The sequence below is a fragment of the Benincasa hispida genome, chromosome 10 (assembly GCF_027475165.1).
Source record: "Benincasa hispida cultivar pf3 chromosome 10, pf3_genome.v1.1, whole genome shotgun sequence".
Taxonomy (NCBI): Eukaryota; Viridiplantae; Streptophyta; class Magnoliopsida; order Cucurbitales; family Cucurbitaceae; genus Benincasa; species Benincasa hispida.
In genome coordinates, this window is record NC_143487.1 from 20218936 (window position 1) to 20290348 (window position 71413).

General features: G+C 34.5%; 5 protein-coding genes and 1 long non-coding RNA gene across 13 annotated transcripts; 3 read left to right on the forward strand and 3 right to left on the reverse strand.

Moving 5' to 3' along the window:
• The first annotated feature begins 2914 nt into the window (after positions 1-2914).
• ATZW10 (centromere/kinetochore protein, putative (ZW10)) lies at positions 2915-26619 on the forward strand. 5 transcript variants are annotated; one of them, XR_016523929.1, is made up of 15 exons: positions 2924-3620; positions 4019-4156; positions 4485-4655; positions 5550-5711; positions 6143-6376; positions 6455-6604; positions 7780-7872; positions 8017-8112; positions 8370-8498; positions 8604-8681; positions 24905-24963; positions 25122-25280; positions 25362-25509; positions 25608-25690; positions 26181-26619. XR_016523929.1 is itself a non-coding variant. In XM_039047003.2 (14 exons), the coding sequence occupies exons 1-14, from the start codon at positions 3063-3065 to the stop codon at positions 26262-26264; spliced, it is 2283 nt and encodes a 760-aa protein (XP_038902931.1). In that variant the 5' UTR covers positions 2915-3062; the 3' UTR covers positions 26265-26619. The 5 variants fall into 5 exon arrangements, 2 of the variants coding, with proteins under 2 accessions (XP_038902931.1, XP_038902933.1); XR_016523930.1 differs by having other exon boundaries at positions 24835-24963; positions 26181-26595; XM_039047003.2 differs by lacking the exon at positions 24905-24963 and having other exon boundaries at positions 2915-3620.
• Positions 26620-27129: 510 nt separating this feature from the next.
• On the reverse strand, positions 27130-31569 carry LOC120089501 (protein disulfide isomerase-like 2-3). Its single transcript, XM_039046989.2, has 9 exons — positions 31299-31569; positions 30638-30796; positions 29799-29912; positions 29440-29600; positions 29247-29346; positions 28395-28571; positions 28162-28307; positions 27579-27725; positions 27130-27492 (listed from the first exon to the last, which is right to left on the reverse strand). Exons 1-9 carry the CDS (start codon positions 31428-31430, stop codon positions 27312-27314), a joined length of 1317 nt encoding a protein of 438 aa, XP_038902917.1. The 5' UTR covers positions 31431-31569; the 3' UTR covers positions 27130-27311.
• A 3112-nt stretch (positions 31570-34681) lies between these two features.
• Positions 34682-37880, reverse strand: LOC120088429 (triacylglycerol lipase 2-like). The gene is made up of 9 exons (XM_039045717.2): positions 37381-37880; positions 37124-37228; positions 36869-37009; positions 36687-36797; positions 35971-36114; positions 35848-35888; positions 35622-35701; positions 35427-35522; positions 34682-35245 (listed from the first exon to the last, which is right to left on the reverse strand). Exons 1-9 carry the CDS (start codon positions 37537-37539, stop codon positions 34926-34928), a joined length of 1197 nt encoding a protein of 398 aa, XP_038901645.1. The 5' UTR covers positions 37540-37880; the 3' UTR covers positions 34682-34925.
• Positions 37881-43261: 5381 nt separating this feature from the next.
• On the forward strand, positions 43262-44367 carry LOC150033175 (uncharacterized). Its single transcript, XM_090306303.1, has 2 exons — positions 43262-43516; positions 43945-44367. The coding sequence occupies exons 1-2, from the start codon at positions 43262-43264 to the stop codon at positions 44365-44367; spliced, it is 678 nt and encodes a 225-aa protein (XP_090162429.1).
• A 523-nt stretch (positions 44368-44890) lies between these two features.
• LOC120088430 (triacylglycerol lipase-like protein) lies at positions 44891-48839 on the reverse strand. 3 transcript variants are annotated; one of them, XR_005484921.2, is made up of 9 exons: positions 48584-48839; positions 48333-48405; positions 47837-47901; positions 47374-47483; positions 46599-46927; positions 46365-46482; positions 45969-46038; positions 45223-45520; positions 44891-45135 (listed from the first exon to the last, which is right to left on the reverse strand). XR_005484921.2 is itself a non-coding variant. In XM_039045719.2 (5 exons), the coding sequence occupies exons 1-5, from the start codon at positions 48698-48700 to the stop codon at positions 46672-46674; spliced, it is 621 nt and encodes a 206-aa protein (XP_038901647.1). In that variant the 5' UTR covers positions 48701-48839; the 3' UTR covers positions 45847-46671. The 3 variants fall into 3 exon arrangements, 1 of the variants encoding a protein (XP_038901647.1); XR_005484920.2 differs by lacking the exons at positions 44891-45135; positions 45223-45520 and having other exon boundaries at positions 45847-46482; XM_039045719.2 differs by lacking the exons at positions 44891-45135; positions 45223-45520 and having other exon boundaries at positions 45847-46927.
• A 618-nt stretch (positions 48840-49457) lies between these two features.
• LOC120088676 (uncharacterized) lies at positions 49458-52487 on the forward strand. Of its 2 annotated transcripts, none has more exons than XR_016523631.1 (4): positions 49458-49803; positions 51867-51981; positions 52074-52160; positions 52275-52487. It is a non-coding gene; the product is annotated as an uncharacterized LOC120088676 (long non-coding RNA). The 2 variants fall into 2 exon arrangements; XR_005485005.2 differs by having other exon boundaries at positions 49669-49803; positions 51859-51981.
• The last annotated feature ends 18926 nt before the right edge of the window (positions 52488-71413 follow it).

The window sequence follows — 71413 nt, forward strand, 5'->3', positions numbered from 1 at the left end:
ACTCCTGCCTATGAAGACGGTCCTTTGATTTGTATGTGTGAGAGTGTCCATTTTCACCGACTCAATATGCTTACCATTTTGGAGATTCGTTTGATTAGAGAGTTGGGAATACAACTACACAATAAGAAATTCACTCATTCTTTATAGTTAGAGATTGTAGATAAATGGCTCCTTTAAGAGCTGATTCTGAGGCTTGAACAATGTAGTGTCGCATCCTCTCTTGGCGCGAGAGGGGAATGGTCATATTGGACTATGACTTATTGTTCACTAGAGGGATCAGTGATACTTAATGAGTTAGATGTAATTACAAGGGGAAAATGGTAATTTTGGTCGAATTGTACTTACGAGCAATTGTGAATGGTCAACGTACCATTGATTGGTTATATCCAATGGACACAAAAATATATATGTAGTACGAAGAGTGTAACTATCAGTCTTTAGTGAAGTGACTAACAGTTATGGAAGTTGATTAATTTAATCATAGAGTTTGATTAATTAATCGAGCACCACTTGAGCTTCAAACTATAGGTCCATAAGGTCCCCTCGTTAACTCAATTGGGATAAAATGAGAATCGAATTAATTCAGATTAATTTGATATGTTTAAATTAATAAAGAAAATTATTTATATAAATTATATGAGATATAATTTGAAAGAAAATATCAAATTTAATATGAATTTGATTCATATTGAATAATTGAGAGAATTTATTTTTGTAATATTAAATTAAATAAAATTACTTTTATTTAATTACATGTATGTTTTTTTAATTACATAAAATAGGTTGTTAATTAAAGTACATATTAAATAAATAAAAATTAGTTTTATTTAATTATATGCATTTTTAATTACATAAACATTTCATTTTCTTCAAATAACTTATAAACCTTTCATTTTCTTCAATAAATTCTCTCATTATTATTCAGAAGATGAAAAGGAAGATTCTTTCATCTTCCACTTGCACTATTATAAATACTCCAAAATGTGTTGGAGTTGTAAGGTGTTGAAAATATTGAAGTTGTTGAAGGTTTTGGAAAAATGTTTTTTTTCTCTCCAAAAAAATTATTCCCTCTCCAAAATTTTCAAAGAAGTCCATAGACTCTCTACGATTCTCTACCTCGAGAATACCGAGGTCTCCACATGGTGGTGTTTGTTGGTTTTGAACACTTTTTGTTATATTTTTTATTGTTCACGTTTGAAGTTTTTGGAGAGGAAATTGTGAAGAGACTAGTCTTCAAAGGTACGTTTTTCGAATCTTTTCTTCTTCTTATTTTCTATATATATGTGTGTTATGTTTATTGATCATGTGTATTATGTTTCCATCACATATATTATTTGCATATTATGTAAAATTAAAATTAAGATGCGATCTTTTCCGCAATGGGTACTCGCATATCCTTTCAATCAACTTGATTTTCTTATTGTTCTACTTTTTACTTATATTGAGGAACTTTATCTTTTCCTATATCTCTAGTTTTCACATTTATATAGTAACTTCATTTTTCTATCTTAATATACTTGTTACAATTGTCGTGGAACTCTATCTTACAATTATACATAATAAACACACTAACTTCAATACATTAACTTTAGATTGATTGACCATTCTTAGTGGGCGAAACACCTATGTCTAATAATTAATTTACATGAATTGAAAGAATTATAATGAATTAAGGTCCACTATTTTTCATCACTATTAAAATTAAATTTAAAGTTTCACTACATAATTAATTAATTGACAGTTTGAGAGTGGACATTTAATAAAAAAGTGAGACTAAAATTATAAAACATGAAAACCGAGTAAATTAAAACAATAATCAAATGAAAATATTTTGAAACCTAAAATTATATTAAAATTTGAAACTCAACGCAAATCGTCAAAATATATCTTTGGGAAATTGTCATAAATAGCATGTTTAGGTTTTTACCTTATAAAACTAGCATGCTTTTTGAAAACTCGTAACAATAGTTTTTCTCGGTCCATCTCGGGCGAGATCGGCCACCAAGATTTAGTTTAAAAATCAACATTTTCTACTTTATCAATTGTTTTGGGTCTTCTCAATACATCTTGCTTGATTATGAGATTTGCTATTTTTTTAATGTAATTTTTCCAAATCTCATATCAAATCTTATATCTTTTCAAAAGTTATCTTATGTTTACTAAATATTATGTCAAATTATTACGTAATTGTTCAAATCTTTAGGTGTTTTCACAATTATATGAATTTTCAAAATCTCGATGTTAATCCTGCCCGATATTCCACCGAGAAAGCTTAAATATATGAATTTCGGTGTTAATTATGACCGAATTTTCACCGAGACAACCCAAAATATTTAGAACGTCGATGTTTTTTTACCTGGGATGAACACCGAGATCTATTTCAAATTATATGTGATCTCTTCAAATCTTATACCAACTCTTACATCTTCTCGAATTTTCTCTTGCAATATTTCCCAAATCTTATATAAAATCTTACAAATCTTACCTTCAATTTATATTTACACGAATTTTTATATTGATTTACTGATTATCTAGATAATTTACCAATTATCTTTTCAAATTTCTTCAAATTGTGTAATATTTGGTAGTGTGATTTTTTAATTTTAGAATGATTTAGGAAGATTTTGTAACATTTGGATTTTTTTTTACCTAAATGTTGGTGTCTAATATGGCTGAGATATATCGAGGTCCAAAACAATCAATAAGTTAGAATTTTTTTAAAACTAAATCTTGGTAGCAGATTTCGCTCGAGATGAATGAGAAAAACTTCAAAAAAAAAAAAAAACATGCTAGTTTTGTAAATTTATCCGTGTTATTTTTATCATTTTCCCAAAAGGAAAAAAAAAAAAAAAAAAAAGAAAGTATCAACGGATTGTTACGTACGACACGTCGTTCAAACTGAACCGACAAGTCTTTTGTCCCTCAGCTTAGTATCTGACTTCCCACAATCCGCATCTCAATTTCCCAAATGCCATTCAAGCTCCGTCGCTGTATCCAGTTCCGGCAGCACGGTTCTTCAAATTTCAGGCGACTGCTTTTTTCAACGTCCACCGGATTCAGACATGGAGGCCTTATTCGGTTCGATTGATATACGTGAACTCCTCTCGGCTCAGGACCTCTCCGATCCGACGGCGCCTCTCTCCGCCCCCGATCTCCGCCTTCTTGTCAACCGCCTGGAGTCCCACTCTCTTCAGATCAAAACTAAGATACGCGATTACTTACTTTCTCACCATCAAGAATTCTTGGACCTCTTTTCCCTCTGCAATGACGCAGTTTGCCAGTATCAACAAATCTCCAAGGACGTGTCGAATGTGCTGGAGTTGACTACTGACCGCCCGATTGAGGCCAAGACGCGTGAGATTATCGATGATATGAAGGAGAAGACGAAGGGCGCGAGGGAGAAGAGGGAACTGTTGGAGTTGGTGAAGGTAATTGTGAAAATGGATGACAGGTTGAAGGGTGTTAGAGAAGCAACAAGGAAAGGATTGCTCAAATTTGCAGCCGAGGAAGTAAGAGAGCTAAAGAATGCTCTACGGATTTACAATGACGACGACTGTAAAGATGGAGAGCCCTTGGTTTACGGGCTACTGAAAAGGGAGTGGCACCAGTGCTTTGAGGAGGTATGGGAACTTCTTTGGTATTTGGAAGATGTTTATGTATGAGACATTGATACTTGCACTTTATATTTTCTTCAGCAAGTGTACAAACTGGAAATGACCTGAAGTTGTGATATTATGTTGAGACTTTTGATGATTTAAAATGCCAGTTTAACAGCTCACAAAATGAATGGACCTCGAGATGATTATGAATCTTCGTATAGTTTTCATAGTGTAGATTTCAATAATTGGATAGATTTCAATTCTTTAACTTAATTTGTCAAGGTGTAGATATATTTTAATTTGAATTAGATGATCTTGGGTCAGTTGTGTTTGGTCAATTCTAAATGATACTTCGGTGGTTTTGTTTTTCACATTAATTTTTCTTTTATCTTTTCGAGATTTTGCATTTGGATTTATAGATTCAAGACTTGCTTGTGAAAATCCTGGAACATGCAGTAAGGTTTGATCAGCAATCCATTACTCTTGAAGTGAAATACTGGTCAAGTATTGACGAAATTGATGGGATTGAGCTATGCACGGTTTTGGAAGCAATGGATGTAAGCATAGTCTCCCTTTTACTCCCTTACTTTTGCTAGAGACTTACTAGATATAAATTTCCTTGGACTTGGCCAGCCTTCATTAATTATTTAATTGTAGCTTTCACATTTTAAGTTCTTCGAAATTTCAGCATTTTCCATTACATGGATAGTAAGTTTTTTATAGAAATATATTGCGATTTGTAATTGAGTCAACAATTGGAGCCTCCTATTCTAATTTTTTCGCCTCTAGCCTTTTGGAGCATTTTATTTTTGTTTGTCCCGAATTCTGAACTTTCATTTACTTAAGTAATAAAAGTTTTTAATTCAGTTGAACCCTTCATAACAGGTTGTTGGTATATTGGATTATGGCCTCGCCAAAGTGGCTGATTTGATTATCAAGTTTGTTGTTTCTCCGGCCTTAACTTGTGGCTCACCAATATCTTATGTGGAAGAAATAAATCATGATGGTGAAGGAAAGCGTATAGCAGTCCTGAAGATAGTGCCATCCCTAGAAAAGGTTAATAATCTTCCACTGTTGGATAGCTGTGTTGCTTGGTGTTTATTCCTTTAATTATTCATACAGAAGTAATTCTAGATAGCGGATGGAATTCGAGAGAGCTAATTATTTTCTTAAGTGTATAATATCAGTTTGAAAATATATAATCAATCAACTTATACCTAAGATTACAGCAAGCTTCATGTTCTTAATATGAATGAAGAGCATGAGAGAGCATCAACAGAGGAAACTGTGGGATATAAATAAGATTTTCGTATTGTGCTTAATTGTTTTGTAATTAGAATTAGAATTGAAGATGTCCCTTGACATTGTTTACTAATGTTTGGAAAGAGAACTCAATTTCAGTTCATTAGAACCCAAAAAAGGAAAAGAAAGGTAGAGGAAGGGACAACATGAGAGAATAAGGGTATGTTTGGGAGTAATTCTAAAATGGCTAAAATCACTTTTATCATTTTCAAAATCACTATGAAATATGTTTTTAATCTTTCAAAGTTAATTATGATGATATGAAAAATTACATTTAAAAACATAAAATATATTATTAAATTAATTTTGAGTGATTAAAAATGTGTTGAAGAGTGATTTTAAAAATGATAAAAGTGATTGTGAAGATTTTACAATCACTCCCAAACATGCACTAAAATGACATTCTTTACAACAATGCAAATGGTTCTCAATTTTGGTGCTTCTACCACAAATTTGAAATCATGTCATTAATCGACTACTATAATTATTAATGGAAATGAGGGTGATAATTCTCATTCTTCTATTCTCCCATTTCTTGCTTGGCCAAAAAAATTAACTTCTGCTTAATTATACTAAATGATGTCTTGAAGCTTGTTTTTGATATTTTGTTTATTCAGAAAGTTAACTTCGATCTCTTATTATCTTCAGATTGAGAACGTTGATGGTGAAACCATATACTCAGAGGTAACTCGGATTGTTAAGTTCATCTACAGACACATATGTTATCAAAATAGTTCTTGGATTCAACGTTTTGGAAGATTAACATGGCCTCGGATGTCAGAATTGATTATATCTGGTTTTCTTTCGAAGGTTTGTTCTTGTAATTCCTTAACATAAGCAAGACGAATTAACATGTTTCTGTTTTAAATATCTAGGTGATGCATATTTGTTGGTTGTCGTGGGACTTGTAATATAGATATTTTTCACGTGAAACCTTGCAATATCATGTGGATAGTAAATTTGGATGTGGTTGGTTGGACACGATTTACCATTTTGTATTTAAAAATCTATTTATTTACGGGAGCTGATTAGAATATATTTAGGTCAGAGACTGATGGGCTACAAGTTCTTGTGGTCGCATTTAGTGACCTTCTTCCTCCTTTTTCTAGCTTTTAATATGGGCATGAATTGAAATCTCAGAACCTAATGACAATGATGAATATTATAGCATCATAAAGAGAGGGAAAGGAAGAGATACTTAAGGTAGAATCTATAACTTTTTTAAAAAAAAACTTTTTCAGGTAGTTCCAAAAGATGCTTCAAAGCTTGCTGGATTTCAGAAGATTGTTGAAAGTACATCCAAATTTGAGGGTACATTAAAGGAAATGATGTTTATTTCTCCATCTGATGCAAATGATGAAAGGCTGAGTAATTTTGCTGAAAATGTGGAGGTTCATTTTGCTTCTGGGAAGAGGAAAGAAATTTTAGCAAAGGCCAGAAATTTGCTTCTAAAATGCGATTTCTCTGTCCCTAAAGTAAGTTCTTAGGACATGATAATATTCCCTCATAATTATTATAGTATGGTCTGTTTTATGTAATGAAAATGAATACAGGAGCTCACAATCAAAGGTGATAAGCAAAAGGGGACTGAAATGACTAAAAGCTCTTCAAATCAGGTTGTTGACTTACTTTTCCTATCTGAGAGATGTGTTGTGTCTGAAGCTGCCGCCAAACTGATGGAGCTAATTCATCAAACACTACAGGTTGCCTTATACCTGTTTTTTTTTTTTTTTTTTTTTTTAAATTAATTAATAAATAAATATATATATATATAAGAAACACTCATATATAGAACAACCTAAGGGCAAGGGGTTGAGAAGACCCCTCCCCACGGAAATAATGAAAGAGAGCCTTCCTATTGTTAGATATCATCAAAAGACTAATTACAAAAAATATTGGTATAGTTAATAGTAGTACACCACTCATATATATTTTATCAAAAGGCGGAAGAACAACCTAAGGGCAAGGGGTTGAGAAGACCCCTTCCCAAGGAACTAATGAAGGAGAGCCTTCCTATTGTTAGATATCATCAAAAGACTATAATTACAAAAAAGATTGGTATAGTTAGTACACCACCTAAAGGCCACACGTTGAACAAGAGTCCAAAAAGAATCAAAAGAAGCATACTTCAAAAATGCAACTATTTCTTTCATTCCATAAACACCCCAAGAGAGACCATGTTGCACATCTCCAAAGAACTTTCCCTTTTCCACCATAGGCGTGGCTATCCAAGCCTTCAAGCAACCAATTCTTATACCGTTAAAAAATGACTTATTTCAATAAAGACTTAGAAATGAATTTCATTTATGTTTATGGACACTTGGTATTTATTTGTTCTTTTGCGTGTATTTAGGACATTTTAATATGGTCAGTTAACTTCTAAGCATTCCATATGTTGTAGCATGGGAATGGCAGAAGTGAGAACATCTGCTGAAGAGAGGTATTTCAATTTATAACTGGAAGGGCTTAGGACTGTATTAAACACTAAACAGACGTCCATATAATCTAGTTAGGAATTCAACGCTGCTTCCAGTGGGACAGAGAAGTGAAAACACATTTAACTATTAGTGAAGGAAAAGCCCTCTTGGAAAGAATGATAAGAAATTAAGCTTGGAGATATTACTTTCGTGCAAAGGATTATTGAAATTAAGCATGCAATAAGATAAGACATTATTTAGAACAACAAAAGAAAATCAATCATCTTAAATTATTTTCATTTAGATACTTGGTAAAGTTTACCTTGACAGGTCTTTCTGGATATAGGTTACCTCTGATTGTTGACAAATATTTCCAAATGTCTTTTACAGTAATTGGGATGTAATTTTGACTATGCAGATTCTGATCATATAGTAATGAAAATATGTAATTCTGATTGTAGGATGTTTGTTTGTCATCCACCAGAGTCGCTTTGGAATTTTATCATGCCGCTAGGGATGCCATACTCCTTTATGAAGTTGTTGTTCCAGTCAAGGTGAGCATTTGAAGCAGTATCCTTAAAACAGTTCACTGTGGGCAATTGGTTCCATCTTACTTTGATTGTATTTGAACTGGAAATTTTCTTTGCATGTTTGTTGTCATATCCATCACTATATAATGACCTTTGCTATTTGTGAAGCTAGAAAGACAGCTTGATGCTGTCAATCATGTTGCAGTTCTCATGCACAATGACTGCCTTTATTTGTCTCAGGAGATACTTGGACTTGCATTTGAGGTACAATATGTAATTTTGGCATTTTTATGTGTTAAAATGTTTTCTTAAAAATCATCAAGTCCTCTCCCACTCCCTCCTACACAACTTAGGGTCAAATCCAGTCTTTGGGTGATCTGAAGTTCTCTTTTTCTTGATTTCTGATGGTTCTTATTTTGGTTTAAATTCTTCGCAAGGAGGAAAGGACCTTTAGATCTGAAATAGGCTTAGAAGTTCTCTGTGTGCTGAATGTAACAGATCTGATTTACCTCATGTTTCAGTATCGATCAGAGTTCCCAGATTTCCTAATAGAACATGCTGTCTTTGTTGACATGGCTCCAAGGTTTCATGAGATGGCCGAAGAAACAATGCAAAAACAGCTTCAGCTTATAACTTGTAACTTGAACGAGGTTTGAAGCTAATGGAAACTCATTGTTTGATAATTGGGATTAGATCTCCTAATTAAAGATCAATATATTTCTTTTCTGATTTTGACTGTGTTTGCCTTGGAGTAGGCTATAGATGGTGCAGATGGATTTCACAATACACATAGAAGGCAACAATTTGAATCTGCGAAGTTCAGCATAGATCAGGTAGCAAAAACTTTGCCGCTCTCTCTTTCTTTTTTTTTTTTTTTTTTTTTTTTTTTTTTTTTTTTTTTGGGGTAAAAGAAACTATTTATTGATAAGCATATGGGGAACACCCCAATGAAAGAAATTACAATAGGGATTGCCAATTTCTAACTAAGAAAGATAAGCTGAAATGAGTGAAAGGGTGCTTTAATTTACACCATGAAAAAGCATAAAACAAAACTAACTCAAAAAACTGAGCAGTAGAAAAACAAGTATTATGAAAAAGTCGTCTGTTCTTTTCACCCATAAGCACCAAAAGAAAGCGCAGATAAAGGCCAATCAAATGACCTTTTTAGTTCCACCAAAAGGATGACCCACTAACACTGAGGCCAAAGCATCGAAAATGTCATTAGGACAAGTGAAAGACCAACCAAAAAGAGGTAAGAGAAGATCCAAATGCCAGTAGCAAAAGAACAGTGGAAAAATAGATGAACCGACGATTCAGCATGCTTGCGACACATATGACACCAAGAGGGAGAAAGAGACATATAAGGCATACGGCGCTACAAATGACCAGCAATATTGATAGCACCCCAGCCGAGTTCCCAAAGAAAGATTTTAATTTTCTTAGGATATCTATCCTTCCAAATCACCAAGTAAAGATTAGTCAAACCTAAATCCAGATCACTCACTAGATCAGACATAAGAGACTTAACAGTAAAGCCCAAAGAAAGATCAAGCAGCCACAACCAAGTGTCGGGGGAGGAATGCAATTGGACGAATGTCAGATGAAGGGATAATGAAGCCCATTCAACAATCTTCAACTCAGTAAGATTACGACGTAAGTTCAAATTCCAGGCAGACATAGAAGAGATCCAAGCATTAGCAACAGTAACCTCAGGTTGCTGTACAAGATAAAAAAGCCGTGGATAAGTGGTGGCAAGGACACCACAACTAAGCTAAGAGTTGGTCCAGAAAGACGTAGAAGAACCATCACCAATACGGTGGCTAACTCGATTAGTAATCAACTCAGTAAATTGACAAATGTACCTCCAAGGTGATCTAGAAGAAACACTAGAGATAGGGGAGGGCCAAACACAATCAGAGGAATAATACTTAGCAACAAGGAGCTTCCTCCCTAAAGTGTCATGCTTAGTTAAAAAACGGCAAGCCAATTTCGCAAGAAGAGCAGAATTTTGATGTTTAAAATTGCCAATGCCAAGGCTGCCCAAGAATTGAGGAGTGAGGACGATGAGAAACCACCCAATTCACATTATGCACACCCCCATCACCACGAGAGCCCCCAAACAAAATCATAGACCAACTTATCAAGGCAATTAATAACAGAGGAAAAAGCCTAAAACAAAGGCAAAAAATAAGTTGAGAGGATAGAAAAAGTAGCTTGAGTGAGTGTGTGACGGTCCCCTTTCGAAACATATGAATACTTCCAATTATGTAGTTTATGTTGAAATCTTTCAATCACGGGCTGCCACAACAAAACAAATTTAGAGTTACCATCCAAAGGAAGCCCTAAATAAGAAGTTGGCCAGAAACCTCGTTTGCGACCAAAAGAACGCAACAACCAATCAAAATCAGAGTCAAAGATATGTATCCCAAGAAGCTCACTCTTAGCAAGATTGATTTTAAGGCCTGAAGTACATTAAAAAATATGGACAATGTCAAACAAGTTGTGTATGGCAAATCTCTCAGTAGTAGAGAACAACATAGTGTCATCAGCAAACTGTAAATAAGTTAGTGTAAAATATGAATGACCAAGAGGATGAGCATTAATAAGACCCAATGTGGAGCTATGGTCAATAAGACGACTCAAACAATCAACAACTAAAATAAATAAGAAGGGAGAGAGAGGGTCCCCCTGTCTTATGCCATGTGAGGGAATAATCTTGCCATGGGGGCGGTCATTAATAATGATGAAATAATTCGTACTAGTGTTGCATCCTCTGATCCATTGCGCCAACGACAACCAAAACCTTTTATTCTCCGAGTCAAGAAAATCCCAATCAATCGTGTCAAAGGCTTTTTCAAGGTTCAGTTTTAAGACAACCCTTGGTTTATTCCTAAAAGTTCAATCATCAATGAGCTCATTCGCCATCAAGGAGGCATACAAAATATGTCTGTGAGCCACAAACGCAAGCTTATTGGGCAAGATGGTTAAAAGAAGAACCTTCTTCAAACGATTTGATAAAACATGGGCAATAATCTTGTAAGCACAAAGAATGAGACTAATAGGCCTACAATCAGAAACAGATCTCGAGTCAACTTTCCCAGAAATCAGGTAGTTACAAGTCTCATTTAGTTTCACATTTATAACCCTAGAATTGTAGAAATCATTAATGATTAACATCATATCAGTTTTAAGAGTAGTCCATAACAACTTGAAAAATTCAGCTGTAGAACCATCTGGACCAGGAGATTTACTAACACCAAGATAGGAGACAGCAACAAATACCTCATCATCAGTAAAGGGACGCTTGAGGTCTATGGCTTGTGAGGAAGAAATAGTTATTCACTAAAGATTAGTTGGAAGAAAACGCTGACCCATGTCTTTTTTGAAAAGAGACGAGTAAAAAGACAAGAATTCAGCCTCAATATCATGAGAAGTCAAAAGACTAGTGCCTTCCCTGGAGAAAATTTGTAATAGAGGACTTATGACGTCGGGCAGCAACAATTCTCTGGAAAAACCGTGTGTTTTCATCACCCTCAAGAAGCCATTTCAGCTTGTAACAATGTGTAAGATTCACTCACAATCTTTCGTCCTCCTCCCCTGCAAACTGTAATACAGAGCACAGAAAAATAGAGCACCAGAAGAAAGAAAAAAAAAATAGAAAAGAAGAAGAAGAAGATAGATTCAGCTCTTTCCTTTCTATTATTTATATAACAGTTCTTCCTTACAACATTCCCTCTTCAACTCAGATCCTTCCCCAAAAATAGAGCAACCTCACCCTCGAAATCACTCTCCCCTCTCTTGCCAAAAGAAGAAAAACTATAACAAAGAAATGACCCTACCCAGCACCTTCGAGAGAGCTGGTTTTCTCTCCTTCTAAAAATTCACTAACTTTTAGATAATTCTTTTCCGACCCTGCCATCTGATCGTACTCCCCTTTTGTAACCAATTCGTGGTCCTCCCTTTCCTCTCTCTCCTCCCAGCTCGTGGTCCCCTCCACCTTTTCTCCCACTTTCTTTCCATGCTCTCCATTGGCTGCTTTAATATTTCCTTTTTTACCCCTTCTTTTGTAGGTGTAAATTATCTGAGGTCTTACAATACTCTCCTTCTCGAAATGAACCTTGTCCTCAAGGTTGAAGTGAGGAAATTGTTGGTTGAGTATACTCACGTCTTCTCAGGTTGCTTCATTTTCCGACATCCCCTTCCATTTTACTAATCATTCGTGTGTTGCCATACTCCCATTCCACCTGACCCCTAGGACAGTCTCGGGTTTAGTCTGTAATTCGAACTCTCTAGTTAGCCTTGGAGGATGTTGTTGAACCTGCTGATCTTGTCCCAGCTTCTTTTTGAGTTGAGAGACATGAAAAACATTATGTATTTCAGCCTCCGGTGGTAAACTTAATTTGTAAGCAACTTCTCCTATTTGATCAATTATCTCATATGGCCCATAGAACCTTGGAGCTAGCTTTTCACTTCTTTTCTTTGCCAATGTCTTCTGTCGGTAAGGTCTTAGCTTCAAGTGCACCTCTTCCCCTACCTCAAATTTTAGTTCTCTCCTATGTTTATCTGCTTGTTTTTTCATTCTATTTTGGGCTATGGCCAAATTCTCCTTCAAAGCATTGAGTGCTAGATCCCTCTCTTGTAGTTGTTGTTCCACGGTATTGTTGAATGTTTTCCGATCTACATAGCTGACTAAAGGTGGTGGTGGTCTCCCATAGACTGCCTGGAAGGGGGTGGATTTAATAGAGATGTGGAAGGTGGTATTGTACCACAATTTTGCTCAAGCTATCCATTTATTCCACTTCCTTGGTTGCTCATTGCAGAAACAACGCAAATAGGTCTCCAAACATTGGTTCACCCTCTCCGTTTGTGCATCAGTTTGTGGATGGAATGTTGTACTTCTTTTAAGTTTCATCCCCATTGTTGAAAACATCTCTTTCCAAAAGTTGCTCACAAAGATTTTGTCTCAATCGGTTAGAATGGATAGGGGGTATTCCATGGTGTTTTACAACTTCCTTAATGAATATATCGGCAACTTGCTTTGCTGAAAAAAGGTGTTTGAGAGGAGTGAAGTGAGCATATTTACTCAATCGGTCTACCACCACCATTATTGCATCATATCCTTCAGCCTTTGGTAACCCTTCCACGAAGTCCATGCTCCAATCATCCAATATCATGTTAGGAATTGGTAGAGGTTGAAGTAAGCCAGCTAGTGTAAGCGTCTCAAACTTGTTTCTTTGACAAATTTCGCAGCCTTCCACATATTTTTTTACATCTGTCTTCATTCCCGGGCCAGTATAGTTCACCACTCATCCTTTTGTAGGTCCTCAAGAACCCCGAATGTCCTCCTAACACCGAATCATGAAAAGTATGCAGCAAGGCAGGGATTAGACTAGACATTTTTGATAGAACTAATCTGTCCTTGTAGGTTAGGCGATCGTGCTGCCACTTATATTTTGGTATTTTCTCCGGGTCTTCCTTCAATGTGGTGATGTATCCCTACAAAAAAAGAATATTGCACGTGAAAATGAAAAGACTACTCCACCTAATCATTCGAATCTTTGTTTCGTAGTCTCTAAATTATACGCCCTTTGGTTCTGCTCTGGTTGAATTAATTCCTCATCTTCCTCTACTTCTTTTAAAACCACTTCAACATCGATAATAGTAGGTGCTGATAGAGTGCACAATTCCCCTTGTTCTCTCACTCTTGATAGGGCATCTGCAGCTTTATTTTGCAATCCGGGTTGGTAAAGAATCTTAAAATTGTAACCAAGTAGTTTGGTTAACCACCTTTGGAATTGAGGCTGTACTTCACGTTGTTCTATAAAAAATTTCAAGGCTTTCTAATCTGAAATAACAGTAAACTTACTTCCCAGTAGGTAGTGCCTCCATTTTTCCACTGCTAACACCACTGCCACCAACTCTTTTTCATAAATGGACTTTCCTTGGGCCCTTGTTGACAGTTTCTGGCTGAAGTAGGCTATAGGCTTCGAATCTTGGGAGAGAACCGCCCCTAAGCCAGTCCCTGATGCATCCGTTTCAATCACAAAACTCTTAGAAAAATTAGGAAGAGCTAGTACAGGTGCTGTGACCATTGCTTGCTTCAGATTCTCAAAGGCTAGATTTGCTTCCTCATTCCATTCAAAGGCATTTTTCTTGAGGAGTTTGGTGAGAGGGGCTGCTATGTTCCCATATCCTTGCACAAAATGTCTGTAATATCCTGTAAGCCCCAAAAAACCTCTCATTTCAGACACATTTTGAGGTGGTGGCCATTACCTCATAACCTTAACTTTCCCATTATCAACTAATACTCCATTCGATGATATCCAATGGCCCAAGTATTGGATTCTTTCCTGGCAGAAAGTATATTTTTTTTGGTTTGCAAACAACTTGTGATCCCTAAGCACATTGAAGACCACTCCCAAGTGTGTTTCGTGTGTAGATAAATCAGGACTATAGACCAATATGTCATCGAAGAAAACAAGCACAAATTTACGTAGGAAAGGACGAAAAACCTGGTTCATCAATGATTGAAATGTAGCTGGTGCGTTGGTGAGTCCAAATGGCATGACAAGAAATTCATAGTGACCCTCATGTGTTCGGAAGGCTGTCTTCTCAATGTCTTTTTCATTCATCCAGATTTGATGGTACCATGACCTTAAATCTAGCTTAGAATAGATTGTTGATCCATGTAGCTCATCCAACAACTCTTCAATGACTGGTATAGGGAACTTGTCAGCCACTGTTGCTTGATTTAGTTTCCTATAGTCGACATAAAATCTCCACCCTCCATCTTTCTTCTTAACTAATAGGACCGGGCTGGAATAGGGGCTGTGGCTTGGCCGAATGATCCCTGCTCTCAACATTTCCTCCACCAATTTCTCAATTTCTTCCTTCTGGAAGTGGTGGTCTAACATTGATTGGTTTCTGATCTCTACTTGTCAAGATACGATGGTCAATGGCCCTTTTTGGAGGAAGAGCCTTTATTTCTTCAAATATGTCTTCATTGTCATACTCATAGTTTTGAAATTCTACCAAGAAGCCTTGGTCGTCTTCTTCCCATGATGTTGTGAGAGTTTTAATGGATATCTCAGCCTTAGTTAGGGATGGATCACCTTTCAAAATGACCTGTGAATCCCCAGCCCTAAAGGACATAGTTAAGGTTGGCCAATGTACTCCCATGAATCCGGTTGTACACAGCCAGGGCATCCCTAATACCACATCCATCTGACCTAAATCAATTGCCAAAAAGTCAGTTTTCACATTGAGGTTGGGTAGTTCTAGGCTAATGGCCTTGCATATTCCTCCTCCTTTTATCGTGTCTCCATTACCAATGACTACAGAGAAATTCTTCTTGTTCATAGGTATTTTTAGTTCATTCACTAACCTTTTATGCAGGAAGTTGTGCGTGGCACCGCTATCAATCAGAACTAGGACTTCTTTCCCCTTCATCTTCTCTCTCAGTTTCATTGCTGACAGCCCATAGATTGATCTCAAGGTAATTTCGACCGTTTCCTCTTTTTCTTCTTCCTTCGGTGGATCTCCCTTTCCCTCCTTTTCCAGATCAATTTCTTCATTCTCATTAGTGATGAATAACATTAATTCCCGGTTCTCCTTCAGCTTGCATCGGTGGCCTGGACTATACTTCTCATTACAACGAAAACACAATCCCTTATCTAACCGTTCGCGAAACTCACTATCCGACAACCATGGTTGGTTCCTTCTTCACAAAGTTGTTCTTCACTGGTAGGGTAACTCTTTTGATCCCTTGTGTCTCCATACTCTTCCCACTCTTCACATTCAGATTTTCCCTACCTAAGCCTTCCTTCTTTCATGGCCCAACGACTCCTAAGTCTGCTAGTGCCATTTTCAGTGCTACATTGCGGTCACTTACAAGTTGGGCTTCATACATACATTCTTCAAGTGTGGTTGGCTTTCTACTAATCACTTCGGCCCTCAAGGTTGGTTCCAGCACAAAAGCATCTCGAAGGACTTCTTCAGCTAGGTCGGGCAAGGGTGCTGAATATGTGACAAATTTCTTCAAATATTCTGCATAGGTCCCTTTGTGCTTTATTCTCAACAATCTCGCGCCTAAGCTTCCTTCTTCAGTAGGTCTATAGTGCTCGAACATCCTCTTTTTTAGTCCTTCCCAAGTTTGAATAGGTCTCCGGTTGTGGCTCCATCTAAACCAATCTACCTCCTCCGGCCCAAAACTGATGACAGCAACCTTAACTTTCTTTTGATCCGACAATTCATGTATCTCAAAGTAATGTTCTGCCCTATACACCTATGATTTAGGGTTTTCACCAGCGAAAACGGGTATTTCCAGCCTCTTATACTTGCTTTTATCTGCTCCTCCGCCTCCCTGGTTGGTATTTGACTCGGATTCATCAACTATCCCTTTCATTTTCATCCTTCTCCCATCAGAAGCGCCCGATTCCTCAACCTTTCGAGCTGCATTGCTCTCCCTCATTTCTTCTGTCAGTTTCTCTATGTTTTTGCATAAACCCAGCAGCATCTCCTTCATTTCCAAAACCTCTTTTTCATTTTTTTTCCAGCCTTTCTTCCACTTGTTTCTGAGCCATAGCTCGTGTACGCCCCAGGATGAAGCAGGCTCTGATACTGATACCACTTGTAAGATTCACTCACAATCTTTCGTCCTCCTCCCTTGTAAACTGTAATACAAAGCACAAAAAAAAAAAAAAAAAAAGAGCACCAGAAGAAAGAAAAAAAAAAACAGAAAAGAAGAAGAAGAAGATAGATTCAACTCTTTTCTTGCTATTATTTATATAACAGTTCTTCCTTCCTTACAACATTCCCTCTTCAACTCAGATCCTTCCCCAAAAATAGAGCAACCTCACCCTTGAAATCACTCTCCCCTGTCTTGCCAAAAGAAGAAAAACTATAACAAGGAAATGACCCTACCCAGCACCTTCGAGAGAGCTGGTTTTCTCTCCTAAAAGTTCACTAACTTTTAGATAATTCTTTTCCTACCCTGCCATTTGATCATACTCCCCTTTTGTAACCAATTCGTGGTCCCTTCCACCTTTTCTCCCACTTTCTTTCCATGCTCTCCATTGGCTGCTTTAATATTTCCCTTTTTACTCCTTATTTTGTAGGTGTAAATTATCTGAGGTCTTACATAATGCTACCAATGAATGTGATCTTGAATAGTCAGGGTTGCAATCTATTCACGAAGAATACAACGTCTATTAAGCTGTTCCTCGTTAAGGGCCTCTTTGTCTTCCAGGGCATCTAAATTGGTTAACTGCGAGACAAGAGAATGGAGATTAGTAACCTCACTGTGTCGATTGTTATTCCAATCACGAATAATAGTTTTTAAACCCTGAAGCTTCAACATAAGACCATGCGCAAGCCAATCAGTAATTGGGTGGCAATTCCACCAATTCTCCACAAAGGGACGGAAATAAGGCACTTGAAGGTAGGGGTTTTCAAATCTGAAAGGGCAAGGACCCCAATCAATACTTCTAGAAGATAAGACCAATGGAAAATGGTCATATGTGATACGATTCAAACGTTTGAGTGTAACCGTGCCAAATTTACGGAGACAATTCTCTATAAGCAGAAAACAATCAACTAGAGATAGATATTGTGTAGGATCGGAGCTCGACCACGTAAAGAAACCATTCGACAGAGGAATATCTCGTAATTGATAATCAATCATCCATTGATTAAAGGCGCGCATGCTAGAGGAAATTGTTCTCTCATGTGACTTTTCCCAAGACCATCTAATGACCTTAAAGTCACCACCAATGACCCAATTTTCACCCCCTAAACCAGCTAAATCATCAAGCTCTTGCCATAAATCAAATCTAAAAGCATTATCAGAAGGGCCATGAACTGCCGAAAGTCGGAAAGGAAAACCATCAGAAAAAGATACATGAATTGAAGCAGAAAAGCGGCCCTGAATAACCTTGAGGATAGTATAGTCAGGCTCACTCCAAAGAATAAGAATACCCCTCGACGAATCAATAGCGTTCAGAGCAGTCCAACCAATGGATGAGGAACTCCATAAGGATTTAATCAATGAGGAATCAACAGATGACAACTTTGTTTCTTATAGAAGAACAATACTAGGGTTATGTTGTTGAATTAGCTTCTTAACCAAAGCACGTTTCTTCCACGAATTAAGACCGCAGACATTCCATGTGAGGAATTTCATGGATTCTCGGAAGAGCACTCCCTAAATGCCATAGTGGCAGATTTATCATAGTGAACGAATAAAAAGTCCTTGCAATTCCCTTTGAAGCTTTGGTTTTTTTATTAATGGTATCAGTGATTTTCTTGGTTTTGGAGGTAGAGGAGGGATAAGAGGAATAGTCATTACACATAAACCATGGAGGGACAATAGGGAAGCCAAATCATGGAGATTGATGGGTGAGGAGGGAGGAGAAGATGGTGGCTGGTGGTTGAATGGTTGATGGTGAAGGGCAAGTAAAGAGGAATTGGACTCGTGGTTAACAGGAGAAGAAAGTGGGGGGTTTTGATTGTGACTTAGGTCTGATGGAAGAGGCTGAAGAGTATGTATTGGCAGGTGGTTAGTGTCAATCGGTCGATCACCAAAGATGGCCATATCGAGGGGTTGAGCAGGGAATTCAATTTCTTTGGAGGTGCTGGAAAAGTAACCTTCAGTATGAAAACCAGTAAAAGGAAGATTTTGTTTGTTGGTTGAGGTGGAATGCAAAGTACCATCTTGTAAAGTGGTGGACCTGCGCTAAAAGTAACTGCGGAAGAAGAGGGTTGTGTGAAGGAGGGAGAAGACGAATTGGAAGGGTTGTTAGGTTGGTTTTGGAAACTAAATGATGGAGTTGACTCGGTAAAAGTATTGTGGCTAGGGTTTTCGGTTGAATTGGAAAGAGGTAAAGGGTCAGATGGTGGGCCCATAGTTTGGTCATTTAAGGAGAGGGAAGGAGGGGGATTTATCTTCTTCAAAATTGTAGGAGATTTGGTCAAAGGTGGCAGATATGGGGAGAGAGAGGGAGGGGCTAATTGACTTGGTTCAAAAACTATGAACTTGGCTTTTTCATTTAATCGAGAATCAATGAGATCCATGTTTTCAGCAACCCCCTTAATGCTATTTCCTTGTGGAGAAAAAGAGGTCTACCGCTGTCCCTGAGCTCCAACACCGGTTGATTGAGTTCGAACCAATAATTTTTTGCCAGTCGGAGAGGAGCGAAGCAGCTCGACCGAGATCAAATTCCTTTGGTAGACGAACTTCGAATGGAATGAAGCCTCACATATTTTCCTTGATCTTCAAGCGAGCAAAAGAAAGAACTAATCCACATTCTGTTTGATTTGAGATTTGAACAAAACCACCACGTCACCAATGTGCCTAAAAGATCGCTTCAGTGCAATGAGTAATCAGGAGATGAAACACATCACTCTAGCCTCCATGTGATGCTGCCATTTGCTTTTGGAAAGAAGTTGTGGATGGTGAGAGAAACTTAAGTTTGAGAGGGCCAATGGTTGTCCAATCTGAATTAGCACATAGTTTTTGAGAGATTGCCGAACTATAGACATGTAGCAAGGCTTTGTCATCAGAGATGGGGTTGATAGTACATCGAGATGATAGAGAAGTTTGGAGGGAAGCTCGGATACTCGGCCAAGAATCATTATAAGCAAACCTCCAAACAACCACCATATCTTGCTAGTTTAAATGTGGTAGCAAGGGGGTTGGGGAGGAACTGGAACTGCCAAGAGTTTATGGGGGAATGTCATTGTTGGAAATTGCAATGCTTCTTGATTGAACGGTTGCCTTATAAGTATGTGTAGTAGTGCTAAATGTTGCATTGTTCAGTGAGTTGGACTTCCTAGGATAGTCTTAAACCAAAGAAAATAATGAAAACCAGCCTCTTTTGTCGTTCATAGTAGGGACAAGGATAATGGAACGGCGTCCAGATTGCTCTAAAAGGGTAAGCTCGGCAAAATACCCATATCTGTTGCTGTGTTTTTCAAGCCAAAGAGTATCACCATCATCAATCAACTTTCTGAAAAATCTGTGGTTGCAGGAGTCCTTAAACAGAGCTTGGAAGGAGGAGGCTAGCCATTCAAGAGATTTCCAAGAGATAAAAAAAAGGGTGAATGAATGTTGGATTGGGTTTGTTCCGAGAGTTTGAAGTGCTTTCGGTTAGATGGAGAGATCAATGTGAGGGAGAAAATTTTCCGGTCGATATGTATAGACCGAGTGATGGAAGAAGAAGGGGTGATCGGTGGTGGTTGGGCCATGGTGAACGGAGCTAGAGAAGGATAGTTCTAATTATAAATGTACTAATCTCAAAAGCCTGACCATCTAATTAGGTCAACCTAATTTTATAGTTCATTATCCTCTCAGATGGAAATGGAATGGGTTCTTGTTTGATTAAGAAGTCTTAATGCAGGGACTATTAATATTAAAAACAGAGAAGGAATGATATGGAATATAGTAGAGATTTGATCTTAGGATCTACTATGATATCATGTTAAATTTCCATTAATCTCAAAAGTTATAGTTGCTATAACTATGACTATAAGTTACACCTATGATTACTTATCAAGCCCCTTGCCTCTTAATTCCGCACCACCAACCTCTGCCCCATCTTTGCCACTACTGATACTGGCCAAGCTCTAAGCTCTGATGGAAGGAGATTTTGACACCTCCACAGTAAGGAAGTTGACCAACAACTGGAGACCGACCTTGAAGACTGCCCAAAAGACCTTAGTCAATATTTGAAATTTCTTCTCCCATGGCTTTTTATGAAAAAGTTTTGTATCATGGCGATGCCTGCTGATAAGAAAAATCACAAAACAGTCAAAAAACAGAAGCTTCTCATCAGGGAATTATTGGGGCACCATTCTTCCATCAACTATGACAAGCTTTCCTCTTCCTCTCTTATCGGTGGGTCTCCCTCTATATGATGATTGTTATTTCTTGGATTGTTAGAGGCCTTCGAGAATGGGAAAAGTGAGCTCTCATCAAAAGAGAGATTGTGAAACATAATCTGACCATTGTCATTCTACAAGAAGCCAAGACTATTTTGTTTGACAGTTTTCTTATCCAATCTTAATGGAGCTCTTGCAATATTGGATGGACCTCGTTAAAAGCCAACAAAACTTCCGGTGGCATTCTCATCATGTGGAACAATCCCGCTTTCATTATTTCGGATATCACCAAAGGTCAATATACTTTTACACTCCTCATTACTATTGCTGACGAATTTAGCTTAGAGTTGTCTGAGATCTATGGCCCTTGCCACTACAGGGACAAACCTTCTTTTTGGCAGGAATTGGAGGATCTTACCGCATTGTGTATTGATAATTGGATCGTACGCGATGACTTCAATGTTTCCCGATGGAGGCATGAAAAATCTAGGGATGGGCCGATTATAAAAGCATGAGACAATCGAACTCTTTTATTGTCAATAACGACCTTACTGATCTTCCCCCAGCCAATGGACTCTACACTTGGTCTAATGGGCAAGGAAACCTCACGATGACTCTTATCAACAGATTTCGTATCACAAATCCCATCATGACTAAGTTCAAGGAGGCCTCGGTGAAGCGGCTCGACAAACCTACCTCTGACCATTTCCTAATTTTACTATGGTTGGGATATAATTAGATGGGGCCCCTTCTGTTTTGCTTTGAAAATATGTGGATGGAGCATTGTACTTTCCACCCATTGATCAATACATGGTGGAAAGAAAACCCCCCGATTGATTGGCTGGCACATGGTATTATGCAAAACCTAAAGGCCTTCAAGGAGATTGTCAAGGATTGGAACAAGACCACCTTTCAAAGCCTATTGACTTTGAAGAACCCGCTATTGTTCGACTTGGCTGGATTGGACAGTTTAGAGGAGTTGGGCCCTCTCTCTCCCTCAGACACAGGAAAGAAACGACAGCTCAAGGTTGATATCCTCTTCATAAACACAAAAGAGGAAATTTCTTGGAGACAAAAATGTAAGAATAGATGGCTTAAAGATGGTGACATAAATTCTTCATACTTCCATCGTCTTATGAATGCCTGAAAGAGAAAGAACACAATGATTACTATCTAGAGATGGGGTTAATCTCCTTATAGAGGACGAGATTGTGACCGAATTTGTTTCCTTCTATGAGACTCTCTATACGAAAGACAATGGACATAGGCATCTTCCACTGATTGATAGTTGGGATCCAATGTCTCTTAACAGGTGAGAGAGCTTGAGTTACCGTTCACTGAGTGTGAGGTATTGGCGGTTATCAGAGACCTTAGAACACACGAACCACCTGGACCAAATGGGTTTATTGTTGAATTCTATAAAAAAAAATTGGAACATCCTCAAGAAAGACACTATGAGTGTGTTCCACAATTTTTTTAAGAAAGGTATTATTAACGCAATCCTGAATGAAACATGCATTTGTTTCATCCCCAAAAAGGTTGATGCTCGCTTTGTGGGTGACTGTAGACCCATTAGCCTTATCTCTTGCCAATACAAAATCATAGCCAGAGTCTTATATGAGAGACTCAAGAAAGTGCTCCCACATACTATTACTCACTTTCGATCTGCTTACGTTGAGGGTTGCCAAATTCTTGACGCTTCCTTGATTGCTAACGAGATCATTGAAGATTATGCCAGAAGAAAGAAACAAGGGATTATAGTAAAAATTGACATAGAGAAGGCTTTTGATAAAGTTGACTAGGATTTCCTCGACCTTGTTCTTAAGGCAAAGGGTTTTGGCCCTACATGGTGTAAATGGATTAGGGGTTGTATTTCATCCTCTAACTTCTCTATCTTGATTAATGGCTGCCCCAGAGGAAAGATTCGAGCTTCCCGGGCCTTAGACAAGGTGACCCCTTGTCTCCTTTCCTATTTATTATCATTGGATTGCCTTAGCATAATGCTTATTGAAGCTAGTTCTCAAGGCCGGATTAAAGGTTTTTGTCTTGGGAATAGCTCTTTACAGGTCCATCATCTTCTATTTGCTGACTATACCATCCTTTTTCTAACATCAACATGGATGCCATCGATAACCTTTTTGACACCATCGATTCCTTCGAGATGGCTTCTGGTCTTAACATTAACCTTAGCAAGACTGAATTGCTGGGTATTTGCACACCCTATGAGGAGCTGGGATTGATTGCTACTAAATACAACTGTAAATTAAGTCGCTGGCCTTGTTCCTATCTTGGGCTCCCTTTATTTGGAAAACCCAAATATGTGTCCTTTTGGGATCCTATTGTTGAAAAGGTCGAAAAGAGGCTCCATACATGGAACCAACAAATCTCCAAGGGTGGTCATCTTACACTCCTCTAAGCTACATTATCCAATCTTCACACATTTTCTATGTCTTTATACAAGCTGCCCTCCACGGTGGCCAATACAATGGAGAAACTGTTTAGGAACTTCTTATGGGAAGGGGGATCATTACACCAGGGGTCACACCTTGTTAGATGGTCTAAGGTTATTGATCACATGCACAAGGGCACGTTGGCCTTCAAAGTCTGACCAATAAAAATCGTGCTTCTTGCTAAATGGGTCTGGAGATATTACCACGAGGATGGGGCATTTTGGAAATGGATTATTGAAGCTAAATATGGGGAGACTCCTCTAAAGTCTTGGCCGAACAACACTTTTCCAAACTATATTAGGGGACCATGGAGAGAATGGAGCATATGAATCTTCTTAAAGGAAAAGTCAGAATTGGAAAAGTCAGAATTAAAGTGGGTAATGGGAAAAATACCTCTTTGGAATGATAGATGGATCAAGACCTCCCCCCTCAAAGAAGCTTTGGAGAAGCTTTCCCCAGCTTATTTCGCCAATCCACACAAAAAGGGTCTTCCATTTTTTATCCGTGGGACCCAAGACAGGGTTGGTCTCTTTATTATAGGAGAAATATGAAGGATGAAGAGATTGATGAATGATTTGATCTTATGACCTTCCTTCACAGTGTCCATCTATCCACTAACAGGGATAAATAGATTTGGGTCCTGATGCCAAAGGTTCTTTCTCCACAAAATCTCTATCCATTGTTCTGGGGGCTGATTTGGATTCATCGGACCCATGATGCTATATGGAAGGACTCATACCCAAAAAAGATCAAATTCTTTCTTTGGGAAATTAGCCACAATGCCATTAACGCTAGTGCCAGAATGCAGAATCGCTTCCCCTACACGACCATCTCTCCCTAATGTTGCCACATTTGTAAGTCTGGTCCTGATTCGACTAGCCACCTCTTCATATGCTGTCAATTTGATTTTGGAAGGAAATCTTCCTTTCTTTTGGTTGGATCACTGCCCTCTCCAATGACACTATCGTTACCTTACACTTTCATTGGTCATCATTTCACAAAACAAAAGAAAGTTATGTGGATGCATCTGATTCGTGCTTTCTTATGGACTACTTGGAAAGAGAGAAACAAGTGCCTCTTCACTGGTAAGGGAAGCTCTTTTGATAGCTTTTTTTATTTTATTATCTTTCATGCTATGAGTTGGTGTAAAAGCACTTTATTTAATACATACACCATTTCCTCCCTTTTGACTAATTGGAGAAATCTTATGTAACTCCATTGGCTTGGGCTTCGGCCCTTTTTTGTAAATTTCATACATCAATGAAATTTGTTTCCTATCCAAAAAAAAAAAAAAACTGTAACTATAAATTCCCCGATGAAGCCTTCCAAATTTTTTAGCAGTGCTATAGTTCTTTCAGAAGTTTGATCTGCATCGACATCAAAATAATAATATTAATAACAAATAATGTTTATCTAAAAAAATGAAAAAAGTTACAAAGATCCTTTTCAATGGGCAAATTAGAAAAGATCATAGGGTACTGAAATTCTATGGAGAGACTCCAGAAACACTGAGCTGCCAAACTGTATCCAAGAACATAAAGTTTATTTTCTTTCTGAAGTTTGATCTGCATGGACATCAAAATAATAATATTAATAACAAATAAAGTTTATCTAAAAAAATGAAAAAAGTTACGAAGATCCTTTTCAATGGGCAAATTAGAAAAGATCAGAGGGTACTGACATTCTATGGAGAGAGCTCCAGAAACACTGAGCTGCCAAACTGTATCCAGGAACATCTCAATCTCTTGGAAAACTCCATTCCCTTGGAGACAAAGCTTCTACTTAAAAGGTAAAGGTTGAATTTAGAGTTTATTGATCGGAACATTGAACAGACATACTGACCTACTATGCTTTGTTGGATCCTTTTCTTAACGTACATTCCTTTTGCTGTTGTCTTTATCCTTTTTTTTTTTCTCTTTTTAACGGGTTTAAAAATTTGTGGATTAGGTTTTGTTCATTCTTGAGAAAGTACATATTATCTGGGAGCCACTCTTGTTACCTTCCAAGTACAGAAGATGCCTGTCTGCAGTCTTAGAGTCGGTTTTATCAAGAATCACGAAAGACATACTTCTTTTAGATGACATAGCTGTAGAAGAAACATTAGAGGTACAGATATGCATTAGCGTTTTTAGCGTTTGACCTTTGTACTTGAATGAAGCTGCCTGACGGATAATTTTGTGTTTGTAGCTTCAAAGACTCATTCAGTTGATGTTAGACAGCATATCACCTTTATTGGAGACCCTGACTACAAAACATCAAGTGAAATTGGAGGAGAGTTCCTTGTACAGTCATGATGTTCTTATACCATCTCTCAGAAAACTCCGTAAACTCGCAGGCATGCCCCATGCTTTCACCGTCTGCTCTCATCAATTTGTATGAAAAATGTGATGTTTGAAATTAATAACCTATTGTTGTTGTCTGTAATATTTGCAGAATTATTAGATATGCCCCTCGTATCCATTACGACGGAATGGGAAACTGGAGAGTTGCTCATCTCTGGGTTTACCGCATCTGAGGTATGTGTTCATCATGACACGTTTCTTTTTATTTTATATATATATGTATATTGGCATATGGGACTTTGACTATACATTAACCAGTTGAGCATAAAGATGTTTGAGAGAGAGAAACCAAAAATGAAAAACAAAAGGAATCAGAGAGATGAGGGAGAGAATTGCAAAGATAGTTTTTTTTTACCCCTTAATTTCAAAATTTCCATTACCCTTACAAGTTACTAATTTACACAGCGCTTAGGGTCAAGTAAAATTTTGTACGTTTACACCAGTCATGTGTCAGCAAATAATTAATGAAGTAATTTTTGTAGATAAATTAATGAAGTATTTTTTCTGAGAAGAAAAAAGAATAATAAATTGTATTTTTCAATGTAAATCGTCAATTGTACTTCTTTTTAAGCCAAGTGCCTTTGCGTGTATCAGTCACTCAAAGTCTGAATCTAATTATACTATACGTCAAATGTATAGTACTTAAAATTTTTCACTTTTATAGGTTGAGGATGTCATCAAGGCCATATTTGCCGATTCCCCTTTGAGGAAAGAATGCTTATGGAGGATAGAGAATACAAGATCTTAATTATTCGACTTATTTTCCAGCGAGCTATTTGTGGTTGGAGCTGATCAATCGTCAGTGTTGGCACAACTAACAAGTTGCGATGGAAAGATAGTTGACAGTTCGACACAGTTTCACTTCCAGACAAATCGATCCATTTCCCTTGCCTTTATTTTGTGAAAGATTTTGGAGACAGTTGTAGTTACTTCCAATTTTTTGGGGGGAAAACTCTTAAAGGCTTTAATTATTTGTTTCATGTTTGTTACATGGCAATGTGAGAATGAGGACCATTACTGGCACCAGGTTTTTTGTTATTGTTTATAGAGTTAACATAAAAAGTAAATTATTATAAAAACTTCGAAAGTCTGCATCTTCAAAATAATTCAATTTTGTTTCAAAATACTTGAAAAGTTAAATTAAACATTCCATAAATGGTCTTTTTTTATGTCATTTATTCATTCGTGAACCTATGAATTTATAGTGGATAAATAGAAGTAAAGCACGTCCCAAGAAGTATAAAGCCATGGGTTAAATGTCAACAAACCTTAACTATATTAAGGTTAAAAGGACACTTTTATCTTTAAGATTTCATGTGAATGGTAAATTAACATCTAAATTTTTAGTTTACAGTTAGTTTATTGATTTATTGTGCAAGGAGTTATTAAATTTTAACATATAGGGACTAAAATCATCATAATTTTTAAAATACACAGGCAAAATGTGTCCAAGTATCTATACCTTTCAAGTTATTAAACTAAATATTAAGTGGTTTCAAGTTAATTAAAACTCTAAAGATTATTAATTAAAATTCGAACACTGTCAATTATGGTCGAATCCGATACTTTGCAGTTGGAAGGCAGCAGTAAAAGTGAGTAAAGAGGGGCAAAAATAATCACAAGAAAGTGGTAACAATAAGCAACCACCTCAACCATGAAAGAAAGGTCGATCATTTAATTTAAACATTAGGAAGGAACACGAACACCAAACTGTCCTAATAACCTCAAAAATCATCATTCTCTTTTTTAACTCGACGTTCTCCCTTCACTACTGCTGCTTATAGCTTTGACTTCTTCATAGCTCATCCTTAGTTACAGTCTCATCTTCGCCTCCCATAAGCTCTTCAAGCGAGAACTCGTCCTCTTCGATAACCTCACCGTCTTTACCGTCCCATGGCTCTGTCTTCACAATCTCTGGAGAGCTTTCTAGGGGCAAATTCCCTTTACCTCCACGGCCAGCTTCTTTTACAAACTCACTGATATAGGAAACAATCATTTCAAAGGCCATTTTACACATTTCTGAAGATGGGATATGGGAAAAGGATGTTAAGTTATAACTCACATAATATGTTCGAGCTCAAATGCACTCTTAAGGGGAGCATATGCTCCTTTCTTCACATTCAAAGCTACCAAAGCAGGGTATCCATATCCACCAACTCCGACATGCTTTTCAAGATCGGGTTGTTTACTGGCAGCTGCCCAAACATAGCTGTGCAGAGTAATATACAGTTAATACACATTCCTATGGTAAATACCCCGAAGTATGATGGTCAATAGCAATTATACCCTTAAATTTTTAATAGCAAAAATTGATCCCTCAAACTTACAATAGTTGTAGAAATTGGATCCTAAATGATTAGATTTAAAAACTCAAACTTATACAATTGTTACAATTTCTTCAATTACGCAAGTTTGAGGGTCCAATTTTAATATTTGTAGGGCTCAACTTTTACGATTGAAAGTTTGAGAGTATAATTGCAACTACCACCATACTTTAGGAGTGGTTTTTGCAATTTGCTCTTATATTTTTTTAAAAATTATTGTGACCATTAATATGCAGAGGACTGTGATATCCAATAGTCAAGAATTTCTCGAAAGAATGGGGCAGTGGTATCAGGGTATGGTATGTGTTCTTAGATACTTGCCTGTAGGGACTTCTTCTGAACTTCTCGGCAACTGATAACAATTGCTCGAGGTATTTGTTCCTTCCTTCGGCCTTTGTATCCAAAATGTCAGGCAGGAAAGCAACAAAACATATGGCAGCCGACGCACATTTCTCTTCCATGACGTCCTATAGGAGTGAGACAATAAGATTCATACTCCCAAGTGTATAATCATAAACTATTTTAGAACCCAATTTGCATATCAAGCAACTTACAGGACCAGTCAGCTCCGTCAATTCTGGGGGTGCAACATTTGTCTCTAGCTGCTCTAAAGCAAATGACTCGATTGCTGACGCTGTTCTTGCACCCTCATAAGGAATTGGGCTGTCCTTGTCAGCACCAAATACCAAGATGGTGGGGAATCCTTGAACATTAAACCTGCTCATTAGAGACTGGCAAACCCCATTGCCGATTAGATGGGGACTCGGATCAACCGTACAGTAGGTATACAGACTCGGTTTGGAAGTAAAATGAATGGGAATAAAAAAGGAAACCGTTCAATGATTTCAGGAATCGACTCAAAGATTCGATTTGCTATAGATATTACATTCATTTACAAATTCATCATTTTCAAAAGAAGAATAAATTCAAGAACTTCTAAAAACAAGTCATCCATAAACACAAACATGTTTTCACCTATTTCTTTTTCTATTAAAAAACCAAAACAATAAATAAATAAATTTCCAAACAACATCCCACATTCCTCGGGATGTTTTTCTGAACAATAGTTTCAACATTTACTTTTGGACTTGCATAATATGATATTTTACTAAAAAACTTCTAGATAATCAGCCCTACAACTACATTTAGAGAAGGAACCGGGATGCAGCTTGGAGGTAATCGAAGGCATATGATAGACAAAAACGTGATCAATCAGATGCAATGAAGCAAACCATATAAATTTGAATCACACGAACTCAATATAAGTCTACAACTAGTTGTTGATCGATAGTGACAGTAGCACATTATATTCCATTAGGCATCACACTTTGACATGCATATGACAGATTCAATGAAGTTTCAGATAATTTCTTGCTCAAATATCTAAAAGCTGACATTTGACTAACCTTCTCGGCATCACAATCTACGTGACCCAACTTCACCTTCCCCTTCAAATTTTTAGCAGCCTTCTTCCATTCTGGAGCCAATCTTTTACAGTGTCCACACCTTAAAAGATAAATTGGAAAAATGAAATAATCACCCTTGAAAAGAATATAAAATTTATTAAGCTCTAAAATACAAAGAATTATAAATCCTTACCAAGGTGCAAAGAACTCCACAATCCAGAGATCTTTACTTTTTATCACTAACTCATCAAAGTTGCGAGAATTCAATTCTTCTGAAGCGTTAGGTTCTGCCTTCTCATTTGACCCTCCTCCAGTTGTTTTTCCACTTAGACGTTCCTTTAAAAGAGCCTTCACCTGAGAAGAAGAAAATGAATGAAATGTGTCAAATACACGCCTGAAGAATGTTACAAGTTTTTCACAATTGCACAACAATATCAAAGGATATTTGACGATGTTATCTAGCTAAAGAAAAAGCCAAAAACAAAGAGAAGAAGAAGAAAATAAAGTTAATGCTCCAAATGAACGTTCTCCCAACATTTTTTTGATGCGAACCTGTTGCAGAGCAAATTCTGCAATGGGTTTAACATCCCGAGCTCCTTGGTAGTCTACCGGAGGCTTTCCAGGTGCAAAGACTTTTATGGTTGGGAATCCTTTAATGCCATATTCCTGCAGATATAAGCAATGAAACACTGAATAGAGCGAAATTGAGGGGAGCATAGTAAGTAATTCATAATTAGAAGAATTTGCGATGAAAAGGCATGAGAAGTAACATTCCAGTCCTGGCGTGGAGAAGATAGGCCTAACTGAAGTCTTCCAATTTTTATATCCAAACTATTGCAAATAACATCAATGCAAGGATGTCATTGAAGACAGAATATAGAGACTTAAAGTGACCACTTAAAATTTTAGCAGTTATTTTCATCTAGATAATCCTTGCATTGTATTCATGCTCAAATTTCGAAACAATAATAACCATGGGTATTCGTAGAACAGGAAAGGTTCCCAAAATGCAAAGGAAATCAGTATGGAAAATGCAGCATCTATCTTCATCGCCTTATCACTTTTCATTGCATTTTCCTCTTTCAAGGAAAGCCATGAATATGGAAAAACAGGACTGGTTAAGTAACATAAAGCTAAGGCATCAAACCTCATCTATTCCAAACAGTAACTGTGAGAATTAAACTCTTTAAAAATGTAACCGACTTTGAATTACAGATAGGAATGACTCCAACAATTGTACGTTTGCAATGGAAGTTTATTGATGGAAGAAGGGAAACCCTAAAGGTATTAAAAAAAAAGAAAAAAAGAAAAAAACGCTTGCTAGGTATGACATGCGAAACAAATTATGAAATAATTGCTGAATGGCGTTGATTACAATATTAATAATGAACCTGAGCAAGTGACTGATGCGCGTCTGCATCAAGTGCTGCTACTGTTGCAACTCCTTTCAAGACGGTAGCCGCTTTCTCCCATACAGGCGTAAGGGCTTGACAATGACCGCACCAAGGTGCGAAAAACTCAACTAGAACGATGCCATTTGAGTTCAGAACCTATCAAATCACAAAAATTTCATTCTAAAGCTCAAATATCCAAATTCAGGACATATAACGGAATTCCACGATTATGACATCGGAGTACGGAAGAAATGAGGAAGACAAAGTAATAACAATAACAAACTAACAACAACAAAAAAATGGATCAGATCGCTACGCCGATCTGATAAGAACCTTATGTTTTACAAATACCACTCACATCCGGTTTCAATCTGATATCATACAAATGAAGATTAAGCAAGAATTCAATTAACGCATAAAATATGAGATCGTCTAAGACCTGAAAGTAGTCAACAATGAAGAAAAACACGAAATATTTCCGGAACTCACAGAAACACATTCCAATTGCTATAAAAGAAATTAAAAATAGATAGCCACAGAGATATCTCCAAGTGCGATTCGATTCCTCCATTGAGAGAAATCAAGAAGCAGTAAAAAACAAGAATGCTAGATACAATGGAAATAGGCTAAGGAAACAAAATGGAGATTGGAAACAGACCTTGGACTTGAAGTTGGAAGGAGTTAGTTGAAGAACTGGAGACGATGCTCCATAGAGTGCGTCGCTGGAATCGAAACCAAGGAAGAAAATGAACACTAAAACCGTTAAGATCGGCGATCGGTTACTTCTCATTCTCTCTCGTTGTTCTTGTGGATCAATGTAGAAACCTCTCGACGATCTAGCGCGCTGAGACTGATAAACCCTCCAGAATTGTTTTAACAGAGATTTTCTTTTTTTTAAAAAAAAAAAAAAAAAACAAAAGAGGAAAATTAATATTAATGCTAATATTTTTTTTTTTTGGCTTCTGGTGAACGAGCTGTTACGTGTGTCAGCCAATAAGAAGTTTACATGTCAGCTTTGTAGTTTTCAAAACTCTACAGGCAGCAGTTTTAAATACGTGTAATGGTCTGATTGGCTGTCATTGGTTGCATTTGCATCACCTGGCCCAGTTAATTTTACTCTCTATTTCCAATTTACTATTTTTTATGCCAACAATTCATTCATTTTCATATTATTAATATGGGTTTATTATCGATATTTTTATTATATGGCAGAAAATTCATCCAACATAAAAAAAAATAATAAACATCAAAATGTCATTAATATATATAATATAAATAATAGACATATTTATTTATTTGAAAATAATAAGATATTTATATACTAATTTAAATTTATTTTTAAATTTATTTGTTTTTATAATTTTTCTAGAAATATCTATCCATATTTTAAACCTTAATTATAGGTAAGTCAAGATAACAAACATTTTTTTTTAGTTCAATAATTTAATTTGTGAGATAAAGATATCGAACCACATCTTAGTTAGAAGTATGTATTTTATTTAGTTAAATTATGCTCATGTTATCAAAATTGTTTTAATTCTCAAGGACCTTTTGTTATGCAATCTAGTTTACATGGTTTTTTTTTTTTAATTTTGAATTTGAAATTTAGAAATTAAAATTAAAAAGAAAAACTTTGATAAATATAATACTCTAGGCTACAAACTCATTTTTTTATTGAATTAAAAAAATATATATATATATGATATAACGTACGAAAAATTTAATGATATTGTAAAATAATATTATACATTATATATAACATAAAATGTGTTCATAAATTAATTAATGATAGTGAAAATTTAATCTAATATTTAGTTATAACTAAAATTATTTATATTAAAGTAAGCTTAGTTAGGTGGTAATTGACATGCACTACCTTTTTTGAAGTTAAAAATTTGATTCTCATGTCTGAAGTTTATGTACAATAAAAAAAAACTGCAATTATTTTTTTTTTTACTTCCTTTGAATTATGAACACTAAGCAAGCATAACCAATATATTTAGGAATCAAAACCACACATGTATAAAGAAAAATACGACTAATCTTTTCTTTTTTTCTTTTTTTTTTGTAATACGAAAAGCGAGGTACGAGGATTTGATCTTCTAACTTCAACGACGTGTCAAATATTTCTGAGTTATGCTCATGTGGCTAGAGAAAAAAAGGAAATAATAAGGCATATTTGTACCTACTAAATTGAATAATATATTTATACTTAATTGATCAAACTTTACTATTTCTTTTCAAGTAATTGAAAAATAATGTCATTGACCCACTTACAAATGTTATACGACATTTTCCAATTTAAGGTCAAATGTTCGAATCTTATACCATACACCTGTATTCTTAAAATGACATACCACATTTTTAAATAAAGTCATAAATCATCATACTTTAAGATTTCGCATACTTTAAAAAAGAATTCTCATTTCTTTATATATTTATATATATTTTACGCTTCTTAACTCACAAATTTAATTATTAAATAGTGAGAGATTTGCCATTTTAAGTCTCTAATGGAATAAGGTAGGATAAAATGTACGAAGCTGATGTCTATTTGTTCTCTGAAGTTTTAAAATGAATACTTTAATTCTATGTTTGAAAAATGGTTCTAAATGATTAGGACTATTTAGACTGTTAGTTGACTAACGTAAAATTATGCAGCTATTAAACAATGAGTTAGCTAGATTATTTGATAATTTTTATTAATTTAAATTAATGATGTGAATCTCTTCTTTGAAACTTTAGGAACCAAATAGACATAACTTTAAATCTAAGAGATCAAAAATGCATTTGCCCCACAAAAAGATCAACATATACCCCTAAACTCTGTAGGGACATATTATATTAGATATATAATTAAAATTTTAAAAGTCCAAAAACTTAGTAATGACTAATCTAGACTAATATGACAAAGATAATATTTTCATGTGAGGTTTTCTTTTCTTCAACAACTATGAGTGATCCAACTACAAACTTTAGAATGGTGATAAGTGTCTCGATAATCCACATACATAATAATATTTTTTCCATGTGAAATTATGCTACAATTAAATAAAAAATTGACAAAGCTAGAGACTTAAAAATTTTTAACGTCCAAATAAGCACTCGGCAAAATAATTTGTGAATCTCTTAAATAACTTGTCCAGTTAAAAAAGACCCCCAAATTACTTCAGTTTAATAATTATACAAATATATATTTTTAACTTTGAGAAGCTCAAGCAATCCAAAACTTGAATCATAAGTTTCATAAAGTACTCTTCAACTTCCATACAACACAGCCTATGAGGTTCTAAAAGCAAGAAAAGGACAAACCTATTGGGTGCTTTATCATTCATGCATGAAGTAACTACCTAGAAGCATACATAAAAGCACATTTGAGACTTCCATGAAATAAACAAAAAACACCACCATACATTATATGTGATTAAGTGATTGGCATTCAATATATAAGAATTACAACCAGACAAGCCCAACTAACCAGCTTGGTGAGGATGAAGAAGCTTGTGAAATGTTTCAGAAAGCTGAAGAAAATGTTGGCGTCCTCACATGGTAAGAAACGCGAGTTCGAGACTTCGACTTCAACTTCGCCTCCATGTGCCATTTTCTGTGAAGAGCTCTTCCTGCCATCGAAAAGAAAAAAGTGTTACAGTGCAGTTAACAGTGATGTCGATCGCAATCCTCTCGTGGCAGCTCATATTGCAGCACAGAGTCACTTCAGTCTCAGGCCAAACATCTATCTTTGAGCGATAGAGGTCAGTTTCCTCATGAACATAAATGATGCTGCTGTTTTAACTCTTGTATTTCCTATGATATAGTATCTCATTTAGAAGAAATCTTGTTTAAATGTTGCCATTTTGCTAAACCCTTTCTAGTTGCTTCACTCTTGTGACGAATGATAATGAAGAAAATGATGTTGTCGGTTAATATGTGAGAGCCATAAAAGGCCACTGTCATTCCCTGTCTATCAATGAGTTCTCACTCCAATATACTGTCAGTACAACCAAATCTCAAAGTTGAAAATCAGGGCTGAACACAAAGGTGTGTGGATGAATGAAAGCTAACATTAACAGCAATAATCCAATCACAAAATCTTGGTACAAGAGTTTATTTTCTCCTTTTCCATCATTCTTTCTATGGTTACATTAGAAGTTACAATGTAAAAACCACCCGTATCATCTGTCGACCATTGCAATATCAGTCATCGTTCTACAAGTTCATGACACCAACGATTAAATGCACTTACATAATTGAGTATAGACATGATATTCACATAACATTAATATCTTCATTGAAGCTTAAAGAAAGCGATTAGAGGATCATACACGACTTGCTTAGCATTTTCGCCCATGACAAAATCAGCATGAGCATAGTCTTCTCTAAACTGAACTACAAGCTTATCTCCGTCGTGATCTTTGAGGTTATCCAACAAAAGTTGAACATCATTGACATCGGACAAGGCATCAGCCCCTCCATAGCTAAGAAAGAGAGGAAAGTCATTAGGAATGCTTGCCATATTGTACTCTGGAGGAGTTGGTTGCCCATAGTGTTTCATGTTTTGAATTATGTCAACGTAGTCGTACATTGTTATGGTTCCGCTTCTGATCACTGCCCATAATCCCCAAAACAACATTTGAGCAGTACAAACTTTGGAGTATACTTTCAAGTTTAAAACTTAAAGCAAAACAAAAACTAAAATATACTCAAAGCCACATTCTATGTCCATAAAGCATTTGGATTTTTTGGATAAATCAGTCTGCATTTTTATAACAAGAAAATTAATCCTTACTCTGAGACAGATGAATCATGTTCTTTGTTGCCGTTGGTTGAGGCTCATGGGTTAGGAAAATTTGTGAGACAGAGGGATTGAGACAGCAGTTCTGGCCTATAATTGCAACAAAAAGTTATATTATTCGAGTCAGCAAGAATTTCTCTCTAAGAGCTAAACTAGGTAATAAAATAATGAACTAAATAATATTCTAACCTGTGAAAGAAGTCAATAAATTGACACAATCAACACCTGGTTTTGCACAGACTTCAACGAGAAGTTGAATTCCAGCCTTCCTGTTTGTTCATTTGAAGTAAGTAAAAATATCTTGCCCATAAGAATCATCAAAATAGAGAAAGTACAAGAGCTAAACGAACTAGTAATTTCACTGATCTTAATAGTTTCCTTAACAGAGGAGAAAGTGAAATGGTTGCATATTTACCCTCTTGGATCAAACTCTTTGACACCCAACCAGAACAAAACCTGTGGCGACGCGATAAAAGGAATGGGTAACACAACTTAATTCAACAGTAAGAACAACACGTGAGAGGAACAAAGATCATACCTCACCAAGAAAGTTATCTGCAGCATTTCTTGCAATTGGCGAGGTTACTTTACCCAAATGGGCAATTGGGCTAATTAAAGCAGCTGATCGTAACATGTCTAGCAATTGGTGTTTGGAAAATGCTGCAAGGGCAATCAGTGTTCCCTTCAAACCAATAACTTCTCCATCTCAGTTACAGACATACACACATTCACAATTCCATAAAGATGCCAAAAAAAAAGAAAAGAAAAGAAAAGTAACACTTAAAAACCCCTTATCACTATTCCATATTTAAAAATTAAGCTTATAAACATTACTTTAATTAGTGTCTTTGTTTTGTCATCCAATATTCACATTCTACAATGTTTTCAAAAACCAACTCAAGTTTAGAAAAAAAGAAATAAAAAACTTGTTAAGTTTAGAATTTGACTAAGAATTCAAGGGGGTGTTTGGGCCCCAAACTTCAAATTGGCAGAATGGACTATTATAGTCCACCCCATGTTTGGGGTTCCTATTATAATAGTTGGTGTTTCCAACTATTATAATCTACAATTAACTACAATATTAAAATTGTTTGCATTTCAAACATAGACAACTATAACCCACATATTATAATAACTATTAACTACAATAACCAACTTAGCGCCTAAACATCCCAAGTGTTACTCAAAGAAATGTAAAAACTATAGCAGGCATAAATTTAGAAAACAGGAAACTCAAACAGGGCATAAACTAACCAATGAGTGTCCAACATAGTGCATCTTCTGCCCAGTATGATCATGAACATATTGGAGTGTGGCAGGCAGATCAAAAGCCACCAATTCATCCCATGACCAGTCCCAGAATCCCTAAATTGCAACTCAATGTCACATATAGCAACAAACAAATGAAACTGAAAATAAAAGAAATAAGCAATTACAGGATCATCAGGACCAAGTGACGTGTGTCCTTGACTAAATTTAGTTCCACGAGTGTTTGCAAGCCACACATCAAACCCTTTATCTGCCAAAAGAAATGCCAGAGAACTTTCTGGAGGAAGCATCAACCATGTCACCGCATCCTTCCCATTACACAAATTTTGTAAAAAGCAATCCATAAGTTCATCATTTTCTCAGTTAGAATCAAAACTTGCAAGCCAGAAACATAAAATGACACCAAAATCACAACTACCGACCATTAGAAGCCCGTGCTGTAGCAGAACTGGAGGCCCATTGGCTGAATTCGTCCGCCCTGATGGAATCCTCTGCATGCTGAGAATAAACCCATCACTTGTAATCACCTAAAAACCCCAAATGAAGCTCATTCCGTGAATCAATTGGGCATTTCAAAGAAAAATAGCCAAACACAAAGAAGAAGAAGAAGAAGAAGAAGAAGAAGAAGAAGAAGATGATGATGATGATGATGATGATGATGATGAAGTAGCTATATTACCAAATGTTCTTCACAAGCATAGTCGTGAGGCTCAACTAAAGATTTACAGATACCATCGACAGACCCAGGTTCCAATGCAGAAACCCTTTTGATTCCAGCTGCTAATCCACAGAACAGAAGTAAAAGAACGATGAATTTGAAGGGATTGGGTGAGTACATTTTGAATCATGGTGCGACTACAGAAGAGTTTTGGAATTTTATATGGACACAGAATCAGAGCGGATACAAACAGAAATTGAGCAATCACATGAATTGGTATCCGCTTCCGCCCATCAGAAGCCATTGATCGAGAGCATCTAGTGGGGCCGACACATCGTCCCATTGTCAAAATTAACATTACGCTGGAAGGAAAAGCCTAGCTTTCGTCGCCGACAAGATTCCACAGTTGAACAAGAAAACTCATAGGTTGCTTCGATGATCATTTCAATTTCAACTCAGCCCCCATTTCCGATACAAAAGATGTTTGGCGATTTGAAATCGCGAAATGTGATGGATCGATTAGAAAATTCGTCGTACGTGTAAATTTATCTTTATCTTTATTATATTCATGTAATAATCAATACAAATTTATCATCATAAATGCCTCGATTCATGGTTCGATCATGATTTTTTTAATGCTTGGAGCTTGTTTCTAGTGAAAGAATTTCGGTTATTATTATTATTATTATTATTATTATTATTACTATTAGTTAATAAAAAAAGAAAAGAAAAGAAAATTCGAGTATTGTTGAAAGAAAAAGGCCAAACTCAAACTTAGTGTTGTTTATTTATAGAATAAATTTAAACATAGTGAGCTAAGCTGCAAAGTGAGCATAGCTCCACCATTCGGCGAACAAGTTTGTTGAGCTATAATTATGTTAGTTTTATAGTTTAAAAAAAACGGTTTGTTGAGTTATAATTACGTTAGTTTTATAGTTTAAAAAAAAATTAAGAAACCGGTAGATATTATTTCATGGATATAGATATTAAATAACTGACATTTGAATGTCTAGATTTTAAATGTCAGTATTTGGATGTGCATGATAATTAATGTTTAGAAGTTATTTGTGTTCAATTCAATAATTTGTACATAGAATCTAAAAGTAAATAATTACTTAACTAAATGTAAAGGACCAGTTAAACTTAACATTAATTTATTCTTATTATGTTAATTAATTATTTAATTAATAAATAAAAAATACTTTTTAATTAAACATAATTAAACTAATTACTAAAAATAATTAAATTAATCAATCAATTAATTAGAATATTGATAAGTAACAATAATAATTTATATTAAATAGTTATGATAGCATAAAATATGAATGGTAAAAATATTAGTTGAAATTTATTAAGTATAAATAATATATTTATATTTAATAATTAATTAAAAGTAATAGTAATGAATACTTGATATTAATTTATTAATTAATTAAGCTATATTTTTATTGTTAATCTCTCAGACATAAAAATTTCACAATTTTGCAGGGTATTAAAAAATCCATGTCATATGAGTTTTAAAGTTCTCTGATAATAATATCTCGGGTCTTAAAAAATGGAATTCTGTGAAACAAACCGGATATTAAATATCTATATGAAGTCCCAAGAGAAAATGTGTAAAACAAACGGAGACTAAAATAATAGAAAAATTAATGTGAATAAATATTTTATATACTTTTTTTAAAATATACATGAGTATAAGACTCAGTTTCCATACACCATCAACTAATGTCACTAGATAGATCGCCTAACTCTATAACATTTCATGTTAATGAAATTCATAGGATACTAAATTGTAAGTAGTCACACAACTGGTATAATTTAGTAAATTGCCACCATGAATTTAACTTAATAGTTGAGATATCTATGGTCGAAATTTCAAATCATCATGGGATCAAGGCATCAAAGCAAAGACAGTGCAACAAAACCAAAACAAAGGCAACAAGATAAGACCGAACAGAACCAACACGTAAACGCAAACTCACAAACCACTAGGGAGAAAGCCAGAGAAAAGAACCCAAAACTCCACAAACTAGGGACAATAGCAAAACAAAGAACAACGTAAAGTTCAAAAAGAAAAAACATCTATAAACACACTAGATAAGACCAAGAAGATCAACCTGTCAAGAAGCAACACGAGCATGAATCGTAGAGATCATAAGGTGAACCATAGCGGACATCGACCTCGATCGACCTCCATGCAACAGCCGATTATGTTCCTGCCATTCCTGCTAGATGTAGCTGGACTAATAATTAATAATTAATAATTAATAAACACTTTGGCCATCCTTAATGGCCATTGGCCAACCTAGGTAAAACATATGGCACTCTCTCAAAATGTTAAGACTATGGTTGCACTAATAATAATAATAAATGATTTGATCATTTTTAATTTATACGGTAAAATTTTAATACATTTTTTTTAATGTAAAAGTTACTTTATTTTTTGAAGAGTTATAAAAGTTTAAGCAATTTATAAAAATATTGACATGTTTCTTAGTCCTTTGTAGTGATGATTGATGCTCCAAAAAGAAATAATTTTGATAATTTTGGAAATTTTCTTAAGGAACAAACGTTCATATTTCAAATAATTTTTTCTTATAGCTATTTTTCAATATTATTGTACGACAAAAAAGTGAATCCTTTAAAAAAAAAATTAAATAACACTTATATTATTTTAAAGAAAAAATATTGTTCAAAAAATATTTTGACAAAAATGAAATAGATATGGATGGTTGGATTTGATTTATGACCAATAAACATAACTTGTCACGGACGGGGCGGGATGTCATTCTCCATCCTCTTAGAATTTTTACCGTAAAAAGCCAATTAATTTAAATCAACCAATTTTAATTAAATAATTAACTTTATCACTAAATTGTTTATCCTGGTTAGTTTTATATGAAATTTTGAATTTAAAGATAAATTATTCAAATTTTGGCTTAAAAAAGCTAATTAAATTTTTTAACAGAAAAAAATATAAATCAAATTATTCACATATATAATCTAAATTTAAACATATTCATTATCATTCCCAATAAATAATCAAATTTAAAATTTAAATATAATATTATTTATATAATAATAATAATAATATAACATTAGATAACTATACTAAATAAATATGTAGAAGTTAATTGGGGTGGGGACGGGGAACGGGGTGGGGTCGAGCCGGGAAATGCATTCCCTGTCCCCATCCCGTTTAGCTCACGGGGATTTTTTCCCCATTCCCTCACCCATACCCTGCCTAATTGGGGAATCCCCGCCCCGTTCGGGACGAGGCCCCGCGAGGCCCGTCCCCGTGGAAAAATTAAACATCTCTAACAACATAATCATAAGTTGGCCCACAATTTAGACTTATATGGTCTTGTCAAGTACATTCCTAAGTTAATGTTGAGTTATAATTTCTTAAAACATAGAATATATATCTTTTTAATATTCATAGTTCTTTTTTTTTTTTGTCACGTCATAGTATTCATAGCAAAAACATCAAGGAGGTGTTTGATAAATGGGTATGAGTTATTGAGTTGGGTGGGCATTTATTACCCAGGTTTGTTAAGCTCATAAAGAAAACCTATGGATTATTAAAACTCTTTTTTACCCACTAAAAACTCTCATTTTTTATCCCCTCAAAGACCTTTTATATTAATAGGGTTGTTTTCAAAACTTAGGGAAATAAGGTTGTTTTGAAAGAGAAATATTGTTGTTTTGCTAGAAGTCGAGGGTTGAGGATTTGATTAATGTAGAGGTCGAACGTTGAGAACTCGACAAACAAAGAAAAACTTGAAAACAATATGTATAAAGGGTTGTCGAAGGTTGAAGTTTCGACATACATAAGTCAAAACTTCAACCCTCGACAAGTGAAATCTCTTTAATTTTGTGATGAGGATCTCGCTTTAGAAGAAAATCTCGCTAATTTTGTGATGAGGATCTCGCTCTAGAAGGGAATCTCGCTAGAAATGTGAGCTGAATCTCACTGGTAAGGTGAGCATCGCTAGAAAGACAGTTTGTTAAAGAAATGCTTGATCTCGCTCATGAGGATCTCACTCATCCTAATCTGATTTTCATTTCAAATTTGGTAGCTAATTTAATAGAGTTTTTGTATTATATTACATAAATATTTTTTTCCAGTTCATAGCTTACTTTTTAGTTTTACAAAAATTTGATATGATGATTTGGTTCATTGTTTTTGTTGGATTCTTCCAAGGACCGATCTTATCTTATATGTTCAAATTCATTCTACTGTCATTTTTGTTGGTTCATTGATTTGGTTCATTCTACTGCCATATTTGTCATATTTGGTTCATTGTTTTTTTTAGTATTTCTATTTACTTGACCTTACTATTTGTATTTACTTGACTTTACTACCAACGTGGCTGCTACTCTTTAATTAATGAAGTTAAATTAATTTCACTCTTTAATAAATGCACCCAACTCTCTCCAACAACCACTTCTTTCTTCTTCTTCTATTTATAGATGACTTCCCACTCATACTTTTTATATTTACATTGTCTTTCTCCACTATGGGTGTTAAACCTTAAAAAATGTATGCTTTTGTTGGTTACTCTTTAGTTCAATTTATTTTTTTTTGTTGGTTACTCTTTAGTTCAATTTATTTTATTTTATTTCTAATCTAACTATCATTATTTTGTATTTCTTGTAGGGTCCAAACTAATTGCACAAATCATTCCTAATTAGTTTGAGGAGATTTGTTATTTTGAGGTTTAGAGTATCTCCCTTTTTTTAGGACTTATTTTTTTTTATTTTTTATTTTATGAAAATATGTTATTTGTTAATTGTTGGTCACATTTTTTTGGAATACTAGTTCACAATTTCTTTTTTTATTAATGATTGGCATTATATTTTTTAATCTGATACTTCTCAAATTTTTTATGAATTATGGGTGAAATAGTACTATGTAATTTTTTTTATCTAATAATACGTTCATTTCAATTCTTTTTTTTTTTCCAACTTCAATAAGAACATATTCTATACATTTTGGTGTGTTATTATCAAGCTAGTTTCAAGATTAATTTTAGTATGTCTTACTATCGTTTCACAATCAAAATTGATTTTTTTTTTTTAATTATGTAATTGTAACGATGTTATTAATATTATAGCCAATGTTTAATTTTTGAAAAATATAGTTTCTAATTGGTGACATAAGAATTAAAAAAATATTGTACACCAATATTCATATAATCGGTTCACCAAGTTTTGAAAGTATGGAAAAATGCATATTTTTTTTCTATATACATCGTTTTAACACATCTTTCGGTGAAAATTTGTTGTCCTAGGAACTAAGAGTATGACAAGTTTTTAGAAGCTGTTACAAATTGTTTATAAACCAATATAGGGGAAAAAAAATAAGAAGAATAAGAAAGAGAGAGAGAAGAAAAAAAAAAAACCCACTAGGCCCTTAAAAAGACTTAACTAAAATACTCTCAATCCTATCCTTAGGAAAAAAAAACCCACTAAGCTCTTGAAAATATGTATTTTTAGATTATTATAGGTACATTGGGAAATAACACTATAAATCTAAACTATAACCCAATATGGCCAATACCGACGCTTGACATCGTTTGCTATTCTTTCTTAATCATGAAACATAATCCGCCAAATACCTTACCCTTTCAGGAACAACTTGTGTATCCATTTCCCTATAAAGATGGATACTGTTGAAGACCTCTTTTCGATCATGAGAATTATTTCGCACTCTCAAATACAGTTGTTCATAACACTAACCACATTATTGAACAACTACCGAAGGATAGAGAGACAACCGACATATGCTAGACACTGCATTAGGCAATTGACCTTCTTTCGTCTAATTTACGAGAGTGACTTGGCATGTCGTGAAAGCACCCGAATCGATAGACGTACCTTTACGATTCTATGTAATATGCTACGGTCGACTGGTTGTTTGGAACCAACAAGATGTAAGGACGTCGAAGAGATGGTTGTGATATTCCTACACATTCTTGCACACGATGTCAAGAATCGAGTGGTACGCAGAAACTTTTCGAGGTCTAGTGAGACAGTTTCGAGATATTTCAACGCAGTTCTTAGGGCAGTCTTACAACTTCACACTGTTTTGTTAACAAAACCAGAACCGATCACAAATACATGCACCGATGGAAGATGGAAGTGGTTTCAGGTACAAAAAGTACTCAGTTTTTTATATGAATACGTCATAAATATGCATGCAACGATAGATTTTTTTATAATTCATTCTGATCACTTGAGAGAAACAGAATTGTCTAGGTGTGCTAGATAACACATACATTAAAGTGAATGTTAGTGTCGTCGATCGACCTCGATATAGGACGAGAAAGGGAGAGATTGCCACAAACGTTCTTGCGGTGTGTGATCAAAATGGAGAGTTCGTCTTCATTTTGCTAGGGTGAAAAGGGTCTGCAGCCGATTCAAGGGTTCTTAGGGATGCGATTTTGCAACCGTACGGATTGAGGGTTCCAAAGGGTACTATAATAACCGTATACATTATTTAAACATGCGTACATGCCACAACACATGTGCATGACATTTCGAAACGTGTATAGGATACTATTACCTATGTGATGCTAGATACCCAACACTGAAGGATTCTTGGCGCCGTACAGAGGGGAACGATACCATTTCTCCGATTGGCGTGGGGCAGGAAACGCACCGATAACTGCAAGAGAATTTTTCAACATGAAACATTCTTCAGCAAGGAACGTTATCGAGCGAGCGTTTGAGTTGTTAAAAGGGCAGTGGGTTATTCTTAGAGGAAAATCATTCTACCCAATACAAGTCCAATGTCGAACAATAACTGCATGTTGCCTTATTCACAACTTGATCACAAGGGAGATAGGAATTGGTGCAATGTTTGACGTGCCCGATGAGGAGAATTCTGCATCAGTTGGTCATGATGGGGATCATATTGAATTTTTTGAACCATTAGAGGAATGGACCAATTTCAGGGATGACTTAGCGGTCGAAATGTTTAATCAATGGCAAAGAGCATGATTATTCAATGTTCATTGCTTACTTTTCTTTTACTACTGAATGGAATTTAATTATGGAACACTCCAAGTATATCGTGAAAATGTTTTGTGCCAAGACTCTGTGTGAACAAGTTAAATTGGAACATATAATTTTAGCAGTTTATCCTTTGTTTGTGCATGTATTTAATTTATAGCATCTTTTCATTCAACAAACATATGCATCCAACATAAACATGTATAGTCGAAGGTGGAGGACGCTAAGTTGGTGGAAGCTCTATTATATTTGGTGGAGACCGGTTGAAGGTCCGACAATGAGACATTTCGACCAGGATACCTACAACACTTGGAGCGAATTCTGCATGAGAAAGTGCCCAGGGGAGCACTGAATCAGAACACCATTGAGTGCAAGGTGAGGAGTCTGAAGAAACAATACAACGCAGTATCAGAGATGTTAAGTCAGTCGGGGTTTGGCTGGAACAAGGAGTTCAAATGTGTCCAGGTCGAGAGGGAGATTTTCGATCTTTGGGTTCGGGTAAGATTCTAGAAAAAAAAATGTACGGGTACGTGTTATAATATAAATATTAATAATGTGTATGTGTATCAATGCAGAGTCATCCCAATGCGAAGGGGATATGGAACAAGTCATTCCTACATTACGATGACCTCTCCACCGTATTTGGGAAAGACAGAGCAGTATGGCAATCAAGTGAGGACCCATACGTGATGGTGACGAATGCATTCAGAGAGCTTGAAGATGAGGTTCGACTTAGATCACAGGACTGTCACGCACCTGAAGTTCGCCAAACAGAATCACCATTAAATTAAGATGAAATAGATGAAGAGTCAACAGAGCAATCTACAGGTAGAGCGAGTATACCTGCCAAGTCATCTCGAGGCAGTAAGAGGAAGAGACCATCATTCCAAGTTGAAATGATCGACATCATGAGATTGACTGTTGAAATGCAGAGCACACACATGAGTAGACTTGCATCGTGACAAAAAGAGAAGTATGAGCTGGAGTTCGGGCGTCGGAAGTAGTAAATGTCATATACAACATTGATGACCAGGATGAGGATGATCAGGTCACCCTTATTGACCTTATTGTCACAGACATTCAGAAGACAGGTTGTTTCCTTACAGTACCAGAACACGCACGGAAGAAGTACTGCCTCCGTCTACTAGGAAGAAACATGTAGACTGATCACACCCCTATATTTTGTTTATAGTTCTTTTGGATAAGAGCAAATGGATGATGGACTGTCATGTCGAAATGAATGATAATTTTTGCATACGTCATGACATATAATTTTTGTGTTTGTATTATGATACAGATATTATAAGTATCGAAAAGAACATATATTTTGTGGATTTTTTTTGGAAACGACCACATGTTCGGTCGGTTCATATTATTTTTGTGATCTTATGAAAAATGTTACTGTACTACATCACATTCTCACCATCATAATCAAATGAAAGGTAATTATCCTACGTACAATTTCAATTTCAAATATACTATCTATATTATATAAAAATAAACTGTATGATATGTGAAATAATAAAGTTAAGTTAGCAAGATTCAATATATATACATACAATATACCAATTAGTAATTGGAATAATTACCTTCAACATATATACAAACATTCAATATATATACATACAATCTGCATCAGATCCCCAACTCAACTCAACTCTGCACAACAAACACAGATATAATTATCAACTCAACTCTGCAAACAAACACAAACAATTTAACTCCCCAGATAATAATTACCAACTCAACTCAACTCTCTACTTTTATCACACACCAAACACACCCTAAAGATCACATAAAACTCATTAACATCTTCTACACTTTGTTGTATACTTTGAAAAGCAGAAAGATGGGAGCAAAAGTAGAATCAAAGATGAAGAATGTATTCACCATCCCTGTTATCTGTCCTCGAAACTAAGGTAGGGTGGGAGTAAGAAAAACTTCTACATCCCTACACTATTATTGCTTGAAACAAAGATTGTCACCTGTTTGAGACAAATTGAATACAAAGATTTGGCCCTCATGCCAATGAAACTAAGCTTCCTTCCAAAATCACAAAATTGTGACTAATAATGTCAATGTGCTTGATACTTCACAAGTTACCTAATGAAACAATTTTGAAACAAAAATGAAAACTTCTATTGTTAAATAAGTTTCCAAAAAAGAAAATTCTCATTTCCTTTATATTTTCACTTGACAAAAGAAGAATGAGACTTTACCGCTGAACAGTTAGATCCCTGAATATGGTGACAGAAGCAAAATTTAAGAACATTGCGCCATTTCCTCCTGATGCTATTGATCGGGACTGGTGACTTTCTCCCGCTGTTCTTGTGCTGCAGCATCTTTTGGAGTTTTGTTCCGTATTTGGCTGCCACTTTCTTGCATCCCAGCTTTGCCCAATGATCTCCTAAATGGAAAGTTCATCTCTTTAGGTTTTAGCCTCGTGAGCAATGGCCATTTAGGTTTAATCTCCCCCAACAACTTCATCTGCTCTCTTCTAAATTGCTTGTTTGCATACCGTTTTCCACCTCGCCATCCCAAACAATATCTGCACAATCGAATCGGATAATGATAAATTGAGAGAATGGAGCAGGGATAATAGTTCAGATAGTGGTGTATTGAAATTCAGAATTCAACGATTGAAGGTCTATTCTCATTCTCCGTGTCTCGTTAGGTTTGTGAAAGTCTCACATCAGTTTTGTAAGTCACAAAACGTTTTTAACAAAGTTATATTAATAAGAGACTGAAGTTGCCAGTTTATCAGGGAAAATGAAAGAGAGATAATTGGCATTTATTATCACAAAAGAGGAGTCATATCTCATTCTCTAACAAGTAACAACTACCGGTGATCGTCTCATCATAGGAAGGATAGACTATTTTTCTTCATTTTATCGGCCCCAAAATAGTGAAACTGTACGTCTCAGCAAGTTTAAAGTCCACATGAAAAGGAACATAATGGGCATCATAAAAAGAATTTAGCAAGCAGAAACAGACCCAATAATCAAACTAGTTCCAGCAGTAGCAAAGCAAGCAGGCACGCTGATATTTCCCGGATTAACAACCTTTTTAAGTTCAGAATCCTCAAGTTGATGTTTTTTCCTCATCTGCAACAAAACAAAAATGAAGAATGTGAATCTAACCATTATTAATGTAAGGAGACGGCATCAGAACAAGAGGATTCAAGTGCAAAAGAAAGAAAGGGCACACAAAATGCAGCACACAAATAGTTAAGACTAGAATCCCCTTTTCAAATTTTCAGTACTCAAAATGAAGCATAACCGTGCATATACTGGAAGAAAAATGGATGGAAAAAGTGCTTGCACGGTTGTACTTAGTTGCCATTAACTTCCTTGAAATAAGAGAGAAACATCTTTATAACGGCACTCAAACAACAACTCAAGGCTATGCAATTATGTTTGGACTAAAGAAATAAACACATTGACACGAGAATGCTTACAGCTTCCTCAATAGATTCAAGCCTTCTGTCAACTTGGATGTCATGATAGTGGCGTAATGTGTACCCTGCAGCAGAATTAATGAAACCTTAAACTTCTGCTTAGCTCTTAGGCATACAATCACACACCATTTATTGACTCCAACAAACAAAACCCAATAGTTCGTGGTAATATTTCACATTGATCAGAAGAAATCTCCAATTTAAGGAAATCAATCCTTTCCCATTCATTTTATTTGGATTTTGAAATAGAATGTAAACTGAAAGCATTTCTTAACAAAAAAGTTTCAACGTGTATCCATCACAACTTCCAGTTTATATGGAGTAAAAGCTACAATATCATAATAAAACAAATAATCAATATATTTTTGTCAAAGAATGAGTTGAGAAGATTGAATGCATGTTAACCTAATGCTCAGTCTCTTAGGCCTATTGGTTCTGTAACAGTACAACGATAATCAAATGCAGAAATTAAAGGAGAAACTACAAGAAAACTCACCGATCCAGGCAGTTGCAACTGATGCAACAGAAGTCCCTACTGTAAAAACCACCCTGTGCCTTTCGAACACATCCTAACAACACACAAGACCAACCCCACAATGTAAACAATGAAGAACAAGGGCTTGATAACATTACATCTTCCAGATACAATTAAACAGAGAACGCCCAATGAAAAACGATTATAAGAACACCGGATTTCTATAACCTAGAAGAAACAATACCAGACTCAAAATCCGAAAATTCAATCACCTTGGTGGAATAGAAAGTATCCTGAACGGCCGTCCATGAATTTACGGCCTTCCTCTTCAACCTAGCAGCCGAAATCGAGCCTACAATCGAAGTTCCTGAGGCCTTTAATCGCTGCATAGTGCATTCTAAAGAGGTCGATGTTCAGATTTCCAGATTGAATACTCTGAATTTTGACGATTTCCTCCTCAGAATTTGAGAAGACTTCGATTCTCCAATGCTTTCTTCCTTTACAAGAATCCAATTCCCCATCGTGGATAACCGGTCCGCCAAAAGTTGAAACTTATAAAAATTTTGGGCCAATTTGCAAATCAGCCCATTAAACAAAGTTTACAGTTAGGTAAATAGGTAGGGATGAAAAAAAAAAAAAAAAAAAAAAAAAAATTCCATGACTGGAGATGGAGTCAAATTGGAGACCTTATTCGGGTCTGTTTAAAGATGGGGCAGGAACGGGAATGGTATCCCGTCCCAAATCTTGACCCATCCCGATTATATATATATAGGTTTTTTAGACCTTCTTTAATTCTTATTCTGGTGTTTGAGATAGGAAGTTAGTTATTATAGTCTTACATTATTATAATTTGATTATAATAGTATGTATTTGAGATGTACGTTATTTTTATTTAGGTTATAATAGTAAGTATTTAAGGTGTAAACTATTTTAATTTGAGAAAAAAACAATAAATATTGGAGAAAGAATAAAAAAAAATGATGACAGTAAAAACTCTAGCAAATAAGAGTTTTAAAATAGTGTTGATTATAGTTAATTCAAAGTTTTAAAATAGTACTTAATAGAATAAGAGATGATTATTATAATTTGAGGACGGTACTTGTCTCAAACACCTCCTTATAATCTAAGTCCAAAGTTAAATTACTCAAATATTCCAAATTGAAGCTCAAACTTAAACCCTAATCTATCCTCTTGACCTTAGTCCTTATTTTTTTCATACTATTAACTTTTTTTTTTTTTTGTCTGTCTCCACCACTTTCTCTCATTCACCTGTGAACACCAACACCCAAGACCCAAGTTCGTTTGCCGTCAATCTGCCCAGCCGCCGTCCATTTGCCCACCGTGCGCCGTCGAAGTCACAGGTCGTGGAAGCCCAGCCGTTGTTGTCGCCATCGATTTCAAGATCTGTAGTCGTCGAACTGTGTTGCTATCGCCATCGTTCACGTCTGCTCACCCACGTTTACCTGCCATCTGCTGACTTCAAGATCGGAAGGTGAAAAATGAAAATTATTTTATTTAATATGTTTATTTATTTATGATTAATATAAAGTTATTTATTTATTTTTGTTTATTTATTCATTTAGATTTATTTATTTATATTTATTTATGTTTTGTTACTGTTTAGTATTCGAGTATGTTAATATTATGTTTTATTAAAGTTTTAAAAACTTGTTTATGTTTATTGATTAATATAATTTTTAAGCGTTTAATTTGCCTGGTATCAAAAATATCAGATTCCAAATATAACACCAATTTCACCTAAATTAATGACGATAATTTGAATGTCGATGATTTTGTTATTCTTGATGAAGACAATGAGAATGGATCTTTGAAAAGGAGATTGATATCGGTTGTTTGGAACCATTTTAAGAAGAAAAAAATAAATGAAGTAGACAAGGCGGTTTGTAATTCTTGCAAATGATATTAAGATATGCCCCTATAAAGGACAAACAATTCCTATTGATCTTGCAAATGATATTAAGATATGCTCCTATAAAGGACAAATAATTCCTATTGAATCCTAACAGAGAGAAAAACAACACATTGGGTTTATATAACTTCGATCAAGAAGCTGCAAAAAGAGTATTAGCTAGAATGATAATCAAACATGAATATCCCATCTCAATAGTTGAGCATTATGATTTTAGGGAATTTTGTAATGTCATCCAACTATTATTTAAGATGGTGTCAAGAAACACATAAAGAAGGAAATTTTGAAAATTTACGAGATTGAGAAATTGAAAAATTGAAAACCATGACATTGTTGAAAGAGATCTTGCCCTTACAATAAACATGTGGACTCCAAACCATCAAACAAAAAGTTAATGGTTGTCATTGCACATTTTGTTGATGATAGTTGGGTTTTGTAAAACAAAATAATTAGGTACATCTATTTAACATTCTAGAATATTTCATTTCTATTTATTTGTACGTAGATTGATTTTAGTTTTCCATATATGTGTTATGTTAGGTTTATATATGTCTCTTCTCTACACACTTATGAGATACTTCACGAAGAAGTAATGGAATGTCTCTTAGATTGAAATATTGATTGAAAATTGTCATCTATAATCGTAGACTATTGTAGTACAAATGATTCATAGTTAATATGCTTGTTGATAGTTTGTCTGGAAACTTAATCTTTGATGGGAGTTTATTTCATGTGTGGTGTTGTGCTTATATTCTGAATTTAATTTTGAAAAAATGAGTTGGCAATGATAGGAGATGGGATTGAAAGAGTTTGTAGTAGCATGGGTTTTTTAGTACATACACAAAGAGAGAAATTTGAGGAAACTACTCGTCAGTTGAAGTTTATGATGATAGGATGTTGAGTTTTGATTGTCGTATCAGGTGGAATTCTACATTTTATGTTAGCCACTACATTGAAGTACAAGATTTTTTTTTTATCAATTAAAACAATGAGAATCAAAGTACAAGTGTTTGCCTTTGGATTAAGATCAAGTATTAGCAAAAGAGATGTGAGAAATTGAAAATATTTCATCAAGTAGAAATATGTTATGGATCCTATTGCAAATCTTTTTTCCCCCAAAGAAATTGTAAACTGAAGTTGGCTATTTCTAAATGGACGAATTTTAGCTTTCAAGAGGCAAGAGACATGGCTTCAAATATGATTTCAAAGTTCGATAAATATTGGAAGAAAATCGATGAATGGCTATAACTGCGAGTTCTATTTCCCTATAATTTATGGAGATACTTTTTCCCTTGAGTTTGGAAAGGATTAAACAATTTTGTTTAGATTTTGAGAAAGAATATCAGTTGAAGCATGATAGGGAAGATGATGATTCTCACTCTAAAAATTTAGATGCAGCATCAAAGAATATAGAATTTAATGATTTTAATGATTATGATTTGTTTGTATCAAATTCCAATAAGATGAATTAGAAGCAATACTTTGATGCATATTTAGATGAACCTGTCTTACCCGATCATCTGATTTTGACATGTTGTGGTGGTGAAAATTGAATGGGATCAGGTATCCCATTTTACAAGAAATTGTTAGAGACATATTAGTCATCTCGTTATCTAGTATTGCAGATGCTTTTAATACCTGTGGTAGGATTGTAAGTCCATATTGTAGCAAACTTCATCCGAAGACAATAGAAGCTTTATTATGCATTCAGAATTGGATTGCAACTGAAGTTTTTGACAGGTTTGTTAGTTTGTTTGTGTTGTGTAACCTATCTTTAACATTTAATATATTAATAAATATTCTTTTGTATTACAAATATTTGACAACATAAGGTACTAGCATGGGAAAAAATTGTTAAACATTTAGCAACTCTTTTCAAAGATGCAGATGACTATGATGAAGATAGAGTAGTGACTGAGGTACGCTCAAGGATTAACATTATTTTTTTTATGACACTTTCTTGAGTGGTTTTGTTGTCTACTTATTTTTTATGACATTATTTGTTAATTATATTTTAAATATGGAAATAATAGTCACAACTAAGGACAAGATGATGTTGAGAAAGGAGATAAACGTAAACATAAAGGCATTGATGAAAAGAGAAAGACGGGCAAGTGTATAATTGTGGTTGTTGTATAAGATTTTAACTTTATTTTACTTCAAACTTTTATTCAAACTTTATTTGATATAAGTTGTAAACTTATTTCATGGATTTGTGAGTTTGGGAATTAGGTTTATTTCATGGATTTGCTTCTATTAAATTTTATTTATTTATTGTGGACTGAGGAAATTCTAAATAAAGTGACTCAATTTTTTTTTTTTAAAAAAATATTATTACATTTATGAATAAAGTGAAATATATGAAAATTCAAAGCAAAAGATATAACCATTTATATAGGGAATCCCTGCGGGCAATTAACAAGAGAATCCCCACAGAGATTAATAAGGAAAATAGGGAATGGCTCCTTACCCCGTCCTCGTCTTCAAATAGCACGGACGAAGGCGGGGATGAGGGTAAATTCCTCCACGGGGACGGGGAACCCCCTCCCCCCTTGCCTTACCTTGGCCCCGACCTCATTGCCAACCCTACTTATTCTTCAATTAAAAGCAAAACATTTTATGTCCTAATAAATAAATAAAATATTTATATGAAAAAAAAGGCTTAAAATTTACTTCCAATAAAAAAATTTAAACACTTCTCAAAAAGAATATGTTGAACAAAGATGTTATATCTTATTTAGTTTTGTAACTATTTTAAATGTTAATTTCTTTTTGTTGCACTACGTTCAAAATGATTTTATCTTTTATATATATGTTTTTATTTTTTTACCATATGTTTATGTTGAGAATCCCACGTCGGGAAAACGAGGGAGCTACCTCTCTCATTGATAATTGGTTTTGAGATGAAACCTCATACTATCAAATAGTTTTGAGAATTTTCGATTAATCACTCTAAGTCATTTTTAGATAATTCATCTCTCAAATATTTCTTCACAAAATATATTATTTTTAAATTTAATCCAATTTTTTAACTACTTAGGTTTGGTTTGATAACCATTTTATTTGTTAAAATTAAGCCTATTTATTTTCAATTTTTTCATGATTTGCATATTTCTTGAGTATAATAGTTGAATTCTTGGCCAAATTTTAAAAACAAATACATAAATGTAAAATATCAAAAAGGAAATAATATTAGAAAATAAAATAATTAGAAACCCACGAAGAACGAAAACACGAAGTAGGTTGAAAATAGAAACCCATGAAGAATAAAAAACTTCTGGGCTAGAAACATATATTCTCATATCGAGATCTATAACAAAACCTTCAACAAATTCTAGGCTGAAACAAAGATCCTCATATAGAGATCTGAAACAAAACCCACGAACAACCAATTTGAAAATGAAACAAAGATCTTTGTGCAAAAGGAGCTTTTCCATAATCGCATAAACCAAATTGAACCAACTTAAACCAAACTAAAATGTGAACCAAATTAATTAAACCGAACCAAAGTGAAATTTTTTAACCGGACTAACTGAACCTATTTGAAGAACTCAACTAAATGAAGTAAATCGAACCAGAATAAATTAACCAAACAAGTGACCGAATCAGATTTTGGACTGAATTGAGCAGTTGACATCCAACTGAACCGAATAGATATGGAACACACATCTCGAATTGTGCACAAAAGAAAGAGGTCGCGAGAGGACAATTGTGTGGGACTGGTCGACAACTGGACACTGATAAAGAATCGAGTTGTGGTGTGAACAGAGCAGAGTGACAATGCAAGGTAGTGAAGATTGATGATAGCTTGAAATCTACAGGAAACAGGAATAGAGGAACCTACAAGCGACGCTGATAGTGTTAGAGAAGTCCACGTCAGCCACCCAATCAGCAGTACACATAGATAAAAAAGCCTCTCAAAGTCAGCATACACAGGCCATGACACCTCCCTTCTAGAAGGAAAATTTGTTAGAAAGAATATTTGCTCAAACTAATCAAAATTGTACACGTGTATTCAATTTATTCTTTATTATTTCAAACAAACGGCTATTTAAAGCCACTGTAATGATATCATTCAATATAGAGAATATATAAAAATATCAGAGGTAAAATCTTCGTCTCTTCGACTTACCTATTTTCTCTTGCCTTTCTGTTTTTTAACTTGGTATCAGAACCTATTAATGGCCAACGCCCTTCCCAATGTTTCGTCTTCCTCATCCACCACCGTTTTCAACAAGTCACCATTGAATCAATTGTTGAACCAAATAACTACAATAAAACTCGACCGAAGCAATTACCTACTATGGAAAACCCTTGCATTACCCATCCTGAGAAGCTACAAACTAGAAGGTCATCTCACAGTTGAAAAACCCTGTCCTCCGAAATTCATCTCAGCAACAAATGAAGAATCCAATCTCCTTCAAGGTGAGGACATTTTCGAAAGCACTGATGAGGTCTCGTTGAGCTCAGCTCGCTCCAGAACAGTCAATGCTCTATTTGAACAATGGGTCACGACAGATTTTCTGCTCCTCAGATGGCTGTATAATTCGATAACCCCTGAAGTAGCCTTGCTAGGCTTCAACAATGCTAAGAATCTATGGAAAGCTACCCAAGGCCTCTTCGGTGTGCAATCGAGAGCAGATGAGGATTTCCTTTGCCACATCTTCCAGACTACTAAGAAAGATAACTTTGAAATGGAAGATTATTTACGCATCATGAAAACTAATGCCGACAACTTAAGACAGGTTGAGAGTTCTATACTTAGACGATCCTTAATTTCTCAAGTCCTTCCTCATCTGGACGAAGTTTACAACCCGGTAATCGCTGTCATACAAGACAAACCAGACATGTCTTGGCTGGATATGCAGCCCAAGCTCCTCATTTATGAGAAATGACCGAAACACCAAAATGCTCAAAGAAATCTCGGCAACATTGTGCTCACTGTGAATGTAGCTCAAAGTTGGAACTCTAGTGATGCTAGGCAGATGAACAACTACCACCAGACAAACTCTCAACCTCCATTTAATCAGCAACGAGGAGAAGGTAATGGAAACTCCAAAACTGGTCCAGGACGAGGTCGTGGACGCAACAACAAACCTACTTGTCAAGTTTGTGGTAAATATGGCCCTTCAGCCCTTGTATACTTTAATCGATTTAACAAAGAGTTTGTTGGAAACTTTAGGCAGAACAGAGGAGGACAGAGCTCAAATCCTGGAAACAATACCCTTCCCAATCCCACTGCATTCGTAGCAGTCCAAAACTCCAACCACTTTGCTGGACTAGAGACTGTTATGGATCCTAATTGGTATGTGGATAGTAGAGCCACAAACCATGTCACTGTTGACAATTCAAATCTGAACAATCCAGGTGAATATTCAGGTAATGAGAATGTCATTGTAGGAAATGGAAATAAACTGCAAATCTCTTATGTTGGGAATACCTCGTTGTCTGATGGAAACAACACTATCATACTTGAGAATGTGTTGTGTGTGCCTGAAATTACAAAGAACTTGGTTAGTGTATCTAATTAGCTCAAGATAATAACATCTATTTTGAGTTTCATGATGTTCATTGCTTTGTTAAGGACAAGGGTACGGGTCGAACTCTTTTGAAAGGAAATCTTAAGGATGGGTTGTATCATCTAGATCAAGTGGCTGTGAAAAGAAATGAGGAGTTGACAAATCAGAACACTGAATACAGAAGACTTTTGGACATAAATAAGAACACCTCTGCATTAATTTTGTCTGGAAAAACAACAAGTATTAATGTAATTATATCTAAAACCATCTGGCATAGACGTTTAGGACATCCTTCACTAAAAGTTTTGAATTATGTTATTAGTGCTTGTAATTTGAAAGTCAAAAGTAATGAAGAGGCTTTGTTTTGTGAATCCTGTCCTTTGGGTAAAGCTCATAATCTGCCATTTTCTAAGTCTGAAAGTCACGCAACAAAACCATTTGAACTGATTCACTCCGACTTGTAGGGACCTGCCCCTGTTGTTTCATTAGATGGCTATAGATATTACATTTTGTTTGTCGATGATCACAATAGATACACCTGAATCTATCCCTTGAGACAAAAAAGTGGTGCATTTGAAGCCTTTCAACACTTTCTTGTATATGTTCAGAACCAATTTAACAAAATAATCGAAGTGCTTCAGTCTAATAACGGAGGGGAGTATGCTAAAATCCATCAGCTATGCAACTCAAAAAGAATCATAACTAGTCTATCGTGCCCTTACACCTCTGCTCAAAATGGTCGAGCAGAAAGAAAACACAGACATGTAGTAGAAACCGGCCTTACACTGCTAGCTCAGGCCAGCCTACCTTTGAGTTTTTGGTGGGATGCCTTTTTCACAGCCACAATGCTCATAAATGGGCCACCAACAGAGGAACTGTAAGGTAAATCCCCTGTCTCTGTTCTCTTTAACAAGAATTTGAATTTTGCAGAGCTCAAGGTCTTTGGTTGCGCCTGCTTTCCATATCTTCGGCCTTTTCAACACAACAAGTTCAACTCACTCAGAAAAATGTGTGTATCTAGGCCCCCAGTCAACAACACAAAGGCTTCAAATGTCTAACCAAAACTGGTCGGATCATCATCTCTCGAAATTGTCACCTTCAATGAAGATGAGTTTCCTTTCACCCAATTATCCCAGGCTAATCCCAAAAACTAGCATAATTCCTACACCAGACATGAATATTGTGGGGCACAAATGGGTTTTCAGAATCAAGTGCAACTCCGACGGTTCAGTTCAACGCTACGAAGCACGACTTGTAGCAAAGGGATTTCACTAGAACCCGGACATCGATTTCTTTGAGACATTCAGTCTAGTTGTCAAGCCTTCAACAATTCGAGTCATTCTTAGTATTGTTGCCTTTCACGAATGGAGTCTACGACAACTAGACTTTAATAATGCCTTTCTGAACGGAACTCTAGAAGAAAAAGTGTATATGACACAACCTTCTGGGCATGTACATTCATCCTACCCACATCATGTCTGCAAGCTAGATAAAGCTCTTTACGGACTAAAACAGGCCCCAAATGGCCTGGAATGCCGCTCTCATAAAGGAGCTTCTTCGATGGGGATTCACAAACTCAAGATCAGATTCCTCTCTGTTCATCTAATACAAGCAGTCCTCTGTTATTTTTCTTCTAATATATGTTGATGATGTTATCGTCACTGGCAATGACCCCTCAACAATCAATCAACTCATTTGGTCGCTTGACAACACCTTTGCTCTAGAAGACTTGGGACAACTAACATACTTCCTTGGCCTTCAAGTCCACTATCTTGAATCCGGCCTCATCATAAATCAAGCGAAATATGTGGATGACCTTCTAAACCGATTACAACTCACAAATCTCAAGCCTACTCCATCCCCCAGTGTACTTGGCAAACACTTGTCCATTGTTGATGGTACTCCTCTCGATGATCCCTTTGTCTATAGAAGCACAATTAGTGCACTACAGTACCTCACCACAACCCAACCTGATATCGCATATATAGTCAACCACTTAAGCCAATTTCTTCAAAAACCAACTGATGTTCACTGACAGGCTGTCAAATGTATCCTTCAGTACATCAGCGCAACCAAACACTTTGGTCTACTATTTCAACAAGCTCCGACCTATCAGTCTCTACCTATTCTGATGCAGATTGGGCTTCCAACATTGACGACCAGAAATCAGTTGCAGCATATTGTATATTCATTGGAAACAATCTAGTTTCTTGGTCATCTAAAAAGCAAACAGCCATAGCTTGATCGAGTACTGAATCTGAATATCGGGCCTTATTACACAGTGCTTCTGAAGTCATCTGGCTTAATCAACTAATGTCGAAACTCGGGATGTTGTCCTCTGTAAAACCAATCATATTAAGCGTCACTGCGATTGCCACTAATCTTTTGTTTCATGCCAAAACAAAACACATTGAGATTGATGCTCACTTTGTAAGAGACCATGTTCTTCGTGGAGCCTTGGAAGTTCGGTATGTCCCTTCGACCAGTCAACTTGCTGACCGCCTCACGAAACCACTCACACACTCTCACTTCTAGTCTCTTCGTTCCAAACTCGGTGTACTTGATGTACCCTGTCGTTTGAGGGGGGATGTTAGTCCACGTCAGACACCCAGTCAGCAGTACACATACACAAAAAGCCTTTCAAAGTCAACATACACAGGCCATGTCACCTCCCTTCTAGAAGGAAAATTTGTTAGAAAGAATATTTGCTCAAACCAATCAAAATTGTACACATGTATTCAATTTGTTATTTATTATTCTCACAAACGGCTATTTAAAGCTACTGTAATGATATCATTCAATATAGAGAATATACAAAAATATCAGAGGCAAAATCTTCGTCTCTTCGGCCTCCCTATTTTCTTTTGCCTTTCTGTTTTTTAACTGATAGGATCCGGGTAGGGGTAATTAAGGATTTGAGCAGGGTGAACGTCTGGGCATTTTTTTGTGTGTGGAACAACCAAATTTAGAAGACGAGGTCATGTTGGCAGCTTTGCACGATAAATCGGAGACCCACAAACTGAGACGAATCTGAGGCGAGGAGTGACGAACGAGGAGTTGAGGTCGCGAATCTGAGCTTTGAGACTCTAATCGAGGAGGACCCACGAACAGAAATCCACGTGAACTTGAACGGAGACGCACACGATGGATGAACGGATATGAGTGGCTTCGGAAAGGTTGGGCAATGTCGAATCTAGGAACAACAGATGCGATGGACTGTGGATTAGGAGCCAAAACTCGATGGAGAGGATAGTCGAAAACATGCAAACAGCTGACGACGACCGTGGCAATATGGTGCAGAATAACTATATTAAAACCTGATGGGCAACAAGTTTACCTCCATTGACTCGATGGAGGCAAAGAATGGACACAACTTTGGTGGCTAGGGTTTAATGAGACAAAACCTAGTGCTCTGATACCATGTTAAATTTGTATATTATTAAATAAATCAGCATAATTCAGAGTACATAAGCAACTATCTACAAGGTGAATAAATAGACATTAGTAAACCAATAAAGGAAAAAACATAAAGGCTTATTACATAAAACATCCTCTTTAGGCCATATATTTCAAAAATATGTTTAAATTTGAATTTTTTCAAGAAAGACTTTTAGTATTATTTTTGGACAAGTTTACTCTTTTTATTTTTTTTTATTTCCGATTTTTATATATATTTACTTATTTATGAAGTTTTTTAAACCGATGGAGAGAGAAAATGCATTTATTTGTTGAGATTTTTTCCTTTATTTAATTTAATTGGAGAAAGAAAATGCATTTGATGAAATTTTATTTTCTATTTCGTTGATTTCACATATTGTTTTTTTTTCTTCAGATTCATGGTTATGTAAAATATAACTTAGAACATTTTGTTAGGTATTTGAAAATATTCTAACAAATATATTAAATATACCACAGTTTATAAAATTAGAGATTGGTTCAATTCTTGACATAAATCATCGTACAATATGATAGATGAAATATACCACGATATATAAATCGCATATTGGCTTAACGTTCGACATAAATCGTTGTATATATCATAATTTTCATTTACAACATATACATCCATTTAAATAATAAGAAATTCTAACAAATCAAAATTTGTATATATCACAATACATAAAATCTAAATTAAAAAAAATACTCTTAATTAATTTTTATATTCTATAATATATTTCATTGTTTATTTGAAAAAATTCTAACTGATATTCTATAATATATTTCATTGTTTATTTGAAAAAATTCTAACTGATATTATGGATATATAATGTAATATATTTCAATGTTTATTTTGTGTATATATCCTAGGTATTCTAATAATATATTCTCTTGATATTTTGATATATATGACAATATATTTAATTGCTTATTTGATGTATATATCCCAAGTATTATGATATATATGTACTTTTAATTAGGTATCAATATCTCGTTGCTCTGATATGCATGTCTCTATACCTTTGAACATTATTTTATATGTTTGCATATATTCAACCAACATATGAAATATACTAGTAAAATGGTAAAACATTTTTAAATATTCTAACGTATTTTTAAATGTTCTAGTAAAATGATTTATCTATATACCATAGTTTAGATTTATGGTTATGTTTAAATATACATTAGAACATTTGCCTTAGATATTTGCAAATATTATAAACAATATATGAAATATACTAGTAAGAACGAAAACGAATATATATAAATCACAAATGAACTTAATGTTCAATATATATTAGTGTATATATCGTAATAAAGAAACTCTCAATAATATATATATATATATATATATCACAGTATATATAAAAAAACACCCTATATATCGAAAGTGAAAAATCACCATATGTCAGTATATATCATAGTATATATATATATAAAGCCACTCTATATATCACCGTCGACCATCATCATCCAGAATCTCATGCAGTCAGTTCATCCCACGTTGGATCTGTTCGCCCCACACTAGAAAAATAACCCCACACCAGATTTGCTTGCCTACACCAGAAAAATTACCCCATGCCAGATCTCTTAGCTCCACGGTAGAAAAATCAGCCGCACCAGATCTGCTCGCCACATGGTGGAAGATGCGTCTGATCTGCTCACCCGCGTCGGAAGATTCACTTCACATCGTCCATCTCCCGTCACCAGTCACCTACAACTCACACCACCAGGAAGAAGACAATTTATGGAGGAAGAACAAGAAAAGAGAGGGAGATCTAAGGAAGAAACCTATGATGGCAAGATCTGAGGAAGAAACCTACAATGAGATATGAGGAAGGTGACGATAGCTGGTTAGTGGCCCAAATGGAGAGAGACAACGGTTGGATCTTATAGGCGCACCGTCGACTATGGTAAGGTGGACAGAATGAGGGGGGCAACGAAAAGAAGATGAGAGAGAGTTTTGAAACATAGGGTTTTGAGAGAGAAATTGAAAAAGATAAAGCGTGGGTGAGATATGAAAATATGAGAGAGAAAATGAAACTATTAAAGAAAAGCATTAATGGAGTGTAGGTGGGATATGAAAAATTTTTACTTTTTTGTATTTTTTATTTTCTCTTAATGCTTATGATAGAAAAGAATGGAGAGAACTAATAAAAGAGAGGAAGTAATATAAAACTCCAGTACTTGAATTTCATTCCAATTAGACCTTATATGGCTCAAAGTACATCATAAATAATAAACTAACCACCCAAAACAAATAGCACAAGACTAGCACAAAGAATAGCAACCCTAAAAACTAGCAACAAGAAACTAAATATAATCAATTCTATTTTTAACACCCTCCCTTAAACTAAAACTATACAATTTAGTATTTAGTTTAAAGTAGTAGAGGAAACCACCCCAAGTAAGCTTCGACGCTTCACAAATGTTGCTAATTTAAGAGGCTTGGTTAAAATATCTACCACTTGATCTTCACTTTTACAATAGCTTAGATTGATAATTCCATCATTTGTAAGATCCCTCAAGTAATAGTATCTTACATCAATGTATTTGCTTCGTCCATGCAAGACAGGATTTCTTGAGAGCTTGATTGTTGATGTGCTATCATAATGAATGATAGATGTTTCTTCTTGCTTATAATTCAAATTCTAAAAAATGTTCCTCAACCAAATGACTTGAAATGCACATGATGTTGCTGCTACAAGTTCAGCTTTAGTGGTAGATAATGTGACAATTAGCTGTTTCTTGGAAGACCATGAGATAGCTCCTGAACCAAGCATGAAAACATACCTTGAAGTACTCTTTCTATTATTTAAATCTCCTGCATAATCACTATCGTTAAAACCAACAAGGTTTAATTTTTCTCCTTTTTGATAAAGTATGCCAAGACCAGGAGTCCCTTTTAAATAACGTAAGATTCTTTTAGCAACAAGGAGATGAAGCTCAGTTGGAGATTCCATAAACCTGCTAATTAAACTTATAGCATACATAATATCAAGCCTTGTAGCTGTTAAGTACATCAAGCTTCCAACTATTTACTTATAGAGAGTATTGTTGACTTTCTGTTCTTCATGGTCCTTTGTGAGCTTCAAATTGGGTTCAACTGGAGTTGTGGCTGAGTTGCAATTCTCCATTTAAAATATGTCCAAGATCTCTAGTGTATATTTCTTCTGATTGATGAAAATTTCCGCTACTGATTGTATTACCTCAATGCCGAGAAAATAATGCATCATCCCTAGATCTGTCATTTCAAACTCTGCCATCATAGACTGCTTGAATTCTTCAAACATAATCGAGTAATTTCCTATGTAAATCAAATCATCTACATACAAACATACTATCAAAATCTTGTTTGGATGTTGGAATTTCATAAAGAGAGTATGTTCATAAGACATTTTTCAAATCCAACTTTAATTAAATAGGCCTCAATTCGACTATACCAAGCTCTAGGAGCTTGCTTCAATCTATACAAAGCCTTCTTCAAGTGATATATCTTTCTTGCATTACTCTGTTGAACATAACCAAAGGGTTGATCTATGTAAACTTCTTCATTTAAGTTGCCATGCAGAAAGGCTGATTTCACGTCCATTTGAAAAAATTTCCAATTGCTTTGTGTTGCCAATGCTAATACCATTTGAATCGTATCATGTCTTGAAACTGGAGCGAAAACTTCATTGTAGTCAATGCCAATTTGTTGCTTGTACCCCTTTGCAACAAGACGAGCCTTGTATTTGTCTACTTGGTCATCTTTATTCAGCTTCATCTTGTAAACCCATTTAACACCAATGGATTTTTGCCCTCTATGAAGTTCTTTTAGCTCCCAAGTGTTGTTTTTCTCAATCGACTTAATCTCTTCATCCATGGCCTGCTTCCATTTTATATCTTTAACAGCTTCTTCAAAAATTAATGGATCACATTTTGATAATAAAGCATAATGGACAAATGCCTCATCAGAAAGATCACCACTAACCTCATAATCTTCCATCAATGTTGGTCTCCTTCTGACTCATTGTGATCTTGAAGAACTTGCACATTCTGTTTGAGACTTAGTAGCCTCAAGCTCAACTAATTGTTTTACTGGATTTTCAAGTTGAGGTGTCAAAGATTCATCACTGTTTTCAAAATTCATAGGTACTGTTTGTTGCTCTGGAGCATCTTCTATCCAATTCCAAGTGTTTAGTTCATCAAATATAACATCTCGGCTAATTACAATTTTACCTTTGATTGGATTGAACAGTTTATAAGCCTTTGATTGCTCACTAATGCCAAGAAAGACACATTTTTTACCTTCGACATCTAGCTTCCTTCTCTTCTCGTCAGGAATGTGTGCATATGCACTGCACCCAAAAACTTTAAAGTGATCAACTAATGGTTTACACCCATCCCAAGCTTCTTAAGGAGTCATTTTTTTCATCGAAAAATTCGAACTTCGATTCAAAACATGAACACCCCAATTTACTGCTTTTGGCCAGAATTTCTTTGGAATTCTCCCATTTGTAATCATACTTCGAACTATGTTGAGGATAGTATAGTTTTTGCTGAATACTTCGAACTATGTTGAGGATAGTATAGTTTTTTCTTTCAGCAACATCATTTTGTTGAGGTGTGTAGGCTGCTGTCAACTGGTGCTGAATTTCATTCTGAGCACAAAAATTTACAAATTTTTGTGACATGTATTCTCCTCTACGATCCATTTGAAGGGTTTTGATTTTTCTCCCAATTTCATTTTCAACAACTGCTTTAAAGCTCTTGAAAATTGAGAATGCTTCAGACTTTTCCTGCAAGAAATAAACCCAAGTTTTTCTGAAAAGATCGTCAATGAAAGAAATAAAATATTTTTTCTTCCCATTTGATACTGGGTTTAATAGACCACATATGTCAGAATGAATCGACTTCAGGGATTTACGTGCTCTCCATGCTTTGCCTTTTGGAAAGCTCTCACGATGTTATTTGCCAACAACACAATCTTCACATCTTTTGTGGGAGGAAAAATTTGGGGAAGGTCAACCACCATTTGTTTTTTAGAAAGGACTTGCAAACCTTTAAAATTCAAGTGGGCATATCGCAAATGCAAAATCATGTGGAGTCTTGATCTACATTAGTCTTGAAACATAACTCTAAACCTTCTAGTTTGAGTGGGAACAACCTGTTCGAGGGCATTTCAACACGAACTATCAATCCTCTTCTTGGATCATATATCTCACTGGCGCCTTCTTTGATAGTTGTGACATGACCCTTCTCTTGTAGCTGTCCAACTCCTAGTAAACTGCTTCTCAAATCAGGAATATAAAACACATTTGATATGGTTTCAACATTGCCTTTTTTGGTCTTAATTTGAATATCTCCTTTACCCACAACAATTACTTTAGAATTATCACCAAATGTCACAGTAGAATGATAACTTTCATCCAAATGAGAAAAGAGAGACTTGTTACTACACATATGATTGCTACAACCAGTGACATATACCATATTTTAGTTCCAAGCTCCTCGTTGTGGTGGCATGTCATCAATAGAGTTTCTTGCTCCTTTTCTTCTATAAAATTGGATTGCTCTCCTTTTTCATGGTTGAAGTTGATTGTTCATTCAGACTTGTAATGACCAAACTTATGGCAATGATAACATTGAATGTTGGACTTATCAAGTCTCAAGTTGTTGTTGAATGTTTACTTGTATGGATCATGTCCACCACCTCGTTCTCTTCCTTGCCACCTTCCATGACCTTGACCATGTCCTTTATTTGATCCTCTCCCTGCAGAGTTTTCACCATGAGTTGAAGTTTTCAGAGTTTGTTCTTCGGTTGGACCTATATTTGATGTCATTCTCTACTCATGCACAAGTAAAGTACTTTATAATTCATCAATTGATAATGTATCAATATCTTTTGATTCCTCAATTGAACAAACCACATATGCAAATTTAGAATCCATCGACCGAAGAATCTTCTCAACCACAGCTACATCTTCAATCTTCTCTCCATGGATACGCATCTTGTTTGCTATAGCCAAGGTCCGTGAGAAATACCCATCCACGGACTCATCTTGCTTCATTTTAAGAATATCGAACTCTTTGCGAAGAGCTTGAAGCTGCTGTCTTTTCACCCTCGTTTTGCCTTGATACTTTTTCTTCATGGAGTCCCAAATTTGCTTGCATGCATCCTTTTGCAAAATGGTCTCAAGATGGCACGATCAATGGCTTGGAATAAATAATTCTTTGCCTTTAAATCCTTCAATTTTCGTTCCTCTAGCTTCTTTTGGTCAACTTCTGACCTATCAACTCCAACAGCAGGTTCATTCACTCCTGCTTCAACAATGGTCCAGTACTCTTTAGACCGTAAGAAATTCTCCATCAACATGCTCCAATGATCATAATGACCATCACAGGGGAATTGCTGGTTGCACATAGTTGCCTAGGAAGTGATATAAAACTCCAATACTTGAATTTCATTCCAATTAGACCTTATATAGGTTCAAAGTACACCATAATAACAAACTAACCACCCAAAACAAATAGCACAAGACTAGAACAAAGAATAACAACTCTAAAGACTAGCAACAATAAATTAAATATAATCAATTCTATTTTTAACAGCTTAGAGAGTTAAATAGTAAAATGTCACTTACTTTCTTGAAAATATGAAACCCACTAGTAAGTGTAACATTGGGTTATAATTAAGGCCTTAAATGTATAAAGCCCAAAACATAAATGAAAAATACCAATAAAGAAATGATAATAGAAATAAAATAATTAGGAATAAACCGTAATTTCCTTTTAGAAATTTTTAGATAATTCATCTCTTAATTATTTCTTCACAAAATATATTATTTTTAAATTTAGTCCAATTTTTTAACTACTTAGGTTTTGTTTGATAATCATTTTGTTTTTAAAAATTAAGTCTATCTATTATTAATTTCTAATCATGATTTGCATATTTCTTAAAGTACAATAGTTGAATTCTTGGCCAAATTTCAAAAACAAATACAAGTTTTTAAAATCTATTTTTTTATTTTTAAATTTTATCTTGGTTTTTGAAGACATTAGTAAAAAAATAGATAACATAACACAAAAAATTTGGAGATGGAAATGATGATTGTGGGTTTAGTTCTTAACTGAAGGGTTGACAAGAGAAATAACAAATTTTGAAGTTTTATTTGGAAAAATGATAAAAATATTTCAAAATAATAAAAATAGTAAAACAAATTTATATAATAAAAAAAATACTAATTACTAAATGACAAAACTACCCTAAAATAACAAAATAAGTACAAACGAGAATGCAAAAATACACTGTTTAAAAAAAAAATACGAATACCACAAATACACTTTACCTAAACATTCTATAACCACAAATAGACAGTATCTAAATATTCTAAAAACAAAAACTAAACATTCCAAAAACAAAAACCACAAATACACTTTACCTAAACATTCTATAACCACAAATAGACAGTATCTAAATATTCTAAAAACAAAAACTAAACATTCCAAAAACAAAAATTAAAAATCACCCAATATAGTTCTTAACGCTTCTAGCTGCATGTATGCGAGGGAAGATGACGATCAGACAATGAGGGTCATGAAACTTATGGATGTCTACAACAATAGACTTCCTCCAATGTGAGGAAGAGCAAAGTTGATTGTACCAGTAGAGTTATTGTTGGCAGATGAATATTTGAAGGAATCACAATTTCAAGACGATGTGACTATTGAAAATATGATTCCAGTTGTAGGGAGTTTCATCGTCTACATTCCATGTAACCATTTTGCTCATAGGATCTTGAAAGGCAACTTTAAACACTATCAATCCCAGAACATTAGTGTTGTAAACAATGTTCAAAGTAGAAACAAAAACAGAAAATATGTGTGCAAGCAAAAAAGGTCGGCGACCTGCTAAGGGTGGTCATCAAAAGCTAGCCAAGACAATGGAATTCAAGAAATAGTTGTTGAACCAACAATCGCAAATATGAGATTGCGAATGAGAAAAAAAAATTTTAAGAGCGACTAAGTGAAGAAAATGAAGAATGTGAGATTTAGGGTTATTTTTTGTTATTTAATTTTAATAAATGATGATGATGATGACATTAATATTAATATTAATAATAAACTGGACAATATAGATATATATATAGAACGTTAGTATTGAAAACGATGTTCAAAGTAGAAACAAAAGCAAGAAATATGTGTGTCGAGCAAAAAAGGTCGATGACCTGGCAAGGGTGGTCCCAAGACGATAGAATTCAGGAAAAGGTTGTTGAACCAACGATCTCAAATATGAGATTGCGAAAGAGAAAAAGAGATTTTAGGGGCAACTAAGTGAAAGAAGATGAAGAAGGTGAGATTTAGGGGTTTTTTGTTATCTTATTTTAATAAATGATGATGATGACGATGATATTAAACAAATTGAAAGTTAGGTGGATAAAATCGAATTTGATAGTAAAAAATAAAGTCAAATATAAATTGGAGAGAAAAATCAGGAATGTTTATTGTGATTAATTCGATAAGTAGTTAGATAAAATCTAATTTGACAATAAGATACAAATTTAAATATAATTTAGAAGAGAAAAATCAGGAAGAGAGTTCGTTTATTTGTAAATACATTAATTCATAATTCTATTTTCATTTAAAGCTTCAACAATTACACTGTATTTATAATTTCATCAACTACAAAACCTATAAAAGAAGCGGAACTCGCTATAGAGACATAGCAAAAACAACAATATTACAAAATTGGATACTTATTTGTTTGTCAAAAAGACAAATTAATGGTATAATAATATAATAAAATGATAATGAATAAAAGGTGATTAAAAAAATAAAAAAATATATAAAATTTAAATGAAATATACCATTTGTTAGATGATAATATGTATAAAATATTAAGTAAAATCCTAATCAAGATAAAAAAAAAATATAATCTGAATTTAAAATAATAAAAAATGAATAAACTAATGTAAATTTAAAGATATATTATAAATTAAAATCAAAATGGTGATAAACAAATTAAAGATGGATTAGTTCTAAATATTTTCGAAAAGTGGTTAAATTAAATCAAAACATATAACTAATTTCAATGAGAAAAATAAGGAAGAGATTGGTTTATTTTAAATCAATTCGTGAGTAGTTATCAAAATCTAATTTGAATATTAAAAATAAATTCAAATTCCAAAAGAGAAAGAAAATTACGGAATGACGTTAATGGTATAATAATATAATAAAATGATAATGAATTTGATTAAAATTTTTTTAAAAAAAACTATAAAATTTAAATGAAATATACAGTTCGTTAGATGATAATATGTATCAAATATTAAGTAAAATCCTAATCAAGATAAAAAAAAATAATCTGAATTTAAAATACTAAAAAATGAATAAACTAATGTAAAATCTAAAGATATATTATAAATTAAAATCAAAATGATGATAAATAAATTAAAGATGTATTAGTTTTAAATATTTTCGAAAAGTGGTAAATTAAATCAAAACATATAACTAATTTCAATGAGAAAAATAAGGAAGAGATTGGTTTATTTTAAATCAATTCGTGAAGTAGTTATCAAAATCTAATTTGAATATTAAAAATAAATTCAAATTCCAAAAGAGAATAAAAATTACGAATGACGCTCGTTTTCAGTTTTGAGATTGGATCTGTTAGATTATAATATGATTAATTTGATTATTAATCAAGCTTTCCAATTACATTGTATTTATATCTCAGTTATTAATGAAGCTCACCAATTACACTGTATTTATTTCTTGGTTATTAATAAAGCTCTACAATTACACTGTATTTAATATTCTAGACATACGAACCAACTAAAGGCAAGTCAGATATTATAAAAATGTCAACTAAAATAGTGACTAAATATAAAATATGTACAATTAAATCTAATAACACTTACAAAAAAGAAAATTAAACCTTAAAAAATATGGAAAAATATCCGTTTAATTTTAAGAATATGTATAATGAAAAACAATTCAAACATTTGAATAAATTTAAAATTTTATTAGATAAATGAAATTTGATAATATATGGATATTTAAAATATAAATTTGATAGAAAAATCTAAATATTTTAATTCAAGTACATTAATTCAAAAAGTGGTTAAACATAATCTAAATTAATAATAAAATATGTATTGATACATTAAATATGTGAGGAAAATTAGGAAGGGCGGTTACTTTTCAAATGTATTGGAGAGTGGAGAACTAAGGTATCAACAATTACCTTGTATACAGAACCCATCATTGTTTATGATTCTGCATTACCATGTAATTGTAGTTTCATCAATAATAAAAATTACAAACTAGACAAGGGTAAAACATGAATTTGAAAATTTGTAGTCATATGCATGTCATGTGAGATGTCATAAATCTTATTATTTGTTGGTTTTGCAACTCTAAAATCTGTCCTATACTCCAATTCCCAAAACTAAAAGTAAAAATCAAATGATTACCTAATGAAATCTTATTTATTAATATTTTTTTAAAAAAAAATCATCCCCTAATATCATTAAACAAGCAATTATAATTGTAATGCTTTAAAGGTGTTTATAGAAAGTACTCGAGGAGAAAAAGGAAGAAGAATAAAGAAAAGAAAACGGAAGACATGTTAGCCATGTTCACTACCACAGTTAAAGCATTCTATTATGAAACTTAAAAAATTGAAATCCGAGTTGTTTAATGATAATTGATATAATTTTCTGGATCAGATGTTGGATCCATCATCTATATATTATATTTGTTGACTAAAAAAGAAAATGAAATCGAGGACTATTTAAAACTATTATAACTTTAAGAACTAAGAAGTCATTTGATTTTTTTGTTTTTTGTTTTTGAAAATTCACCTTATAAAAACTACTTCTACTTATTCATTTCTTTGTTTTGAGGTGTTTTAAAAAATTAAGCCAAATTTTTAAAACTAAAAATAGTAGTTTTAAAAATTTTATTTTTTGTTTTTGAAATTTAACTAAAAAGCCAAGTGTTTAGTTTGAGATAATGAAAATTATGCTAAAAATGTTGTAAGAAAACATGTACAAATTTCAAAAAATGAAATAGTTATCAAAGAAGGTCTAAAATATCTAGGTTGAAACTCTTAAGAATAAATAGATATCAATATCAAATCTCATAAACTAAAAATATATTTTAATCTTCCAATTATTTAGTCAATCTAAGAATAGCTCATGTGATTATGAGACAAATCTTAAGAGTATTATAAAAATCCAATGACATGAAGTATTTGATCAATCCACCCAACCACTACCGTTTCAATTGTGTTATCACCTTTTGTATTGAGTTAGGTTAAGTAATAAGTGAAAAATTGATGAGTTAGGTTGGTTATTGGGTTTGTCAAAAATTAGATTGGGTTGAACCGAACCACCAAGCTTATTATTGATTTTAAAAAACAATTTTTTTTCTTACAATAAAATTATATATACATATATTTATGGCAGGTTTTCAAGAATAGAAAAATAAAGGAAACTGTTTATACAAAATAGCAAAATTTTAATCTTCTTTGGTAGATGCTGATAGAGGCTGATAGAAGTGTATCGGTGATAAAAATTAATAGAAGTCTATCATAAATAAATGCTGATAGAAGTCTATCGGTGTCTATCAATATTTTTTTTACTATTTTTTAAATAGTTTGACATTTTTTCTATTTGGAATTTTTTTTTTTACATTTTTTAAATTAGTCTATGAAATGTAGTTTTTAGAATATATATTGAAATTAAGTTGAAAATCTCAATTCAATGGTTGAAAATAAATAATAAGATTTTTTTACATAATGACATTTTATTTTTCTTAAAACACAAATTTAAATTAATGAATCAAATTACACGACTCAAATATTTCATGGTTAGGCTAGGTTGGGTTCATTATTTAACAAAGATTGTTTGGGTCAAATATTTTTTCAACTCAAACAATTGAATTATGTTAAAAAAAAAAAAAAAAAAAAAAAAAAAAAAAAAGAGAGAGAGTTCCAACCCGACTCAACTTATCGATGAACACCCTAAATAGATTTTCAATCAAAATATTATAGTTTGAATCTTTATTCCATAGACATTATTTGAACCATGAAAATAATAAATAAATAAGACTATTTACTTCTTTTTTTAGTATAAAACTATGTAAAAACGATGAAATCAACTCCACTTTCTCTCAACAAACTCTCGTGTAACGAATCTGCCTTAAGTATAAAAGGAGATTCAAACTTT

What these genes read in the sequence shown, in the direction of transcription:
- ATZW10 (XM_039047003.2), top strand. Translation starts at nt 3,063, where the DNA reads ATGGAGGCCTTATTCGGTTCGATTGATATACGTGAACTCCTCTCGGCT. An exon ending in GCGATTTCTCTGTCCCTAAA is followed by an intron (nt 6,377 to 6,454) that starts GTAAGTTCTTAG and finishes AAATGAATACAG; the next exon opens with GAGCTCACAATCAAAGGTGA. An exon ending in AAAACTCCGTAAACTCGCAG is followed by an intron (nt 25,510 to 25,607) that starts GCATGCCCCATG and finishes TAATATTTGCAG; the next exon opens with AATTATTAGATATGCCCCTC.
- LOC120089501 (XM_039046989.2), bottom strand. Translation starts at nt 31,430, where the DNA reads ATGAGAAGTAACCGATCGCCGATCTTAACGGTTTTAGTGTTCATTTTC. An exon ending in CTTCCAACTTCAAGTCCAAG is followed by an intron (nt 30,797 to 31,298) that starts GTCTGTTTCCAA and finishes GTGATTTGATAG; the next exon opens with GTTCTGAACTCAAATGGCAT. An exon ending in TGACGGAGCTGACTGGTCCT is followed by an intron (nt 28,308 to 28,394) that starts GTAAGTTGCTTG and finishes TCACTCCTATAG; the next exon opens with GACGTCATGGAAGAGAAATG.
- LOC120088429 (XM_039045717.2), bottom strand. Translation starts at nt 37,539, where the DNA reads ATGTACTCACCCAATCCCTTCAAATTCATCGTTCTTTTACTTCTGTTC. An exon ending in ACTATGTTGGACACTCATTG is followed by an intron (nt 36,115 to 36,686) that starts GTTAGTTTATGC and finishes ATTGGTTTGAAG; the next exon opens with GGAACACTGATTGCCCTTGC. An exon ending in CATGATTCATCTGTCTCAGA is followed by an intron (nt 35,246 to 35,426) that starts GTAAGGATTAAT and finishes GATTATGGGCAG; the next exon opens with TGATCAGAAGCGGAACCATA.
- LOC150033175 (XM_090306303.1), top strand. Translation starts at nt 43,262, where the DNA reads ATGCTACGGTCGACTGGTTGTTTGGAACCAACAAGATGTAAGGACGTC. An exon ending in GAAGATGGAAGTGGTTTCAG is followed by an intron (nt 43,517 to 43,944) that starts GTACAAAAAGTA and finishes ATGTGATGCTAG; the next exon opens with ATACCCAACACTGAAGGATT.
- LOC120088430 (XM_039045719.2), bottom strand. Translation starts at nt 48,700, where the DNA reads ATGCAGCGATTAAAGGCCTCAGGAACTTCGATTGTAGGCTCGATTTCG. An exon ending in ATACTTTCTATTCCACCAAG is followed by an intron (nt 48,406 to 48,583) that starts GTGATTGAATTT and finishes GTGTGTTGTTAG; the next exon opens with GATGTGTTCGAAAGGCACAG. An exon ending in AGTTGCAACTGCCTGGATCG is followed by an intron (nt 47,902 to 48,332) that starts GTGAGTTTTCTT and finishes ATTCTGCTGCAG; the next exon opens with GGTACACATTACGCCACTAT.